Below are 72,089 nucleotides of genomic sequence, written 5' to 3' on the forward strand. Positions count from 1 at the left end.
GTTCAAAACGGACCACTCTGACTTTTGACTTTCTCAATACATTACGCATTTAGGTTTTTGCAGTGACATTGTAACTCCACCCTAGCCTCGCGTAGCCAGCCTATATCACTGCATGGATATGAGTCTGGTGCTTCTATGAGGACGTTTTTTTTTCAAGGGGGCGGCATCAAAACAATGGCTCTGACGCAATTGGTTAGACCTACAACCAACTTCCAATTACAGTCTCCCATATTCGAATACTGGGCCCTGATTGGTCACCCCAGACTTCAGGAGCAGGAAACACGCACGCACACGCGCACACACACACACACACACACACACACACACACACACACACACACACACACACACACACACACACAAACCTCTTCTAGACAGCTCACCCCTAGGTGTCACATCGTAAAAAAAGATCTAACCACCACATGAATATTGTGAAATATGCGACTTTGAACGACCGGCGAATTGACTTTTAAGTCTTTTTGGATCAGACCATCAGACCATATCTAATCTAATGATACACTGGTAGGTAGGTACACAAAGACATCCACTTGTGACTTTAGCATAGCTTTATCCCTTAACTTTATCAGTCATAAATGTTCATCAGATTTCCTTGTTATTGCCATATAGAGGTTTGGTCATGCCAGTTTAATAGATAATCCAGTCTGACTGGAACCAAGGGTATGAGATATATTCTCGATCACGTCCATGCAAGTAGTTCCAGTCCAATCCACCAAAACCAGCCCAAAACCTATACTGTATTGCCATAAAAGTGAATAAGCATGACTTTTGGAACTTGCGAACGCAGGCCACATGACAAGTACTACAATACTACAACAACTGCGATGTGTGTGTGCGTGCATGTGTGCGTACATGCTGAAGTTTTTGGGAGGACTGTGCTACCAGGCTTTCTATCAGAGGGTCCTTTCTGCTGCATCACCTGCTCAGGCTCAGATCACCTGCTTTGCTGCAGCTGTCCCCGCTGTCATCATGGGAATTCCCTCAGTCATCATAGGAGCAGTGGCTTCTACTGCAGGTACGTTATAAACAACACACACATTGCACACACTGTTAAAGAATGAGTGTATTTTCCTAATTGTTGTCAACATGATGATCAATGATTATACATTAATTTTGTCAGTGGACTGCTCTCTGCTGATCCACAGAGTATAAGACACAAACATGTTGAAGTTCATCTTCGCAGACTGGAACCAGACAAAAACTTTACCGTCAGACTGTACGGTCTTCCACCTCCGTTTGAGCGCGGGGAGGCAGGGAATGTGCTGCCACTGGTTCTGCAAAACTTCACCCCATCCTAGCTGTCAGTGTTGGGTATTGGAGCCTGCCATGTCTTCCATGGACTCGGTCCTGCTTTCTTCTGCATCTCTGTTCACTCAAAATATCTACAAGAAACAGGAAACAGGTTGGTGTGATGCATGCATGTTTCTTTTCTTTTCTTTTTTTTATTACAGAAAAGGGTTGGGATACAGCATCAAAATAGAAAGACAAACTGAAATACATATATTTTTTCCGTAACCCCCCTTTTCTCTTTTATTTTTTCTCCCCATAAACCCCCAACCCAGAGGACTATGTCCATACTGTCAATCAGACAAACATTGAATTATGACAAGGACTAAGTAAAGGAAAAACAAGTAGAAAATAAATACATACAAATAAAAATAAAATAACCAAGAAAGAAAAAAACAACAACTAATAACTAGGTAAATGCATACAGTTGTAACATATACCCTTGTGGGGGATACGTGTGGTGTACAGATGTACACCATATTTTATGGCCAGTTTACCATATACAAACATACATGTAGCCAAAATAACAGCATACTAGTCAAACCAATCAGTCAGGGTTCACGGACCATGAAATAACAGCCTTCTAGTCAGTCGGCCAGGGGTAGCCCAGACCATGAAAGGGAAGATGATTAGATAAATAAACTAGAAAAAGTGCTCCTCGGAGCACAGGTCTCCGCCAGGTCAGGTAGGCTATTGTGGCTTCCTGGTGGCGCTATAATAGGCCAACGTGAAAAGGGTGCCATTTCTTCTTAAGCCTCGCACGACAATCGGACACTGACTGCATTCATGATTTGAGGCATTTTGTTAAAAACATGTTTCGCTAAATTAGACCTGTTGGTGGCGCTATAACAGGCCAATGTTAAAAGGGTGGCATTTGTTCCTCAACATAGTGTGAATGTGCGTGCAAAGTTTGAGCGCAATTGGACGCTGCGTTCATGATTTGCGGAATGTTGTTCAAAACAAGCCAATAATGCAAACTTTAGATGTCAATCTTAGCCAATCAGTATGGAATATGAAAAATCAAACACATCCGTCGTGATCACATGACTATAGAGATCATGTGTACCGATTTGCGTGAAATTTGGATAAAATTGGAAGGAGTAGTATAAAATAATGTGTTTTACATAAGTCGGCCTCCTGGTGGCGCTATAAAAGGCAGATGTGAAAAATGCAGGGCAAAGGTTTTTCCTTGACCTCTAGGGAGTGTGCATACAAAGTTTTACACGGATCGGTGCAGTTATAGGTAAAAACACGAATCGGCCGATTATAGCGCCACCATGAGGCTGATTTGACAAAATTCAAATGGTAGTTCTTCCTCGGCCTAATGGGACTGTGCGTGCAAAATTTCACGGAAATTGCATGCTGTGTTCATTATTTGAGGCATTTTGTTCAAAACGGAGCACTCCTGCAAACTTTGGAAGACATTTTTAGCCAATCAGGATGGAATATGAGAAATCTGAAAGACCAGTTTCGTTTAATGACTATAGAGATACTGTGTACCGATTTGCGTGACTTTTGGACAAAATCTGTAGGAGTACTGTCAAAAAATGTGTTTTGCACAAATCGGCCTCCTGGTGGCGCTATAAAAGGCCCATGAGAAGAATTTGGGGCAAAGGTTCTGAATTGGCATCCAGGGAATGTGTGTGCACAGTTTCGCTGCGATCAAGACAACGGTGCCAGAGATTAGCTGGTCACAGACGGACGGACACACGGACACACGGACACAAGGACGGACGGACGGACGGACGGGGTGTAAAACATACTCTCTCGCCATGCCTTTCGGCCTGGCGGAGACAATAAAGATTAAGATTGTACCCTTAGAGTCCCCCCCCCCCAACCCCCCAAACGAGTTAATCTGGAGGGAGCGCATTTTGGTTTTAGAAATATAAGAGGAAGGGTCCCCAGATGGAGTAAAACATTTGAGCTGAACCTCTGATAGAGTACTTTTTCTAATAAAAAAAAAAAACATGAGGTCCTGTAACCAGAGTGATATTCTAGGTGGGGTGGCTGATTTCCATTTTAGTAAAATTCTCCTACGGGCTAACAAGGACGCAAAGGCAATAGCGTTCTTTAATTTTTTCCAAGGTGGAGGGTGGTCACCGGATACGCCAAAAATAGCGACTTCAAAGCTAGGTTGAATATTCACCTCAAAGGCATCTGAGAGAGTTTAAATACAGCTGTCCAAAAGACAATTAAACTGCAGGGGCAGGACCACAACATGTGAGTCACGTTGGCTGAGTCTTGTTGACATCTCTCACAGCTCCCATCCAAGTCAGGAAAGATTCTGCTTAATCTAGCCTTGCTAAAATGGGCACGGTGAAGAACTTTACTTTACTGTATTTAACTGTATCAGATTGAGACGGGCACAGGAACGTGAAAGTGTCTGATTTGAAAGTACCGGAATAGATGTGAACGGGGAGGTTGAATTTGAGTGAAAGGTCATTGAAAGTGGCGAAAATCTATGTAAAGGTCAGTGAATTTGTACAGGCCTGAGCTCTGCCAGTGCAAAAAGCTGGCATCCAGTTTAGCAGGGAGAAAGAATTAGTTGTTGCATATGGGGCATGCATGTTTCGTCATCACCAGGGTGACATCTTATTTAATGAGTCTTTTCCACTCTCTCTTAAAGACGGGGTGCCGTGATTTTCAGTGATTCCCCCCCAGGCGCGTATCGTCATTGGGGCCAACGAGGCCATGGCCCGGTCTGTAAACCCAGCTTGTCCCTGCGTAGGGGCAAGATACAGGGGGAAAAAAATCAACATTAGCAGGCCCTCACCCTATTCTGTTGTAGCCGACCACAGAAAGTTGCCTTTGTTTTCAAGTGGGGCTCATTTGCATTCGGCCGAATTGTTAATGAGTGGCCATTAAAAACCAGTTTAGCCGTCAAACTGGTTCTGGCCCGGTCAACGTTAGACTCCACCAAACGCCACTGTTCCCCCCCCCCTAAAACATAATCATCAGGTATTATGGTTATACTAAGAGGAAGATTTTTTTCAAAAAAGTGTACAGAAAGTTTATGTTTTTATGTGGACACGCCTCCAGTTCATTAAGTATACCTGGTTCTCACCTTAGCACCTCCTCCACCACCTTAGCACCACCCACCTGTCCTAGTCCCTCCTCCTCCTCATGCCCACACCTGTTGTGTTATGATAATGAGGGGGAGGGTATAATTTTACTGTGTCATTAAAGTGCTGTTTTTCTATTGGCACGTTTGACCCCCAAGGTTTCAGCCTCCAGGAAGATACTCAAAATAGTCAGAGAAGACATAAAACACCATAAAAACACCACCAGGGGGCTTAATGAAGTTCTATCAACCTCATAGACACATGAAAATTAGAAAAAGTGCAAAACCATGGCACCACCTCTTTAAGGCATCAGACAGAGTGTGCATGGGTGATCTGGCCTTCTCTGGGGAAAGTGTCTTGGCCCTCTGGCTGATGAGTTCAGACCTCATGTCCTGCATGATATGCACCCAGATCGTCTGTGTCCTGCATTGTACCTGCACTAAGGGTTACGGTGCAGCTGCTGGCTTCGTCCTGGGGAAATGTCTTAGACATTTTGAGTGGGGAGATGACACTTCCCATCGCCACTGTCCTGATGTTCCCTGGTTGGAGGGAGGAGGAGTTAACAGGGGAGATCCTTCAGTATTTTCCCTTCAGGACGCTGATAATGTTGCTAACCTTGCCCATCATTGTCTCATCCTCTTTGCTGGTACGTCTGGTCTTCACCCGCCATATGCTGCCTCGTTCCTGGGACCTCCTTGGCGTCTTGAGGGAGGATGGGGTGGCTACAGTGTAAGGATAAATGTAAAGCTAAAGGTACATGTAAAAGCAGAAGTAAACTTACCTGCTACTACTGAGAATGTGCTGACTACCTCCCTCACTAGCTGCTAAGAGGATGGTCTTGATGACCCTGACTAGTTCATATTTATTTGAACCAGAGTTTCAGGTTTTTGATAAGCCCATAGAAACTACCTTGAAATGGAAATTAATTGCTGTTAAAGTCAGCTTGCGTCCCATAGTTCTGTCTCATCATTGTCCATGTGAATTCTTGCAGTGAAATTACTACGTTCTTATTTGCAACATCTTGAGTGATGCATACATAGTTGGTAAACTACTTGCAACTCCTCGCCTACCAGTGAGGAGCCCCACCGGGAGGACTTAGAGCCTTCGTCCCTACTCCTCCCGCCCAACACTCCCCGCTGACATCCCAACCGGTAGGATTTACATGCAGAGACAATTGTCACCCTCTCCGCCCGGCTTCCCTCCCCCGAACACCAATTGTGTTCTTGTAGACGATCGACAAAGACGGATGCACCACGGTGGATTTGAACCCACAACTTCTGCGGTGGTGGGCAGGCACTTTAGCAACCCGAGCACTGACATTTAATGATATTAATAAACTTTATTTGTTTGATGTTTTTCCTTGGCTCCTTACTTCACTACATCTGACACTGTTCTCACCCTGACTGTCTCATATCACAATATTGATATATTATCGATACATTGTACAGCCCTACTTCACAGAGACGAGAACAAATTTACTGTCATCTTTTGAGAGAGAGAGAGAGAGAGAGAGAGAGAGAGAGAGAGAGAGAGAGAGAGAGAGAGAGAGAGAGAGAGAGAGAGAGAGAGAATGTTCAACTTCATTCCTAACATAGATCCATTCCTTCCTCTGCTGCAGAGTAGATAAGTAATGGATCTATTATCCAATACCAATAGCTAGGGGACTACTCCCATCTAGTGGACAAACAGTGCAACTGTAGAACTATAGTTATAATGCAAACCACACTATGAGGGATGTACATTAATTTGAGAAAAGTGTGCCTTGTTAATTTGAGGAGCACTGTGGGATTTGTTTTGGAACCAGTCTTGCAGTGAGCTGTTCAGTCGTGCACAGTGTGCCATGTTCAGGGAACTGAAATGACATAATTTGAGTACACTGCTCTGTATCGTATGTACATGGATGGCATCTGTTCCAGTGCACTGAACATTGCACAGTATGAATGACCGCACAGGCTCTAGGTGGGGGGAGTGGGGTCTTGCACAAGGTTGAAGCCCCTGGGCAGATGGAGGTATTGCCACCACGCTTTTCAAAGCTGAAGTCAGTTTCTTGTTGAGGTCCCATGCTGACCTCCTCTGTTGATTAAATCCATGATAGCAACCACATACAGTGAGGAATGTTGTGCCTATAGGCAGGATTTGTACTTGAGCCACCACCCCATAGCCTATTATGTAATAATAAATACCATAAGGCTATTTTTCACAAACACAAATAACTAGGACATCAATTCAATTAAATTCAAACTTTATTCCAGACACTCAGGGGGTCCATATTACATACAGATAAGAAGACATACAAATATAAACATCGTGTAAAATAGCCTACAAAAGCCAAATTACAATTGAATCCAGAGGGATTTACAGTAAGCAACATAAACACACGGTAATACTGTACATCAAATGCATGATAGTGTAGTGCCTCGTAACCTATATAGGGTAAACCAATAACCTATAGTCTAAACATTATATATATATATATATATATATATATATATATATATATATATATATATATAAAGAGAGAGAGAGAGAGAGAGAGAGAGAGAGAGAGAGAGAGAGAGACAGACAGACAGACAGACAGACAGACAGACAGACAGATAGATATGTACATTGAAACTATACACACTATTAGGATGCCAAGTCAACAAATGAACCTGGCATCTGTCTAAATAACATGCTATCTAATTTTTATTTTAATGTTTGCATAACACTGCATGGTCATTGATAGCTTTATTTTTCCTAGTAAATAGCAGTCCATATCTATCGGTCAGATAAGAATTAATTACATCAATAAACAGAGGAAGGAAACGTGTTAATAATAGTATTTGGGTTTATTCCAGAGAAGAGATGGCAAGACAATTGAAAACAAAACTGTAATCCTGAAGGTTACTTGCTAAACTATTATATATTATCATGAATTAATTTGCTTTGGGTTATCTAGCCATGTGTTTTATAAGCTCCTGTCTTGCACGCATGCAGAGAGAGAGAGAGAGAGAGAGAGAGAGAGAGAGAGAGAGAGAGAGCGAGAGAGAGAGAGAGAGAGAGAGAGAGAGAGAGAGAGAGAGAATGAAAATGGGAGGCAACAAACTGGAGTTATAAGACCTCTGAAAATCTTATGTCAATTAAATGAAACTCGTTGCCATTCACATAGCACGTGGCTGTTGCATGTGCATGCATGTTCGTGTACCGTAAGTATACTGTGCTGTACCATTGCCATTAATAAACAGGTTTCTGCACATCTAAGGATGAATGCAGCACTGTTTATGACCATATCTGGAATGCATCCTTCTAACAATACAGGTCCCGTCTTACCATATCTTATGTAGTTAAGTTTGCAGAGGTGGAGACTTGGACTCTAGTCATGGATTTTGATGACTTTAGACTTGGTTGATCAAATCAAAAATAAACTTGGACTTGACTTGGACTTGAATGCCAAAGACTTGTGACTTGACTTGAACTCCAACAACTTGTGACTTGACTTGACTTGAGCCCTCTTGAATTCAAGTCTTTCCAAGTCACTTAATACTTTACAGCAAGCCCAAATATTAAAATGTTTCAAAAAGTGTCCCATCAACAATTAATGTTATTGGTCAAAAATCCCAGACAGCGCCTGTGCAGCAGCCTCACGTGTACGTTACCAAACAGACAACAGACACGTGACTTCACTCCTGCCTGCGGTGCGGCTGCTGGAAGCCAGGTGGAAGAAAATGACATCATCAACTTGCGAAGGGCTTTAATTGTCCCATTGTTGTAAAAGATTAACTATTTCTAAAATAAAGAAAATATTTAAGGTGTTTTTAACGTGTAGGCATAATTTTAGTTATAGAGAGCAATTATAATAATGTATAAAGGCATATAAGGCTTATTAGCCAGGGATCCTTTTAAGTAAAAGTATCAATACTGCAGTGTAGAAATACTCTGTTAGAAGTAAAAGTCCAGAATAAAAAATCGACTTGAGTAAAAGTGCTAAAGTATTGGTATAACATTTTACTTAAAGTACCAAAAGTAGAAAGTAGGCCTACTCATTGTGCAGAATTCACAAGTTCAAAATGTATACAAATCTTTTTTCTTATGGGCTGAAGTGGTTAATGACAGATGTATATGTTTTGTGATAATAATCTAAATCTGCAAAGTAGTAACCAAAGCTGTCAAATAATTGTAGTGGAGTAAAAGGTACAAAATTGCCTCTGAGATGTAGTGAAGTAGAAGTAAAAGTACTGAAAACTGAAAATACTCCAGTAAAGTAAAAACACCTAAACATTTTACTTGATGTACAACGCTGGCAACACGTCGTACGACGAAGTTTAAATCAGGCTTTACTTGAGAGGTGTGTTTGTTGGACGAAGCAACGCACAGCGCTTAAATAGTTGATGAGGGGCTCATATAGGCTAAGGCTCATTAAAGTATCCCATGCCTACACAACTACATGGATATTTATTTGGAGGGATGTATAACGCTTGCAAGATAATACTCCACAGTTCACACCAAGGTAGATCATCAAACTGTAACTACTTGTCTACTTACTTACTATACTTGCTGCTGGACAATGCAACTTATTGGCTTTATTGTTTACGGCATGCATATGCCTAGCCCAATTACGAACCTCTCACTCCGCTATACAGCTCCGAGATAAGGTTCCACTGCGAGCTTTACCGGAATCGGTGGAACGGCCGCAAAGGGTCCGTGGATTACCCTTTTCGCCACATCGTATCCAAAAACTAATGGTAGTTTCCAAACTGTCCAGATGTTTGAGGTATGGTCCGGCACCCTAACTTTTTGGTCCGCTCACGAAACACCCGTTTAAATTGCTTATTTAGTCAGCTTGAGTCCATGTCTCCCAATCAACCCCGAAACCCCCCTACGTCCGGTGCCAGTACTGCCCCCGGTACGGCTACAATGGAAAACATGGACACAAGCTGACTAAATAAGCGATTTAAATGGTTGTTTCGCGAGCGGACCAAAAAGTTATGGTGCCGGACCAGACGTCAAACATCTGTACAGTTTGGAAACTACCATTAGTTTTTGGATACGATGTGGCGAAAGGGTAATCCACGGACCCTTTGAGGCCGTTCCACCGATTCCGGTAAAGCTCGCAGTGGAACCTCATCTCGGAGCTGTATAGCGGAGTGAGAGGTTCGTAATGGGGCTTGTATAATATGCATTCTCCTTATAATTGTTGCCAACAACTTGGTATTTTGTATTTACTATTATTTGCTGCTGGAGAAAGTAACATTCTCTGCTACACCATGCTATGATGGTGCTTAGGCTATGTCTCTGTAGGCTATGGTAGCCTTGGTCTTGGATCAAGACTATCATAGAATTTAATCGATTTTGACGTTTGAATATGATCGTCTTGGGCTGCACCCCCAATTGTCACTGGACATCCGCCCGTAAAGTCTGTATTTCTCCGAACATGTACACATACAAAATATAAGGTGCTTACCCGGTAGCCCCGGATGTTAACTCGGCATTCGGAGTCTTTGTGCAACGTGTTAGTCCACATTTTTCAATAAATATGTGTTTAATCCCGTCTGTGCCTGAACGCCGTCTCCCTCCCCCTCGTTTACTTCTTCTTTACATTGAGTGTAATACCGGCTTTCACCGGATGGGCCCATTGAGGAATACAGGGAACGTCCGACAGAATCAGACACAGACGGGATTAAAACACAACATGTCTATTGAAAGATACGGACTAATACATTGAACAATTGTTCCTAATGTCGAGTTAACATCGGGGGCTACAGGGTCAGCACTTTATATGTCTTGTTTTGTTTTGTACATGTAGTAGGCTACGGAGAAGTAGGCTACAGGCTTTCCGCGCGGATGTCCAGTGAGAATTGGGGGGTGAAGCCCAAGACTATCATAGATACGCAAGTAAAACAAAAGTAAGACTCGATCAAATACATTTATGATAGTCTTGATCCATGGCTATGGAAAGGGACAGTAGGACAGGGGCGCCGGGCACGCACGGCATCAATAGGCTGTGTTTTTGGCGGCAGTGGCAGGTTATGTTTAATCAAACTACACTTTCACCTAACGCAGTTGTTCTCAACCTTTTCAGGCGGTGACCCCCCAAAATAATCATATTTGAACAGGGGACCCCCAGCCCCCACCCTGACAAACACTCCCCCCCGCTTGGGGTGTGTGGTCAGTGCATGCAATCATACAGAGATATATAAAGATGGGTCTTACATTTGCTCAAATGTAAGAAATCAAATTTCTGTAGGCCTACTTTTAGCGTTGCAATGGATGAAATTGTACCCATCATTCCTTGATTCTCACAGTCCACATATAATGTGTGTTTTGTAACTGTTGACAATGCAATGTTATATATTGGTGTGTGGGTTGTGTCGTGTGAGGGTGCTGGGGGTGTGGCTAGTGGCTACGCCCCCCCCCCCCCCATATTTCATAGATAATCTGACAGTCCATTGTTGGCAGCCCTGGTGGTGTGTTCTACCGTGTTACGCTATACGTAGTGTGACCCTTATTTTTTTTTTTTTAACTCTATGAGAATTTTCGGTGCCCAGCGTATACATCCAAAGACCGTCCAAAACAGCGTATCTGATACGCTGATATGCATCTATTACGCAGGAGGAGGGGCTGGGGGCAGCACGAATGTGGATTTCAACTGTCTGTCTGACTGAGGTGAAGGCTTCCATGTGGCTATTGTCTTTCTTGAGGTGATAATTAATGGCTGCTGGCGAAGGAATTCACACATTAACTCAACGACCTACCATTCACTTCATTGAACGCAGGTCACTGAAGTGAGTAGCCTACTTAATTGGTATTCAAATTGCGCGTCATAGAACAGCAAAAAAATCTTGAATCTTCATTCAATACTGTTTGTGTCTTCAATGCCAACTTGCCAAGTTAATACTATTCTGTAATAGATACAGGAATGCTCGCTGTTAACACTGCTATTATATCTGATAAGCCTAATCAGCATGTATTTATAACAATCCTTGCACGCTTCCATGGTAATAATAATCTACTGTTTCTAATTAACATTAGAAGCAGTAGAACATCAGTACAAAGCATATTGTAATTATACTCAGTGTTACTGGGAAACTGGGCCTGAGTGAGCCTGGCCGATGCTGTGCGGGGCACAAACGCGCGCGGAGCGCGTGCAATTTCTTTACATTAATTAATTATATACGTACGCACGCGCGTGCCGTGCGTGTGGGAGAGACTAGAGAGGGAATAGTTATAGTATACCCTCCAAAAAAATCTAGAATACACCACTGCTGATCAGCACACATCATGGAGTGGCGCGCTGCCCGCATCAGAGAAATTGCACGTTAGAGAGAGACAGGCTACATTCATTTGGTGTCTCTGGCTTATTATATTGCAGACCCTTGTCGGGCTTTTGCCGGGCCGGCTGGAATTTTGGGCCCGTATGGCTCTATGAGAGAGATGAGATCCATCCATACCGTAATACCCATAGGCATAGCCTATACCCTATAGTGGTTCTCAACCTGTGGGTCGGGACCCAGGGGGTCCCCACATGATTTTTTTTTTGGGGTCCCCAGATGACAGTGCTTAATTTAAGGACTTTTAAGACCTTTTTAAGCAGAACAAATGAAAGAAACAACTTTATTAAGAGAATAACTATTTAAAGGCAAAAAACTAAGCAAAGGAAAACAAAAATTAAAAGGCAGAAAGATTAAAAGACATTCGTTAGGTGGTTTGAAGACACCACTTTTGGTGTAACACCATACAATGGCTAGTCACAGTTTTTAGAGACGAGTTACATGGTAGAATAAAAAAAAATTGCACATAATGGACAAGCCGTTACTGCACCTACAGCAATGTTGGCAAGTCAGACTAAACAATGTAAAATGGACCCAACCCCTATCTGATAAGTATCACTGGAACAGAAATAATCTCTTTCATGGGTGCCTGATGACCTGATTTTTACTTATTACAACTTATAGTTTTTCACTGCATTCTATTCTATTTCTATTGATGTAATGTTTTTTATATATTCATCGTGCTTCTTTTACTGACGATTTGTATGTATGAATGTATGGCAACTGGAGCTGTTGAACAGAACACATTTCTTTCGGGATTGATAAAGCATCTGTCTGTCTGTCTGTCTGTCTGTCTGTCTGTCTGTCTGTCTGTCTGTCTGTCTGTCTGTCTGTCTGTCTGTCTGTCTGTCTGTCTGTCTGTCTGTCTGTCTGTCTGTCTGTCTGTCTGTCTGTCTGTCTGTCTGTCTGTCTGTCTGTCTGTCTACAGTTTGACAATGGCTCTAGACATAGCTGGGTTGGTAGGACTGTTGGTCTTCTATGCTCTGATCCTGGCAATGGGCATCTGGGCCTCTAAGAAGTCCAGAAAGGAGGAGAAGAAATGTGTGGGCTCCAGGAGTGAAGTCACCATAATAGGGGGACGTAACATGAATATTTGGATTGGAATCTTCACAATGACAGGTGAGTATGTAGTTTGTGTTTGTTTGCCTGTGCACATGGCTTAGAGTCGATCTGAATGAGATTGCAAAGAATACTGAATTAAATACTGAGATGTGATTAACAACAATATAAAATATCATACTATTAGAACCCATGGCAAGGGCCATGGAGTGCCACTCAGCGTTGTGAAGGCTTTGTGCCGGGTCTCACAGCACACCAGTAATCCAACCGGGTCCACACTTGGTACAAATATTGCTCACTCAGTACAGCAGATTAATGGCATATTGGCCTCTGCCACCAGGGGGGGCAAAGGAAATATATGAACATATATTTTTATTTATGCAACATATGTTTCTTGTGACATATTCGGAATTGTCCGCCTGCATATATGTCTCTACATATATGTACATATATATCCATATATGTGGCATATATGTGGACATAATATAAACTATATTTGAGACATAAAAGACAAAAAAAAAAGACTACAAATCGCCTATACACTTTGTGATGCAAGCATGAAATTTGGCTCAAATACTCTCTAAGGGCCACTCTTATGGAAAAGGCGCTGGCCACTCAAAAATCCAAGATGGCGCCCTTTTTTTCAAGATGGCCGACAACTTAGCGGAGCAGATAGTGATATAATCTTTCAGGTTGTGATACAAGGATGAAATTTGGCACAAATACTCTCTAAGGGCCACTCTTATGGGAAAAGGCGCTGGCAACTAAAAAATTCAACACATCATTTACTAATAACTACATGCTAATAAACCATACGTGACAACAAATGCTATGTCCTTTCCATCGCCAACTACCCTACTACATTTACACATTCCACATTCCACATTCTCTACTCACACCATATCCACTACTCAAAAAAACACCTTCATTGCTCACTACATCTAAACAATTACCTTACTTTTGCCCCAATACCACAACACTGCTAACACACAGAAATTGTTCACATGCCCAAAGGGCACTTTTTTCCCCCCAGTATATCTTATTATTATTATGTGTGTGTGTGTGTGTGTGTGTGTGTGTGTGTGTGTGTGTGTGTGTGTGTGTGTGTGTGTGTGTGTGTGTGTGTGTGTGTGTGTGTGTGTGTGTGTGTGCAAACAGCTACCTGGGTTGGAGGAGGCTACATTTTGGGAACTGCTGAGGCTGTCTATACTCCCTCTCGTGGTCTTATCTGGGCCTTACTACCCCTTTCCTTTTTAATCAACTTCCTCATAGGTAAGAAACATGTCTATTCATTCTAAATTCAATGAAAAGCATCCTCACAAAAATGTCACAAATAATTTCAGAAAACATTCGGATTTGATTGCTCAAGCTTCACATGACGGAGAGCTCTGTAACGTAAACGCACGCACGCACGCACGCACGCACGCACACACACACACACACACACACACACACACACACACACACACACACACACACTTCAAACTGGAATTCCAGGCCGCCTAGTGGCCCTAACATATAGTTTACCTAAAGGGGCACCAAGTACTTTGTTTCCATCAAAAATAAAAAGTAGAACATTTTATTACATTACATATTTTGTTATAAGGATGTCACGATACGAATCCACGATTCGATTCGACTTTCAATATTAAGCTGTCATTGACATTTTCAGATTATTTTTTAACTCATTCACTGCCAGATTTATTTCTGTTTTTGCCCACTGCCAGCAATTTTCTTATTTTTTTTAACTTTCAACAAGTCACAAAAAAGTTATATTCATTATGATCGCAAGTCCAATAATTTGTAAACAGAACATTCCGATCGGCTCGGAGTCCTTCTCATGCAGCCCAGCGTAAACACGCCATTTATCGTCAAAATTGGACGGTTCACTTTTTTTCAGCTCGCCACAGAAAATGTACATACCTTATGATCGTGTGTCCAACTGTTCGTAGACACACAGGGTAGGTGTGTGAGTGGCCCAGAGAACATATTTTCAATCCACGACATTCCATTGTCCAGTAGTAGCAGTTTGTAAACGTGCGCGTCTAACGGAGCACGGCGGAGAAAAAAAAAGGCGAGAAAATTGTGCTTCAGAGGGAGAGTTAAACAGGGAGCAGACGGAAACGGAAATCTTGGATTGACGTTATTTTCGTATCCGGGTGTGTTACGATGAAATATATCACTACGAGAGATGAAGAACGTGAGATCTTTTATGAAATCAAATAAAACAATTATTACGTTTTTTACGTCAGTGGCAGTAAACGAGTTAAGAAGATTAGTTAACATTCTTTGAAAAGTTACGATTTTTTCCCATTCCAAGTTACTATGACTGCCTTTCAAAGTTTGCGAGTCGCATGTCACCCTGACTGCACTCAATATTGAGCGCAAATTATGTGGGAATTGTTGGCTGTCATATTTTACCGGACAGGGAAATGGAAGGTAATGACAGACTGGGCTCTACAATGCAACAATCCCAGCTGTTTCTCTCTCTGTCAATTCGGCTGGGACAAAAATTTTCCCCCTCGGAATGCAAAGATAAACAACAGCGCTACGTGGCTTCCCTCGGACGTCCACATGTGCAGGAGTAACATAATGAAATAGCGCTAGAATCGCGATACGGTTTGCAATTTTGATACACTGTATTGAACGTCAAATTCGATTCATTTTCGGTACATATCGAGTATCGTGACAGCCTTAATATGTAATGTCTTACATATGTATACATATGTTTCACGATGTTTTAAATTGGCTGTGCATTTCGTTTAAGACTTTGCTGTGTTCTTCTCCTATGTTAGTCTTTCTCTCTGCCAGCACTCTCATCGCCATGAACATGGATTATCCTCCCATCACTGGCAGTGTTGTCTGGTGTTGGAAACATCTTCTATTGCAGGTGTTTGCTGTGCACACATGTTTCAAATTACTCTATTCTATTCATGCTCTGTCCCAACAGGTGGCTTGTTCTTTGCTAAGCCAATGAGGTCTCAGTGTTTTGTGACAATGATGGATGCTTTTCAGCATCGTTACGGCAACACTATCACCACAATCCTTCTGCTTCCCATTCTGATATGTGACCTGCTTTGGGTGGCCTTCATCCTGGTATGCTTGGGTCAGTGATAATTTGTGTACTCCGACTACCAACCTACAAGTGGTATCTTCCATTAATCATCTTTTGTATTTATCAAGAAACATGGGGCCTATTATGTTAAGTTTGTCAAGTACTAATCTTATTGACAAGACGGATGATCCTAGAAAGTCTGAGGGCCCTATTTTGGCGCACAAGTTAGGCGATGCATTATTTGAGCGCAAACACGAGCTACTGGGTGGTGTTACAGCTCTGAATTAGTCTTGGGTGTGTTTAGGGTGCATCATCAGCACCCCCAAACTGCCCAAAATCTAAGCCCTTTTTTAACCTTGTGTCCCACATTAGAATGAAACACTGTGAGAAAGTTACAATTATATACAATATTTAGCTATGATTTATATTCATACTGGTGTGCTATGTGTGATAGTATAGCTGTGTGTGTGAGTGTGTGTGTGTGTGTGTGTGTGTGTGTGTGTGTGTGTGTGTGTGTGTGTGTAGTAGGCAGACAGGCAACAGGCCTATAGTATTAATTGTTCATAACCTGATTTGGGGGAGTTAGCTTCCTGGGAGTTACTGCTCTTGGTAAATGGAGCTTTTGTATGGTGCTTACATCCAAATCACTTTAAAATGTTACATTCAACCATTCACACACTGATATATTGTGCTTTATTCAGGTGGGACAGTCAGTGTGATGCTTGATCTTCCTTCGTCCTACTCCATCATCCTGTCTGCAGCCGTTGCTGTCACCTACACCCTACTGGGAGGGATTTATTCAGTTGCCTACACTGATGTCATTCAGCTCGTGTTCATCTTCATCAGCATGGTGAATACTGCCTATTGCAAACAGCCTGGTGATTAAACCCTTCCACTTCACGTAGGGGTCTACGTAGGTTGGAGACGCTTATTGTCCTTATCAGCCAGAGCGCGGGAATCTATCCCCATTTCACATTGCGCAAGACTCCTGGGAGACCCCTGGAATGCTGAGATGGAGTGAAACACCTACCATCGGCTCCCAGTACTTACCAATCATACGTTGAGTTGGTAGATCCCGGGATCGAACCCATGACCTTGCAGTCGATAGGCGAGTGCTTTACCAATTGAGCTAAAGCTGGGGAACATTGGATTGCAAGGGGGCGGGCAAACAAGGAGGGAGGAGAAGGGGGAAGAAGAAAAAGAGAAGAAAGAAGGGAAAAGGAGAGAAATGTTGAGAAAAGGGAATTGATGCAATTCTAACTCAGCTTCATGTAAAATCCTGCTGCAAGCGATTATGTATCTGAATATTTTCAAATGGCAATGAAATGTTAAAACTAGCATTTCTAAGAAGGGGAAGTATGGATCCCAATGTCGCCAGTTCGATCCCCGCTTCGACCAAAAGTAACCTGACACTAACAAGTGCACAATGACAAATGTGATGTGAAATGTAAATACTGTAAGTGTAGAGGGCTGTCCCTCCACACCAAGAACGATAACTGTAAATGGTTCTATGGCAAGAGTCTATACCACAACACATTTTTCAGTTTGCAAAAAATTGCTTGACTCCATTATTCTTACAGAGTCAATAGGCTACAGCTGTAGAAATATTGTGCTATTAGGCTCTTATATACTCCCTATCTATCTCTCATGCACACTGCACACATATATGCTGTAAATGTAATAATTACATCAAATTGCATGATAATGAAGCGCCCTTACAGTCCGCCAGGGGCTGGGTAGAGCTACCCGGACAGGTTGGGGGGCAATCACCATGAGGGATTCATTTGTAAAATAATTGGATCTAATAGGACCTGGATGGATGGATAAAGAGGATGGTAACGTCATTTAAGCCTTTACTAAGGTTTTCGTTGGCTGGTGAGGAAGTAGGGAGACATGGGGTCAAAAGTAACCCTTTTTACATTTTCCTTCATATTTCACAGACTACTGGAAATATACTAGTCATATTTTGATATAAGAAACATCTATATGTGCCCTAATTAATACTGCCATTTATATGATTTTACTAATAAGGACAAGACTCAAATATGACTTTTATAATGAAATAAGTCAGAGTGTTACACTTGCCCCTGTGGCGGGGCAATTGTACACTGTAAAAATAAGTAATATGAACCCACTATACCTCAAATAAAAGCACATCTCTAATCACATTACTGCTGTGGTATTTAATGTTACTTGAGTTTTTCTTTTTTCCCCGTATATAATTATAATTATTTTACAAGTCAGGTGTTGTAGATAGCATATTTAAAATTTTCTATGTTTTATTTAAATGTAATTTTACTTTTTTACACCTTTGTGCCTTTCTGTCTTTCTGTCTTTCTTTCTTTCTTTCTTTCTTTCTTTCTTTCTTTCTTTCTTTCTTTCTCCCTCCAGTGGCTCTGTGTTCCCTTCCTGCTTCTCAACCCATCATCATCTAATGTCACTCTTACACCTTCACAATACCAGCCCTGGATAGGTGAGCTGAAGTTGGAGGATGCTGGAAAATGGATAGATGAATTACTCTCATTGGTTAGTTGTTGCATTTTTTTGGTGCTATATATCTACTGTGTTTACATATCCATGTGTGCACTCACTGGTTCAGCTCCTTTGTTTAGACCTGAGGATGATATTACTGCTATCATTTTAAATACTAAGCTTGAGTAAAGAGTACACTTTCTTATCTTAGAAAATAGTTCAACTCTGAAAGGATTTCAAGTCAATTTGGATCACCAATCAGTATGCACCTGGGTAAAACTGAATCCATCCTCTTTGGGTCTAGTACTAACCTTAGCAACGCTGAGAGCTTCACAATCAAAGCGGGTGATGATGTTATCACAAGAAAGGAGGAAATTACCTACCTGGTTTCCATCTTGGAGGCAAACCTCTCGGGTGACAAAATGGCCGAAAAAGTGATCAAAAAGGTCAACCTAAGAACACGCTTTTGTATAGATTTCCCCTCTAGTATTTTTTCCCCTCAGTATGAATATCTTGCTGATTCTTGCAGGGGCCCTCATATAAGGTCATTTCGATTATGCATGCTCCTCATGGTATATACACCACCAAGGCCTTAAAAACAAGGCTTCAAATATCCCAAAACAAACTAGTAAGGCTACTTCTTGGCCTCAAACACCAAACCCATCTAACCCCTGCTCAATTTGCTAGGATTGGATGGCTTAGGGTTGAGGACAGAGCACAGCAACTTACAATGGGTCTGGTCTACAAGATACGCCACAACATTCGAATCCCCCTGTATTTGTCAAAATACTTCCAAAACGTAAATGAAGTCCACGATCATAACACCAGAGGCAGCTCCACGAATCATGTTCAACCCAGATTTGGCTCAACAAAGGGAATGAACTCGTTCTCATGCTATTCAACAAAAATGTGGAATGCCCTACCAAAAGGAGTAAAGGAGTGTAAAACCCTACTCACTTTCAAGACTGCCCTAAAGAAACACCTTCAGGAGGCTGCAATTCGAAAATGTCCCCTGTCAAAGTCTTAACCTACCTTTGAAAAAATTCTAATTAAAAAGGTAGTTGTTTTTTTACTTTTTAAAAAAGTGTTTATTGTTTTGAAGCATTAATCATATTATATTCATTGATATTTTCTGAATATGACATTATTGTTCATCACCTCAATAAAAAAGACTGAGTTTGATTGTTGGAAGCACTCAGGCCTGCATAAAAAAGGTTGTGTACCCATTTACAAATTTGTAGTAGCAGAGACGTTTTACATTTGGTTTATTACAAATGGTATATTGGGGCTCCTTAAGCAAAAATAGCATGTTTTTTTCACCTCTAATACCACATTTCTTGAAGCCTATAACTGTAATACCAATAATTAAAGTCAATAATTTAAGTAGCTATTCTTTGTAAAGTGATTACTGTTACTGTAGTTAATTCATTAACTGTCAGAATAAAACATTGTCTGTAGCCGACCTTGCCAGCGTTTCTGAGCATTTTGACTAACTTTCAAAAAAAAGAAATTGTTACTTTTACTTTCAAGAGCCACAGAATATTTTGCGATCATCAGATTTTCATGTTATTGCCATAGACTAGAGGTTTAGTCATGCCAGTTAAAGTCATTATCCAGTCTGACTGGAACCAAGGGTCAGAGATATGTACAAGTAGTTCCAGACCAATTCACCACAACCAGTCCAAAACCTATATTGCCATGAAAGTGATTAAGCATAATATGACTTTTGTAATGTGTGAATTCACGCCACAAGTAAAGTACTACATCTTAGAACCCATAGAAACAATTGGAATATGTAATGTTTCAAAAAGGCTAACATGAATAAACAAACACACATGCAAACAAATAGACTGTAAAGTGCCCGCTTTCTGTATCTGTCATTTCAAATTAAAAGGCTCATCGAACCAAATAGGTTCTAAAGTAGTACTAGAAGTTCTCACCTAGAGTTCCGATGTGACAGATATGGAGATCTAAATGGTAAACGGTGCATTTATATAGCACTTTTATCCAAAGCGCTTTACATAGATTGTGCATTACATTCACCCATACATTCATACACCGATGGCGGAGGAAACCATTTAAGGCACCAACCTGCTCATCGGGAGCAATTAGGGGTTCAGCGTCTTGCTCAAGGACACTTCGACACTAACTCTTCTGGGGGAACCCAGGATCGAACTGGAAACCTCACGGCTTCCATCCGGCCGCTCTACAGGCCACTCTACCCCTGAGCCACTGCCACCCCAGAGATCTCTGTATTTGTCGGTCCTTGTCCCTTTTATTCCCATGTATGGAGATACCTGATGTCATGAGTATATGTCAAATTGCCCAAATTTATGGGCATACTGATATAACTATTCATCGGGGTGGGCAATATGGACGTTTGGAAATACAGCACTGAGCGCACTGGCCAATACAAACTAATAGGTGAGTGCGCTCCGGTTCGCAATTTCCGAACGCACCTAATGAAGTATATAATGATGCACTATATGTATGAGTATAAACCAAGATGGGTTTTGATCTTAATTGTCAGCCTTTGATGAGGGTTGTGTGGATGATTTAAAATGATTCATTTTTTTTGCAATGATGATTCTAAAGCATGTCACGTGTGTGTGTGTGTGTGTGTGTGTGTGTGTGTGTGTGTGTGTGTGTGTGTGCGTGTGCGTGCTTTAGTCTCTGGGAGGACTGTGCTACCAGGCTTTCTATCAGAGGGTCCTTTCTGCTGCATCACCTGCTCAGGCTCAGATCACCTGCTTTGCTGCAGCTGTCCCCGCTGTCATCATGGGAATTCCCTCAGTCATCATAGGAGCAGTGGCTTCTACCGCAGGTACGTTATAAACACACACATTGCACACACTGTTAATTTCCTTATTGTTGTCATCATGATGATCAATGATAAAACATACATTTTGTCAGTGGACTGCCCTCTGCTGATCCACAGAGTATAAGACACAAACATGTTGAAGTTCATCTTCTCAGACTGGAACCAGACACTGTACGGTCTTCCACCTCCGTTTGAGCGCGGGGAGGCAGGGAATGTGCTGCCACTGGCCCTGCAAAACTTCACCCCACACTGGGTGTCAGTGTTGGGTATTGGAGCCATAAGTGCAGCTGTCATGTCTTCCATGGACTCGGTCCTGCTTTCTTTTGCATCCATGTTCACTCATAATATCTACAAGAACCTTCTCCGGAAACAGGTTTGAAACTGTGTACAATATATTGTATGTGCTTTTGTGTCTCTGTGAAAGTGCGTGTGTGCATGTTTGTGTTTGTGTCTTTTTGAAGGTACATAACCATTTACTGTGTCTCTATGCATGTGTCTGTGAGCACTTGAGTTTACGTGTCTTCATGTACTAGGTGTATGCGAGTAAGAGACGGAGAAAAAAAAAGGAAAACAACGTTTCTCACTTAGAGTTCTTCTCAGTGACCATGGAGTATAAACACTTATTTTTTCTCTCTTAAATTTGTATCCCACGATTTTGTAACCCCTATTTTTTCACCCTAGTGCCAATGCCTAAGCGTGTAATCCTGGGCACTACCTTCCCTCTGCCAACCTAGGGAGGCCAGGGCCGAGCTCATGCCTCCTTCAATGCATGAGAGCCGTCTGACCTTCTTATCACCTGACAGGGGAGAGTTTCCCTGGTTGGACGTAGCGCGTGGAAGGAACACGTTATTCCAACCAGTTCCCTTCCCCTCCATCAGGCGCCCCGGCTGGCCAGGGGGAGGCAGTATAGTGACCAGGATTACTGCATGTTTTTTGTGAGGGTACCTACCCTAGGAGACACGGGGAGAACATGCAAACTACACACAGAAAGGCACTTTCGCCAACCCCTAGTATAAACACTTCTAAGAGCAAACAAAGATGGTTTTAGGCACTAGAAGAAGCTCAGACAGCCAACAGGCAAGACTGTTGTCCAGTCGGAAATAAGACACAGTCAGACAGCAAATACTTAGATCTTATGATGCATGCATGTTTCATCATCACTGGGGTTACATCTTATTTAATATCAAGTCTTTTCTCACTCTCTTTCAAGGCATCAGACAAGGAGTGTGCATGGGTGATCCGCATAAGCGTTCTGCTGGCAGGCTTGGCTGGCACAGGTCTGGCCTTCTCTGGGGAAGGTGTCATGGCTCTCTGGCTGATGAGTGCCGACCTGCAATACTGCATGATATTCCCCCAGATCGTCTGTGTCCTGCATTGTATCGGCGCCAATGGATATGGTGCAGCTGCCGGCTTCATCCTGGGGACTTTGCTTAGACTTTTGAGTGGGGAGCCAATGCTCCACCTCCCCCCTGTCCTGGTATTCCCAGGTTGGAGGGAGGACGAGTTAACAGGGGAGATCCTCCAGTATTTTCCCTTCAGGACGTTGATAATGTTGCTAACCTTGCTCATCATTGTCTCATCCTCTTTGCTGGCACATCTGGTCTTCAGCCGCCATCTGCTGCCTCGTTCCTGGGACCTCCTTGGTGTCATGAGGGAGGATGGGGATGCTATAGGTTTAAGGCGTGTAAATGAAGTGAAGACAGAGGATGTACACTTGCCTGCTACTACTGACAATTTGCTGGCTGCCTCCACCACCAGCTTGGAGGACTAGCTTTTTTGTAAATTGCTTTTGCTTCAACTGGTAACCCTACTATCAAATCACATTATTTGTGTAAGCTTTAAGGGTGTGCCGATATATATATATCGTCCTGCGATAAATCACAATATTAAAACGTGACAATACGTATCGTCGTGATGTCATGACTATTGTATCGCGATATTGTTTTTAAATTATTTTTATTTTAAAAAATTTGGGGGGCTAGTAAATGTTAGAGTTCTTAATGTATGTTATATTAAATGTGTTATAGGAAATGTGAGCTTACCATAATCACAGTAACCCTTAATCCTATTCCATCATATTCAAGGGCTTTTGAAGAGAAATGAGACAAACTCCAGTCACTTTCAGTTTAGAGCCCTGTAGAGGGGAGGTGTGTGTGTCTGTGTCCAGCTGACGCTTGTTGACGCTCGTTAATGTTATATGCATCAAGGCAATTCTGCTTGCACTGTCAAATAGACCTACATCTAATCTATCGCATCAAAGCCATCGATTTTTTACAAGCGACCTTCTCTGGCTTATAGATATTTTGTTCAAGCTGTTGTTAATAACTAGGCTACTAGGTTTTTAGGTTGGTAAAGTCCAGATGACAAGAATATGACTATGATTTTAGTGGAATTTATATTCATGTAGTATTTATATTACATTTGTTATTAGTGTCCATATGTACTCTGAAACAAAGGGGTGTATAGTGAGAACTTACTTCACTGGTTCCTTAAAGGGATATTTCACTTAAAAAAAAACTTTTGGTCATTTTATCGTCTATTCAGGCTTTTGTGAGCCCCCCAGACAGTTTATAAGTTGCTTGATTTAGTATTTAGATATTTGATTATAATTTTATCAGACACGCCCCCTTCCTATACAAACCCATTATAACTTCAAACTCAATTTTTAACATGTTAGATTAATTAAAAACACCCGTCCTTGGTTCTGGGGACTCACCCTGCCCTCCTAATACGTGAGGGGGCCGTGTTTTTTCGATTACTTTTTTCATTTATTTTAAAAATACAATAAAAAAATGAAATAAAATAAATGAAAAAAGTAATCGAAGAAACACGGCCCCCTCACGTATTAGGAGGGCAGGGTGAGTCAGCAAAACCAAGGACAGGTATTTTTGATGAATCTAAAAATGGAGTTTGAAGTTATAATGGGTTTGTATAGGAAGGGGGCGTGTCTGATAAAATGATTATCAAATATCTAAATACTAAATCAAGCAACTTAAAAACGGTCTGGGGGGCTCACAAAAGCCTGAGTAGACGATAAAATGACCAAAAGTTTTTTTGAAAGTGAAATATCCCTTTAAGCTATTTATTTTTGTGTGTAAAAGACTTTTTTATGTGTTTTATAAACAAAGCACTTTTAAACTGAGATGATGGCCAATGTTGATAATAATTGAAAAAATAAATAATTAATAATAATAATGTGTCGTATCGATATCGTGAGCCCAATAATAGTATGTATGAAATTAGTGTCGGCACACCCCTATAAGCTTTGTTTGGAGTTGAAGACGATTTTGAGGCTTTTGATAAGCCCATACAACCTACCTTGTTAGAAATGGAAATTAAATGCAATTAAAGTGTTTAACACAGCACCAAAGTCAGCTTGTGTCCTGTGGTTCAGTCTATTATCGTCATTGTACTTCATAATGTGAATGTCCTGAAGTCAAATGATTACATTCTTACCTGCAACATCTAAGAGTGATGAATAGATTGGTAAACTACTTGTCAATAAACAAGGGAATCATGATGTACCTGACATTTAATGGTATTTAAACAGCTGATGTTAACTGAATAATAGCTCCATGTATCTTAGATAAGACTCCCAGTCGCATCTACAGTAGGGCAAAATGTTGGGGCCTGATCAGGCCTCTGTTTTGCCGTGTGCCCCTCGAAAGCTTAGATGCCCCACGGCCACAGTACGTAGCCTTGATGCCCCGCCTGCACTGCCCCAGCTGATTTCACCGTTTTCTCCACAGCGCTATCTTCTGTCTGTACATATCTTCTGTCTTCTGTTCTGGTTTTTGTTTTAGGCACCACCAGTTGTCTGTGGTTGAGATTACAAATTCTTGGACAATATCAAGTGAAACATCGCTGCGCTTACAACCACCGCGGAAGCCAAGGGATGCTTTTGACAGAGAGAGAGAGAGATGCTGTTTGTTTAACGTCCATGAGAGTAATTTTATGTCCGAGGGGGAGCGAGCTACGTAGCTCTGCTTTGCCAAAATAGTCTGTCTAACATGCTGAGAAAAAGGTGCAGCAAGGGTCAAACACGTCCTATTGACTTCCAAGGTCTTTGCGGTAATCATGGAGCTTTACACAAGTAAAGGACAAGGTCATGGTGGGGTGGGGGTGTTTGGGTGTGTGTGTGCACGTGCGTGTGTGCGTTGTAGAGAGAAGAGAGAGAGAGATAGATTATGAAAAATGAATACAAATTTGTTGGATGACAGTTGATGATAACATTAATGTGTATTAGGTTATACTAAATTAATGATAAATAAAGTTAATCTTATATTTCTATTAATTAAGAAATTGCCATTGCTGCTCCCAGTTCTTGGTGCACTATAGCAAACAAAATGATCAATGATGTCACTCTCACACTCCCACTCATGTTAAACTTTGTTGAATATTGATCAGATTGGGACTAGTCATTCCTGTTAATAATTTAATGTTGGGCATTTTCTATATAAAGACTAAGAAGGTCTCAAGATTACACTGATTCTAGTGATCTGTCCAACCTGGGTTTATCACTGATCAAAGCAGTCAGAACAAATATGTAAATCACCCCACTGCCTGGTGTGGATGCTAACAGATATTGTACATTTAGAGCTATTGTACAGCTGGTGTGCATGGGGCGAACAAGTTTACGATAGAGATATGGAACCTGATCTCTGTGAGCATTCAGAGTGAGGGGGGTTACGGTGAGGGTGGGTGGCAGAATGTGTTTTCCTAAAATCGGCCTGCTGGTGGTGCTATAATAGGCCAATGTGAAAAGGATGTGGGAATATGAGCGTAAAGTTTCACGGCAATCGAGCTGCATTCATGATTTGGGGCATTCTGTTCAAAACGACAAGACAGATCTGTCTTGATCACATGACTATAGAGATAATCTGTACCGATTTGCGTGATGTTTGGACAAAATCTGTAGGAGTAATACAAAACAAATGTTTTGCAAAAATCGGGCCTACTGGTGGCGCTATAACAGGCCAATGTTTCACGGCAATCGAACAATGCATACATGTTTGAGGCATTTTGTTCAAAACTGACCACTCCTGCAAACTTTATGTGCCAATCTTGAATATGAAAATTCTGACTTTTGACTTTCTCAATACATTACGCATTTTGGTTTTTGCAGTGACATTGTAACTCCACCCACCCAAAGTTGTATCTTTTTTACTCAAAATGACATACATTCTTACATAGGGCTAAGAGTAAGACATCAGCTGATTCCACTGCAACATTGAAATTCTTATGGTTCTCAACAAATAACACAACCGGCCAAAGAATGCAAATATTCATCATACTTACTGAAATATGATATAGCCCTGAATGTAATTTATAGGACTTATAACAAAAGCTGAAAATCAACATAAAATTCTCCCTAAAGATACCAAACAGAACAGCACCAGTCCAGAGCCATGCTTAATGGCTCTGGACTGGACTGGTGCTGTGTTCAGCCTACTGGCAGCATGCACAATATTTGGCACTGATCGGCCCAGTGGTTTGTGAGATTAGCTCAAGGCAGGTAGACACGCACGCACGCACGCACGCACGCACGCACGCACACACACACACACACACACACACACACACACACACACACACACACACACACACACACACACACACACACACACACACACACACACACACACACACACACACACACAAACCCTCTTCTAGACAGCTAAAAAAAAAGGTCTAACCACCACATTCACTATGTGTCACATGTGATATTGACAGTGGAATAATGTGAAATATGTGGCTTTGAACAAATGCAAAACACCTGATGAACCTGGCTTCTAATTCACTCTTGGTTGCCTATGAAGTACTTATTGTCTCCGCCAGGCCGAAAGGCAGAGTATGTTTTACCCCCTGTCCGTCCGTCCGTGTGTCATTCTGTCATTTTGTGGACAGCTAATCTCTGGCACCGTTGGCTTGATCGCAGTGAAACTGTGCACACACACTCCCTGGATGCCAGAGCAGAACCTCTGCTCCAAATCTTTCACATGGGCCTTTTATAGCGCCACCAAGAGGCCGATTTGTGCAAAACACATTTTTGAACAGTACTCCTACAGATTTTGGCCAAAAATCCCCCAAATCGGTACACAGTATCTCTATAGTCATTAAAAGAAACGGCTCATTTCAGATTTTTCATATTCCATCCTGATTGGCAAAAATTGTCTTTAAAAGTTTGCAAGAGTACTCCGTTTCGAACAAAATGCATCAAATCATGAACACAGCATGCAATTTCCGTGACATTTTGCACACACATTCCCATTAGGCAGAGGAAGAAATGCCATTTGAAAATGTTCAAATCAGCCTCATGGTGGCGCTGTAACAGGCGATTCATGTTTTTACCTATAACTGCACCGATCAGTGTAAAACTTTGTATGCACACTCTCTAGAGGCCAAGTTAAAACATTTGCCCTGCATTTTTCACATTTGCCTTTTATAGCGCCACCAGGAGGCAGACTTATGTAAAACACATTTTTTTATATTAAGCCTTCAGATTTGATCCAAATTTCACGCAAATCGGAACACATGATCTTTATAGTCATGTGATCAAGACGGATCTGTTTGATTTTTCATATTCCACCCTGATTGGCTAACATTGACATGTAATGTTTGCAGGAGTGGCCCGTTTTGAACAAAATGCCGCAAATCATGAACGCAGTGTCCGATTGCGGTGAAACTTTGAATGCACATTTGCACTACGTTGAGGAACAAATGCCACCCTTTTAACATTGGCCTGTTATAGCGCCACCAGCAGGTCAAATTTAGCAAAACACTTTTTTAGAACAAAATTTCTCAAATCATGCATGCAGTGTACGATTGCTGTGCACGGCCTAGGAATAAATGGCACCCTTTTCACATCCTATTATAGCGCCACCAGGAGGCCATAATAACCTACCTGACCTGGCGGAGACTTGTGCTCCGAGGAGCACTTTTTCTAGTTTTGATATGAGTCTTAAAGAAGAAAATGTTTTTCTCAGGACCCTGGAATGTTGCTAATGTTTCAACCTTGAGTTGACCTTGAAGTGAGTGCCAGTGTTCCTGTCAGATCAAATCACATACAAATGTTTTTGCATTGTCTATGTACAGCACAATTTGTGCTGTAGGCCTATAGATCATATACTGTTTGTGCTGCTGAAACAGGATAGGATAAGAATGTTTCTTTATGACCAATAAACAAACTGTCAGTGTTCTTTCAGCTATTCATTGCAAATTGAACACTAAACTCACCTATGCCTGAAGCTATAGTTCTCTCAAGTTCTCAGTATTCAACTACAAGTTATCTAAGGACTACTCTGCCTGGAGACTCTAAGTGAGACTCTTCTTTGTTTCCTCTCTCCTAGCCTTGTTTCCTCTATGCATCCTCATCGGGGCACGGATCAAGGTCTCTCAGGGCCGTGGGAATACACCAAATCAAAGGGCCCCCTCAACATTAATCACACAACATGGGTTGCGTTTGTGCACCCAGCGAATTGACTTTAAGTCATTCTGGATCAGACCATCAGACCATATCTAATCTAATGATACACTGGTAGGTAGGTACACAAAGAAATATATTCAGTGGATGAAGTCTGATCCAGGGGTGCTATATATTGATAAATATATTTTTTACATCCACTTGTCTTGTTCAGTGAAACAACAGATACAGGACGTGGGGACACTCGCGACTTTAGCATAGCTTAATCCCTTAACTTTATCAGTCATAAGTGTTCATCAGATTTCCTTGTTATTGCCATATGGTTTGGTCATGCCAGTTTAATAGATAATCCAGTCTGACTGGAACCAAGGGTACGAGATATATTCTCTGCCATGTCCATGCAAGTAGTTCCAGCCCAATCCACCAAAACTATTCCAAAACCTATACTGTATTGCCATAAAAGTGAATAAGCATGACTTTTAGAACCGGCGAACGTAGGACACATGAAAAGTACTACAACTTAGAGCCCATAGAAACAATTGCAATGTGTGTGTGCGTTTATGTGTGCGTGCATGCTGAAGTCTTTGGGAGGACTGTGCTACCAGGCTTTCTATCAGAGGGTCCTTTCTGCTGCATCACCTGCTCAGGCTCAGATCACCTGCTTTGCTGCAGCTGTCCCCGCTGTCATCATGGGAATTCCCTCAGTCATCATAGGAGCAGTGGCTTCTACTGCAGGTATGTTATAAACACACACATTGCACACACTGTTAAAGTGTTGTTGTCATCATGATGATCAATGATGAAACATTAATTTTGTCAGTGGACTGCCCTCTGCTGGTCCACTGAGTATAAGACACAAACATGTTGAAGTTCATCTTCGCAGACTTGAACCAGACAAAAACTTTACTAGCAGGCGTGTGAACCTTTTTCATGACCTTACAGCACTTTATGTACGGTATGCCTCATTTACTGTCATCTTTTTAGTATCATTACCGAAAGAGGGAAAGAGGGAGAGCCTCCGAGAGGGATGGAATGAGAGAGAGGGGGGTGAGAGTGAGAGGAATAGGGAGGTAGAAAGAGAGTGGAGAGAGAGAGAGAGAGAGAGAGAGAGAGAGAGAGACTATACCCAGACAATGCTATGCTCGGTACTGAAAACAGAATATCATATTGTCCAGCTTCATATTTGATAGGTATATTTTGTCGACAATATTGATATATATGCCATTGTATCCTATTTTAGTGTGCCATCTCTGCATAACTCAAGTTTGCCTACCAATCCTATGATTGTATTAAGTTCAAGGTGGTCTGGAACTATTCCTAGTATTAGTTCTCTCCTTTCCTCTAGAGACTGCATGTGTTTTGAGTTGCACAGCGCACAGGCCCAGCCGAGGTCACTGATAATCTCTGGAGGAATACAATAACAGCTCATTGCAGTTAACTTGACCATCTATGACAAAGCCACAACACCTCCAGCGACGCCAGTCAGAGCCAAGGTCTCGCCAAAGTCTCAACCTACAAGCAAGGCTCCTCATGGCCAGATGTCATCGTCAGAGCTGATAACAACTTCCTTTGTGTATAACTGTTGTGATCATTGACTGTTTAGGCAGAGATATTTTTGCTGTAGCCTACGGTGCCTCGTGGATTGATTCTTTCTCTTAATACAATGTCAACCTTTTAATTTGAGAACCGGCCTGTGTCTGTCTTTGATTTCGTCTCATCCTTTTTACACTGGGTTTTCAGCTGTTTAACTACAAATAGTTTAAATTAACATAGAGCAGGATTTACGACCCTTATCAGCTCTTTTATCTACTTTATCAATATTGTTCAACTTCATTCCTAATATAGATCCGTTCCTTCCTCTGCTGCAGAGAAGATGATAAGTAAGGGATCTATTATCCAATACCAATAGCTTATTTTTCATTATGTTGTAGTTTGTATAAATAGCTATCATCCTACTGTTTGTCCACTAGGCTAGGGGACTACTCCCATCTAGTGGACAAACAGTGCAACTGTAGAACTATAGTTAGAACGCAAACCACAACACACTATGAGTGATGCACAAAATGTTTTATAGAATTAATAAATTAATTTTAGAAAAGTGTGCCTTGTTAATTTGAGGAGCACTGTGGGATTTGTTTTGGAGCCAGTCATGCAGTGACTTTAGAGAGCTGTTCAGTCGTGCACTGTTCAGGGAACTGAAATGACATCATTTGAGTACACTGCTCTGTATCATATGCACATGGATGGCATCTGTTCCAGTGCACTGAACATTGCACAGTATGAATGACCGCACAGGCTCTAGGTGGGGGGAGTAGGGTCTTGCAGAATGTTGAAGCCCCTGGGCAGATGGAAGCATTGCCACCATGCTTTTCAAAGCTGAAGTCAGTTTCTTGTTGAGGTCCCATGCTGACCTCCTCTGTTAATTATCCATGATAGCAACCACAGAGAGTGGAAATAAAATAAAAACACTTGTTTGTTTGCTTTGAGATTTTCTTCTGTCACAATATATGTTTTTCCGCAGTAAAGTCAAATGTAAAGAATAGTTAAGTCAAAGAAGAATACAATTAATTTATTGTAAGTTACAAGGCTTATTTACAGACATAAAGCATACCAACAAGAAATATATTTACAATCAAACACAACCAGCTACAGTGTAAAGTGTACAAATATACAAAGAAAGAAAGTGAATCAACACTTTAGGAGGTTCTACATTAAACTGTAGTACAAAAGGCCAGTCAATATTCAAAATGAATTAAAACAAAATATGTATATTCAAAAAGTGACAAATAATTTGTATGGTGTATCCTTATACCAAGATAATGTGAAGGGTGTAAAACAGGTTCATCACAGATGAACTGTGTTTGTAATCCTGGGGTTTTGCATGTACAGTATTGTGCATTTTACATATCTCGGCCAATGCCAATTACAATTGGAATGCAAAATGGGCATCTGATTGCACCGGATCTATGGCCCATGAAAAGTTACTGTATGTCCAGAGCTATGATGTATTTTAATAAAACACAGTATCTATATTCTACTTAATTCAAAACATCTGCACATCATGTAAAATACCACTTAAAGTGCTTAAATAAATAAATCACAGCTCCTGCTCTGAAAAAAGAAATATAAACATTCAAGATTACATAATCCAAATCAAAGCACCATGAACGCTATAGCTCTCTGGACTTGTCCGACAGTCCTTAATGGCATTAATGTAGCACAGCAAGACCTAATCTTTCACCTTGTCAGACTCTGCCAAGGGGGCACATTTTAGCCTTTCATATTCACAATAGGAATGCTGTCATGATACAAATCTGATTTAGTCTGCAATCTGTGCCAGATTGATAAATCATTCTGAAACGTCAATGTTATATGGCTCAGGGTTTCTTAGCCTTTTGTGTAGCTGTCTGAAACTATCTGACTATATAAACTGACAAGTGTGATTGTGGGTACTGGTCACCACTGTTTAATTAAGCTGCTATCCTTTTAAATATACTGTAGGTTATGATGGCCATAAATCCAATCTGTGTTCAACGGTATGTGATCATGGCCACTTTTTACAAAGAAAACATGATAATTGGGTTCTCAGTGCATAATACAATAAATTATGGCATTAGATCACAGACAGAAATAACCAGCACAGTTCTACAGCTCTGAAGAGAGCTCATAAGCATTGTGTCTTGTAGAGCTTAGTCTGTCAACCCAGTGACAGTTATTTCAATATTTCCCCTGAGATAAGCTCAAGTAACTGAAATGGCACAAGCCTCACCTGAAACACATTGGAATAAAAATTTGGTGCGGTATTACAATATGCATTTTTATGTTGATAAATGCATGTCTGCACCTGTTCTGTCGTGCATACCCTATATGTGCGCACTGTAAGTTTACAGTAAGAGAGTTTGTGTGCATTGATGTTGATATAATATAAGCAACTTCAATTTTAGTTGGAAGTTCCTCTTCTGTTCTTCTGAAAGCCCTCATGGTCAAAATGTCCTTCCAGATCCACATGCTGTACTGTCGCTTCAATTAGTGAAAGCCATCAGGAATATTTCTGTAGGGTTGAAATTGACATGGTCAAGTCCAGGTTAAAGCCACATATTTACATAACCTCTCTCTCACACACACACACACACACACACACACACACACACACACACACACACACACACACACACACACACACACACACACACACACACACACACACACACACACACACACACACACACACACACACACACACACACACACACACACACACACACACACACACACACACACACACATTTCACTTACCCCAATAACTGTATGTATCCAGTTCAGCAGCTCGTCAATGTTGGCATAGACCCCTGGTCTTCCCTCCCTGGCACAGCCGACCCCCCAGCTCACAACGCCCACTAAGTTCCAACGAAAGGAGGTGAAGTACACCAAAGGACCCCCACTGTCTCCCTGGGATACATAAGAGTACAAGAGAGTTCTGTTATTCATATGTAAATACTGAATAGTCTCTACAGTGTTTCCTAAACATAGGGTCGCAAGTAAATATCCAGTTTCTTAACATTTCCTACAGAAAATAATATTGAATTAAAATAGTGTTAATGAATATAAAATGAGCATTACATTTATTTTGGTTTGTTAATAATCTGAGGGAGCACACTACATCTCCCCTACCAATAGGGGCCTTCTGAAACCCCCATTGTACATAAAAGCAGATCCAACAACAGGTGGAAGCTGGGGTGGTGGAGAGTGAGCAGCTATATTGAAAGCATCAGCGACAGCAGGAAGGGTAGCAAGCTGCTGCTTACCCTCAGCAAGCGGCAGCAGCACAGAGCAGTAAACAGCAGCAAACATGAATGAGCAATTTTAATGGCCGGGATTCGTACCCAGGTCTCCCGTGTGGAAAGCTAACATCTTATTTACAAGGCTAAAGGAGAATTCTTCCTTTGGCTGAGGGAGATCGATATCAGCCTTTTGGTCAGTGATGGATTGGCCATCGGGCGATAGAATTCTGTTTTTTCTTATTTTTTGCTTTTGTCCTTGCTGACCGGCCCACAATGGTTTGTTTCTTATACTCACCATTAGATTACTTAGTAAAACAACGATATACATCTTTTACTTATTGTTGCTTTAGAAAATTGTAAACTGTTTGATAATGAAAACCCCCTTTCAAAATGTGCACCGCTGGAGGCGGTCACAGAATCGGATGGGTTACCAAATACAGTGTAACACCAGACCAGCCACATGACCTCAGAAGATTACTGATCTAAACTACTAGCTAATGTTGGACTGAATTTCCAGTACCATGCCATTAGTCCAGTGGACTAATGGGCCGGGCCCATAGCAGGACCTGCACATAAATTGACATGCCAGAAAAGCAAGGAGAGGAAGAAGGGGGAGCTGGTAAGAAATGTAATGACCAACTTTTTTCAGTCAGCTCAGAAAGCTGCTCCCCCAGCTAATGTTACTAGCCAAGAGGTAGCTATGGCTAACTGGTGTTCATTTCCATTTCACTGAAGATATTTAGACTTTATATATTTACACCAGTAGCTGGAGAGATCCTTATTATCCTAAACTGAAAATAAAAAAACTGCTTGCACTTCATGAGGAGTCTATGTGGGTCCGGTCAAGGCATTAAAGGCCTGGGCTGAATTTTTTTTTTTTGTCATAGTGACATGAGCGTGACAACGTGGTCCCCCGGCCAGCGTCCTTGCGGCGTGTCATTGTCTCCGCCAGGCCGAAAGGCATGGCGAGAGAGTATGTTTTGCACCCTGTCCGTCCGTCCGTCCGTGTGTCCGTCCGTGTGTCCTGTCCGTCCGTTAGCAGCTAATCTCCGGTACCGTTGGCCCGGTCGCTGTGATGCCAATTCAGAACCTCTGCCTCAAATTTTTCACATGGGCCTGTTATAGCGCCACCAGGAGGCCGATTTGTGCAAAACCCATTTTTTTACATTACTCCTACAGATTTTATCCAAACGTCATACAAATCGGTACACAGTATCTCTATAGTCATGTGATCAACACGGATCTGTACGATTTCCAATATTCCATCCTCATTGGCTAAGGTTGGCTTCCAAAGTTTGCAGGATTGGTCCGTTTTGAACAAAATGCCTCAAATCATGAACGCAGTGTAAGATTTCCGTGACATTTCACACACACATTCCCACTAGGGCAAGGAAGAAATGCCACCCTTTTCACATTGGCCTGCTATAGCGCCACCAGCAGGTCTAATTTAGCAAAACTCATTTTTGGAAGAAAATGCCTCAAATCATGAATGCAATGTCCGATTGCCGTGAATGACCTAAGAATAAATGGCACCCTTTTCACATTGGCCTATTATTATAGCGCCACCAGGAGGCCACAATAACGTGCCTGACCTGGCGGAGACCTTTGCTCCGAGGAGCACTTTTTCTAGTTCTAATATAAGATCATTCTGAATAACTCCGGGTTAAGTGGATCAAAATGGACTCTTACCTGACATGCATCTACTTTTCCATCCAGGAAGCCAGCACAAATCATCCTTTGGGTTATGGCAGGACCATAGACTGTGGGCTTTGAACACTTCTCTCTGCCAATCAGATCGATTGCAGCCTTCTGAAGTGATGGAGATACCTTCCCTGTAGGGATAGAGGTGCATGCTTGTCAAGCCTGAGTGACAGAGAGTCTTGAAGACATTTTACTCTGATGCGAATAAAAAGTTCACAAATCCATATGTGTGGCATTGCTGCAACTCTGTCTGTCTGTCTGTCTGTCTGTCTGTCTGTCTGTCTGTCTGTCTGTCTGTCTGTCTGTCTGTCTGTCTGTCTGTCTGTCTCACATTGTCAGTTTTTATTTCAAGTTTGTACTTTTAAGTTATAATGTCTACTGAATTGATTTTGCACATTTGGAAGCTGTCCTGAGCTGCATCTGAACACCTCGTGTCATTCTGGATGTATTGTAATGTTCATCATTTCTGTGAGGATCTCTCCCTCCTTTCGGCTGGTTTGATTTTTGTGTTGTTCAGTACATCCACTTTACGTGCCATCAGGCTAGATTGTGAACCACGGGGTGGCTGTGTGTCTGTGGGCCCACTGAGGTTCTCTGCGTGGTCAGTGTGCTTTTGTTTTTATTTGTCCTGACCCCTGACATGACATTACTGCATGTCAATGTTTGGGCTTTATTCACCTGAATGTGTGTATTAGATTTTAACAAAACATTCTGTGAGATCCCATTGGTTCACCGATCTGTCCGTCAGCCCCCGCCCCATACCCCTCCTCCTCCCCCAATGTGCAGCATTGAGAGCCCTGACGTCACAATTTTTTTTTTTAAAGAGACAATTTTAGCAAAAGGTAAATAAATAAATACAAACACCATACACACCTTTCTCGTTTAGATATCCCCAGCCAGTCACCCTCAAGGAGGCTCCAGTAGGAAGCCCTAAAGCTTTGGGGGGCAGGCACACTGGCCTACGGCTGTCTGGAGTAAGGAGACAGAGCCGTTAACCCTTTGCAATATTAATCATCATCATCATTGTCTTACATTTCATTGGATCTTTGGAAAGCAGCATGAGAAAAAATAACAAATTGTTACATTTGGTAAAACAGTTTCCTATTCAAGCAATACATTTGATACAATGACCACAAGGGGGCAGCAGAGTACACCAAGTAATATGCCTGCTTGTCTTTTGTGTATCCTCGTGTGTTTAATCATTTCATATCATAGTTAATGAAACCGTGATGCTTCTACTTTTCCTCACCTCCCACTGTGATAGGACTGTAGAGCCTCATCATCGCTATGTCGTAGTCGTTGCGAGCTGCATTATAGTCTCCATGGACTATGATCCTGTCGACATATGAGCCTCCCAGTGTCCCCATATACGTCCTGCCTGACACCACCCTCCAACGGCTCACCTCCTTCTTTGTCCTGTATAGACCAGAGGGAGAGAGAAGATGAGAACACGTCTTTCTGTGTCAGGAAGAAGATGCACTTGTATTTCTAACCACTTACTGTAAGTCCTATTTTATACAGATCGTACAACGTTGTCATGTGAAAATAGTTATTTAAAAGCTCACAATGCACTGCAAGCTTGAGGATCTTCACCTATGATGACATGCACAAAATGTGGACACCAGGTTTAAAGTGGCTAATTGACAAAGGCAGATTCTATGGTTGACATTGTTTTTGTTTTTTACATAATGAAACATAGTTACATAAGAAGACAGATAGGTCTATCCCTAATGCCCCAAGCAACTTATACATAATCAATCATATACACTGTACGTGCACATAGATAGCTCTATATGAAAGAGAAAATATACTTCAATATGCCATTTCCTCAGTTGTTAGTGTAAACCCCCTCCCCCCAAATAAGGGAATAGGAAAAGAAAAACAGGATCTTAGAAGTGAGAAGTAAGTTCCTAATCAAAGTTGTCTCTCACAGACATGTCCCTTGTTTTGGCAAAATATTTCATTCTCCCAATAGGCATACAATACATACAGTAAATCTGTAGTCTTTCTACTCCCAGCTTATGCTTACTGTAGCTGTATACAGAAAGCTAAACTTACTGAAGAGAGTACACGGGTAAAATAAAAAGTACACTAAGTGTTCATGTCTAATTCTAAAAATCTGAAGGTTTCATTTAAAAATGATAAGTGAAACTCTTGAGTCATATTAGGAACAGCCAGAGTTTCAATGGGTTTCAGGCACCCATGACCAACAATGCAGACTATCCCCTATATGGTTTGTAAATGGACCCCAAAAGGTTGCACTTTTACACTTTGAAGAGTTAAATGAACACTCTGGATTTGATCTTGTAGAATACTGACCCAGCGAAGCAGTGGGCAGCTGTGACCACCCAACGCGATGACACTAGGGACCCTCCGCATGTGTGCTGTCCGTTCTGTTGAAGGCTGACCTGCCACGGCCAGTCCTCTATGACAGCGTCCGTACCGCCCACGATGCGGTCCTGAGTCCCCCGGCCCTCGCCCCTGTCTCCACATTCTGTCAAATTGGGTCACAAAGTCAATCTGTCATTATTTAGCCCATTTCATTATTCCATTCGCTTAATCTTCTCTCATATAGCTACAGCAGTCTTGGACAAGACTGACAGAGATTTTCCTTTTATCGATTCTGACATTTACAATCGATAAATATCTCTCAGTCTTGTCCAGAGGCCAGTCAGATTGGCATTAGATCAACTCTGTTTACCCATACGGTCTTTCCATATTTGGAAAGCGCTTTTCTACAAAAGACGGTGAAGTGAATGTGCCATTCAGAGACTTGGTATGTACAGTAGACCTTCAGTGTAGTGGTTTTGTTCATAAAGGAAGTTTTCTTTAGCCACTTAAGCCCTATTTTATGCTTTGTCGTATTTCACACTGTGAAAATAGCAGAGCTTTGCTTTTTTTATTGTATTTTTATATTAGATTTTCTTTGCCAACACCAGGTTGAAAGTGTTTAGGGAAAGGCCTCACCTGAGCAGGTCAAGGAAATGACGCTCTGTGACTGGCACACTTTGCTGTTGGGAGACACAGGGATACACAGATTACACACAGAAAGGTTACAACAATGAGTCAATAAGTACAGCAATAAAACATACAACAATAAATGCAGCATACGCAATAACAATAGATGCAGTTACGCACACAAATAGGCCTACTCGCAAACACACACATACTGTACGCACGCACAGACACACACACACACACACACACACACACACACACACACACACACACACACACACACACACACACACACACACACACACACACACACACACACACACACACACACACACACACACACACACACACACACACACACACACACACACACACACTAACAATACAACAAAACAACAAAGTAGTCAACACTTTTTACTGCTAGCCTATATGGGCTACTGTATAACTATGCTTATCATGGTTACTGATTTCACTAGTTTGCACCCATATACTGGAAAAGTAAGATCCGGCCTTGGGAACAGTATTCAGCTTCCTGTATCTGTTTTCCCGAAATACATACATTGTAAATTCCGAGGGCTGTAATGGGTGGCACGCAAACCAGAGGATGTGTCTCTTACCGGTCAATGGTAGTCAGATGTATGGGGATAAGCCCTGGCGCTGACCGCGTGGCTGTGAAGGGCCCCGCCCTCAGAGAGGATGTCAGCTCGTCCACTCGGACGGCGTTGCTGCGAGGTTTACTACGAGACAAAGGAGGAGAACCCGTTGATACCTGATTTCAGAGTAATTGTATCATTATTATATGTATAATTTGGATTTATCTCAGCAGCAGTACCATGACATGGTACGGGTACAGATGTAACCTCACATGCTTAGTCCATTCATATGTTTTAGTTATTTTAAAAGGTATAAACTCACTTTGTGTATCCCAGTTCCTTGCATGCGGCCTGCGTGTGCACTTCGGTCCAGCCCTCACTGCACACACTCCTCCATCCTAGGCCTGTGCTGTACACCTGCACAATACTCTTAGCTGACACTAGACGCACTGGAAAGAAGAATAAAGCCTAATTTATAATCCATCGCACAGCGGTTTTGGTTGCCGAAAAGAACTGACCTACTAGCTAACAACACGTCGCCACGCAGCGTGAAGATCAGTTCTTTCCAGCAACCGACACATCGTACGATGGAGTATAAATGTGGCTTATGAGGGAGAGGGGACAGGACAGAAAAGTTTGTTATTGATATTCTGAAAGTGAGTGGAGGTAGATCGAGACAAAAAGAGTGACATTTTGTCTGTGTGCCTGTCCTACCTGGGAAGGTGGTGTTGACTTTGAAGCTGGACACACAGGTGACCTCGTCCTCCCCGGCTGCGCAGTCCTCTTTCCCATCACAGGCTTTGTTTATTGAGATGAACTTCATGGACCGCGAGCAGAAGAAGTACTTGGTTTCGATCAACCTTTTGGCTGTGAGATTGAAGTGAAAGGCACAGCGGGAGGGAAGATCAAAAACAGAAAATTGCCGTTATATTATATATATATATTATAAAAAAATGTTGTGTGTGTATTTTCAAATCAGGGGCAGGCACACAAATACATATCATTTTGGGGGTCCTGATACAGCAACACTGATATAGCAACATACGTTTTTCTTCATGCGATACCAAGCATATCTCTGAGGAAGCTACATTTATAATCTAGCACTATATTTAGAGTAGTGACTCACTGAAGAACACTGCAGTGGATAGTATGCCTAGCACCACTATAACTGTAAGGCCGGTGAGCACCACTCGCTTCCACTTAGATGCCGAGGCCTTCTGAGGTTCCTGAGCCGTCATCGACCTTCGGTGACGGCCAGGCCGTGGTACCACTGGAATGAAAGTAAAAGTAGAGTAGAATGATGGGTTGGACAGAAGACAGAGATCAGAAAGACATTAAAAGGGTCAAAGGACAAGGGAGATGATGACAGGAACATAATACGACAAAAATACCTTTTCAGGGCAACTTAACTGGAATGCATTCATTACTGACATGTTAGGCACTAAACATATGTTATCCTTGCATCACCAACATTGATTAATCTTAGTCTTACCTTGATGCGTAGGATTCAGCGGTATTGTACTATCCTCAGCCTGCTGGGTGTCTGTCTGATGGGGAAATGGGAAATATGCATAAGACAACATATCATGCCATACATACAGTAAGGGGTCACATAGCATGTGGTTTGACAGAAAAAACTAAAGCCCTCTGCCTGTAATGTACACACACATGACTTAGTGAGACTGTAGTATAATGTTTTTGTCAGAAGAGGCGTGGGGGGATATAGGAGACAAAAAAACATGCTGTACTGCAGCCACTGACAGTTATCCTGTGGCTGCAGGCATGTTCCCATCAAATCTATTAACGCGGTGGTCTTTACTGCTTGCCACGGTACAGATAGACTCAGCCTGGACAATAGGGTATTGTGTCAACAACTACTGGGAACAATTGAAGCAGCTATAATCAGGGAAGATAACCTTACAGTCGGATGCAACCTACTGAATATGAATACGAGAGGAGGGACAGGTGCAATACTATTATAGGTCATCAGTAGCCCGACAATTGGTCAGTTATTACAGGGGTTTTCCAAACTTTTCCATGCCAAGGACCCCTAAAATGTGGGGGTCCAATTAATAGCCATAACCTCTGCCCCCTCCACCATGGAAACTTTTGCTGTTCTATTCACAGGCCGTAGCAGTAACATGTAGGCTATACACTGTTAATTCATAGTGTGCCAGTTTTGTCATTTCCCAACATTTAAAAGGGGTGGAAAAGCAACAATAACAAAGAAACTAAATAAAAATAAATCTGTTTACAACTAAATCAGTTTAAAAAACTGACTGTTCAACCTGAAACCGTTATAAAAAAGGGAGTTTCCAGTGAGCGAGTCAAATACGCTTTGTTCACACTGTGGTACTTTCACTTTGGTGGCAATGTCAAAACAATTCCCTTTCTTGTCTCACTATGTAGAACCGACGCTCAGTGACATTAAGTGTAAGATGAGTTTTTAAACTGACAGCTGGTCTGCTGCCATTTTGTTAGCAGTGAATATGACTCATCATTTCAGTGTTGTTGGTGTCTGTCACAACAACCTGTCTATGCACAAGTGTTAAGCAGGTGGTAAGCAGTAACTCAGACAGTGTTGGGAGCATGTTTCCGGCTACCTGCTGTTTATCCCTTTTGTTCCGCTCATTATTCAGGTTTGGGTAAGTTCCCTCTTTTGCATTGAGTCTTGGCCACTGGCCAGTTTGGTGTGGCTTATCAATGTAAAAAAAAAAAAAAAGGAAGTAGGCTACAAATAATCTGCTCTAGGCGCTAGATATATTTTTCGTTTGTTTTTTATGGGCCTTGGATTGTAGTTGTCACTGAAATACACACACACACACACACACACACACACACACACACACACACACACACACACACACACACACACACACACACACACACACACACACACACACACACACACACACACACACACACACACACACACACACACACACACACACACACACACACACACTCCAAACTCTGCGGTAGAATGAGGACTGAGTTCTAGGAACAAGTGGAACATGAACCTATCCTGGAGTAGACCTACATTGGACAAAGAATGTGGTGGGACTGGTTCACTTGCCTGGGCAGTTGTTTAGGTGTGGGAGGTGGGGGTAGGGCGGTGGTCACTCTATACTCTTAAGTATCTGCTCTGCCAGCAGACTGCTTTACTGACACACTCTTACATAACTTAGAGATGGATCCACAATGTGTTTAAACTGGTCCAAGCTTTATGAAACACAAAGGCTGTTGTGGGAGGTCTACTTCACTTGTCTGCATTACACCTCATTATGCCTTTTTATATAACACCAGTATTATATTCTAACACCTATAGTGTTTCAATATATCATTATATTGATATGGATATCATTTGGTCAGACAGACATCCTTTTCTTTTATGTAAAATGGTGTCAGAGAGAGAGTGGGTTACCTCTAAAGAGAAGCAACGTACTCCTTTCTTGATATTATATTCATTGTACTTATGAAACATATTGTAAATTGTAAACCAATGTCTACTAAGCCTGCTGTACATGCTGTGTATTAAGTGCAAAACATGAGAGTTTGCGCGGTGCTAACCAATCTAGTGTGTAATGGACTTGTGAAATCAAGCACAAACTTTTAACAGGGTTGATGTAATTGCCTGTGTTCTGGTGAATTTTGGGAGTTTGACTTATATCGTGCTTTACTAGCATTGGATAATGATGGGTACATTTGTAATTTCATCCATTAAAAAGCTAAAAGTAGGCCTACATAAATTGATTTAATGACTAAAGCAATTAAAGAGCCATCTCTAATAATAACCATTCATTATTTAAAACTAAAAGTGAATATATGTGTATGATTGCATGCAATTACAATGTATAACTTAGATGAGTGTATGTGTACACTGTATGTGGGAATGGAGTTTTTATTCAGTGGTTAGATCCCATTGTAAACCACCATGAGGAGGAACTAGGTCATCAGATAATGGATTATTACTTAAATAGGAGCAATAACGAAGGGTGTTGAATAAAGGAAGGATGGATGACTTAGTAGGTATAGAAAAGTGGGAGGTATATTCCCAGTCATGGAAAATGGGAAAGATGGCTAGTTAACTCATTCAGTGCCATGCTTATTTATGGCAGTTTGGTTCTGAGTGCCACAGCCAAAATTCATTGTAAAAAAAAAGTGCTTAGGAGCCGAGATACAGCCTTTTCCAGTAAGAAGTTAAACAAAGAGTGAATAGAGCAGAATATTTTCAAATCATGATATCTTGCGTTCTGAACATTTCTTTCAAAAAAAAAAGAAGATTTTTTAAAATTATTATTATGATTTTGTATGACGTCTTAGACGTCACGTGGCACTAAGGGCGCTCAGGCCATGACGTCTTAGACGTCATGTGGCACTGTTTAAAATAACACTTGAGGAGTTGACTGTGTAAGGTGTGGTAAAACTAAGCGAAACTGCCAATCATGTGACATAAAGTCTGACTCAGGCTCATTGGTCCCGTTTGGCCAGTTGCTATCATAGTCACAGCTCTGTAGCACACAGCCTCTGATGAGAAAGCATAACTGGGTCAACATTTAACGTAAGAGCCTTGGTAGAACGTTTGTTTTGCTGAAGCGCACCTCTTCTCTACATCTCAGCTCGGCTGGACTGTGTTGAACTGCACAGAGGGAAGTCATAAAAGGCCTTTTGTGTAGGTAACGAGATGTGCTATAATCAAAGTAGAGATCTAGACTAGCGTGCACGGATGTTACAAAGATACAATCACATGCAAGCGGTATGTGTGTCACTGTGCATGTGTACACAACTTAGTTGTGTGCATGTGCATACAACATACAGTTGTGTACACTACTGCTAAGTTAGGTATCGTTGTATGACTATTAAGGGAGTAGCCTTGTTAGTGCTGCTGTAGGCTGAACAGCCTCAACCAGTTATCACATCCGCCTGTTGACTGTAAACAAATTTTAAACAAATCCACAGAATATCAGACCAGGTCGTATCATGATCAACAGCAATAGTATGAACATACTATTGTAGATGAACTGCTATTAGCCACAGTCATTAGAGATACAAATACAGTATGCTACACACATCTGCATCATCACACAATTACTGTACATTATGCACACACAACTCACAAGCAGAACCCAAATGTTCAATATCTGTAATAGGAAATAGCGATATCTACTAGTAGAGCAAAGTACAAAGGGCGATGAGACAGAACCATATCTGTGTCACCATGAAATGTAATATACTGTAGTGTCATCCAAGAATATAGTGTCATGTAGCAGCAGCATAATAAGAAACTGCTTGTAAACCAGAACCACTAGATTTTAAATACAGTAGTAAAAAAAAACAATGCTTTCCATAAACTGAATGCATGACGACCACGTTCAGCTGCATAGTTACCTGGCCACAAAAAAAAAAAGACCTACTGTACAAATGTTTCTCGTTTCAGCTCCACTCACCCACATGATGCAGTTGTCGCTCTTTTCAGGGCCAGATTCACCTCGCCAGACACGGGGGAACAGAGGGAACACTGTCCTACCTCACTGGAGGTGGGGTTCCTCTCAAAACCTGTCCCCGATCACTTTTCCTTTCCCTGCAAACTTCCTCTGCTCCTGTGCTGCTATGACTTCTCAAACCTCTCTCTCTCTCTCTCTCTCTGTCTCTCTCTGTCTGCCTCCTTCTCTGTCTCTCTCCCACTCTATCTGTCTGTATCTCCCTTCTTCTTTGTACAGTAGTGTAACTGTATCCACTCTGCGTGGTGCCTGAGCTGACTTCCGATGAAATCCCGAGGCTGTAGTAAGGGTTACCGCGCTGCTGCTTTTGTTGTGTTGACACTCTGCCTCCCAGAACTGTTTTTTGATGACCCAACCCCTGCTGACAACACAAACACACAACTATTCCAGGTAACCTGACACTTTGAGCCCTCCTCAGTCCTCACTCTACCTGTGTACCTCCCTTCTTTCTCTCTCTCCTCCCATCCTTCCCGCTCCAAACATTTTCCATTTTTCCAGCCAGTGCAGTGCACGTTTGATTACCTCATTAACAAATGACTTGACCTGCCTGGTGAATATTGTTTTTGACCTTTTTTCGCCCTGCGGGGGAACAGCTGTGTTGCCCACATGGAGGAGCGAGGAGGGGGGAGCAGTTAGGGGTTAAAGGACAACTTTGTTTTTTTACAACCAAGGTTTATGTTTTAGCTTGTAATTAAAGTAAATAAAAGATGAGTGTTAAAACATTTTCATATACTGCTTTCTATAGTTTTAGCAAATGTAAATTTTATTTACATTTCTGGAAAAAAAAGAAATTCTATATATAAGTCTATATTTAAATACAGCATGCTTTGATATTAAAAAGAAAATGTACTTTTGAATACTTTCATTCGTAGTTGAGTGATGTTTCACCAGGAGTATCTATACTTTGACTCAAGTACTGGGGTTGAGTACTTTGGTCCACCACTGCTGCCAGTAGAGCCTCATTTTGAAGCATATAGTGATGTCCAATTGTCCAGGACCCGTCACTGACCTGCTAGAACGATCTATTGGTCATTCCTCGTACCAGGTTGGGCGGCCATAGTTGAATGGTTAGACAGCCAGCCTAGGAAACCTAAGTGTCCCTGAGCAAGACACTTAACCCCTAACTGCTCCCCCCTGCGCGGGATGAAGAAAGGTCAAAAACAAAAAAGGTATGGAATGCACAGGTCTTGAGAGCTGGGAGGCCAGACGCCAGGTTCCTAGTGTTGCCATGTCCGCTTATTTACCGCAAGTTCTGGACAAGATTTGGCTTGTTTTTCCTTATTTCTCTCACGAGACTTGGCAACACTGCTGACAGGCTGAGACACACTCACACATTGGACAGCACATACATGCGTGAAGTGTCCTCTTTTTTGGAATTCAGAATATGTTCACCCTAGCTATACAAGTAAACACACGCGCACACACACACACACACACACACACACACACACACACACACACACACACACACACACACACACACACACAGTTGCTGTTTTATGACACACTGATCAGAAGTCAGTTGGCTATCCACCAGGAACACGTTTTTGAACCATGACTCATAATGTACTATGAGGACCTTATCTGATCACATTATTAATAAGGGTGTGGGCAGTGTGCACATGTGCTTGCGTTGATGTAGTAATCTTCATTATATTGTCCATAACCTCAATTGAGAGGTAGTGTTCACTGTGTGGTCTTTTGAGGAAAAGTGTTGACTACCCTGCTTATTTCCAATAGATAGATAAGGCCCCTTCATTCATTACTATGTCACTAGGTCAATGCTTCTCAGTGCTCAAGGACAATATGGGACCGGTTATGGGAGAGTAAGCAAAAGAAAGGAGACCGCTTGGGAGTGCGAGACACAGACTGCTATCTTTGTCCTACAAAGTGAATAAGCTATTGTTTTAAACTGCACCTGATTGTACTGCATGACCTGGGCTGCTGAAAGCTGCCTGGCTGCACATTGCCTCAACCGTACTGCAGATCAGAGACAATGGACTCATTGGTTATCCCAGAATCTTAGTGCTTCTCTGGGATCACTTGTGTCTTGTAAAACATTATGAACACAGTGGTCAAATGAACCATGGGATTGCAGATTGTATGACCTAGGATTCAAGAGTTATAGGCCAAAACATGAAGCGGCCTGTTATAGCACCACCATGAGGCCTACTTTACTTAGTCCTCTTGCACTTCTTATAGATGAGGCAGCGGGGCTGTCATCTAAGGCGCGTAGAGCCAATCGTAGCAACCAGGTTTCTCCATCTGGGTCTGTCGTGGGCAAGGTGTTGAGCTTGTGCCAGAGTCACATCACAAGCCTTTAGGTCCTGGGCTATTACATCCAGCCAGCGGGTGCGGGGGGCGCCTCTGGGACGTCTCCAACCGGCTTGCTGGGGATTGAAGGACAGGATGGTGCTTGTTGGGTGTTCCACGGTCAGGCGGATGATGTGGCCATACCGGCGCACTCGTCGCATTGCTGCGAGACGGGATGCTGGGAGCTGTTGGGTATTCTCTCTTAAGGCCCGGTTTGTGACATGCTGGCTCCACGTGATGCCTTCGATCCTCCTGAGGGCTCTGGAGTCGAAGCCATCGAGCCTGGCAGCCAGAGTGTTATTCAGCGGCCATGTTTCCGAGCCGTACAGGAGGACAGAAATGACAGAGGCATTGTAGACTCTGAGCTTTGTCTCCCTGGATATGTGCCGGTGTCGCCACAGCCGTCTCCATAGGGACTGCATGACGGAGGCTGCTAGGGCACGGTGTCTGTCGACATCTATTTTGAGGTCGCCGATGTTGGACACTGTCGAGCCCAGAAACTTGAATGTTGGGACAAAGTGGACAGGGGTGCCGTCAAACAGAAGGGGTGGTGGGTCAGGTCCATCGCCTACGTGCATAAATTCGGTATTGGGCCAGCTTATCTTCAGGCCGAGCTTTTTGGTCTCCTCGTCAAACACGCTGAGGGCTTCAGAGAGCTGATCGGCAGTCTCACTGAACAGAGTGGTGTCATCAGCGTATTCGAGGTCCTTCAGAGTGTAGCTTCCGAGTGACACCCCGGGGACCCGCTCAGAGACTCTTGACATCAGGTGGTCAATGACGCAGTGAAAGAGTTTTGGGGCAGCGACGCAGCCCTGCCTTTGTGGGTGAAGTGGTCCTTAAATTCAATTCAAACTTTATTCCAGACACACAGGGGGTCCATAGAGTACATACAAATATCACACAACAAATAAATAACAAGACATTAAAAAAGACATAAAATCATACATAGAGGCTGACTCTCCAGTGTTTACGCAGCCTGGACGAGTACCGGAGACAGCTCTTCCCAGGATTGATTATATCCTCAATAATACTGTTACGGGACTCATCCAGGCGAGACATGAATCCATACATAAGAGAGCCTCATAAGTGTGGATTCCACATGTTACAAACAAGTGACTGGCACTATGCCATCTAGGGACCTTAATTATTATCCTCAGGGCATCATTGTAGGCCACTTGCAGTGCAGAATGCTTTAAAAAGTGCACACTTGGCCTGGGCCGTAGCGTGACGGTCCAGGCACCCTAGGCTGCAATGCCAGCCTGACAGCGTGTCGCGGGTTCGACTCCCGATCCCGACGACCTGCCATCACAGGTTATTTCTATTGCTATGGCCCAATCAACATTTAATCTGACCAGTTTCACATTTGTGTCATATTTAGAGTTACACAATATTGCCACACCACCAGGTAATCTACCCCGAGTTATTTTTGAGCTGAGGTCAGTGGTGGACTCCCCAGCACCATGAAAATGTACATGTATTAAGTTCAGTTTATGTAGGTCTTGCTTAGAGAGCGAGGTCTCCTGTAACCATGAAAATGTACATGTATTAAGTTCAGTTTATCTAGGTCTTGCTTAGAGAGCGATGTCTCCTGTAATACGACACTGGTGGTAGATCGTCCACGTAGTGGGAAACAAATCGGGGGATATCCTCCCCACATTCATTCAACACCTTAAGACAGAGTTTTATATTATTGGCATCTTTGTTTTGCCCTTTGTGCGCAATGCAGAGTTGCGTAGTAGCAGAGCAGACTTCAAACAAAACTTTCTTAGATGATTCTATCTCAACAGAGTCAAATGTGTTTGCAGCCAGCAACACAATATCATCCTGGCTTAGGGTCTTGATTTTTATAGCCAATAAGTTGAGCAACTCATCTTCCACTATAATTTGACCAACAGTTGTCTTGTAGATCACTGGTTTTGCAGGTGAATGCACAGGTTTAGCGGCCGATCCACGTCCAGAAGAGTCCATGACCATCACGGTGCCATCCGCCATACCGGGGATAGGATAGTCCCGTAGAGTGTTCAAGGCTCTATCGATCGGAGGATCGGAGAATCAGACAGGATTCTAAAATAAATCCTGAACTTTTAAATCCTGTAAGCATCTTGCATTTATAACGAGTTGATATTAAGCCAGTGACCTGATGTGATGCAGGAGTGTGGACTAGCAAACACCAACTCGGGACTCCTGAATCGCTGCCATCCACACCCTCCTGTCTAGCATCAGGGTCTTGAGCTCCGCTGTGTTCATAGCTCCGCTGTCGCGTTAAAGTGTATCTATGTACTGTAGGTGGTGCGCCTCTTGCCTTTCCTGGCTGTGCCCTGGGTTCGCTCCCACAGTGTCAGTTTGCTTGCCACCAGTTCCGGGTGCCCGACGCAGTGCCCAACCAGCCTCATCCTACTCTCACTGACCTTGTCTGTGACCTGCTGTAGGTCTCTGTACAGGTCCATGTTTCTGATGTGTGTCCACCCACGTGACACCAAGTGCCACTCGTAGCAGAATTCTTGTGTAGACGCCATCTAGGGCCCTTTCTTGCTGTGCTGTGAGCGTCCATGTCTCGGCCCCCATACAGCAGTACCGACTCCACTGTAGCTGTCTCTTGAGGTCTTCTCCCAGGTCAGATTTCCACACTCTGCTCATCCTATGCAGGGCATTCTGGGCCTGGATCCGCAGAAGCAGTCCAGGCCCCCAGATATTTGTAACTCGATTACCGTCCCGTCAGCAGTGGCATTGGTTTTGTCCTCCATGTTAAATGCCGATACCTTTGTTTTCTTGGCATTGAGGTTGAGGCCGTTTCCTGCACTTAATTTCTACTTCCAGTAGTAGTGATCTCTCTTTCTCTGTATCCAATCAAGCAGGTTCACTAAAGTTTACCAGACAAATTGATAAAGCGGGTTTACTAAAGTTTAGCAGACATGCTGATAAAGCAGATTTACCAAAGTTTAGCACACACATACTGATAAGGCAGGGTTACTCAAGTTTAGCAGGAATCTTAATGAGAGCTAGATCAAAGTTCCTCACAAATGAAACCTGATTTGTGACCAGTGAAAGAAGTACTGAGAAAATCAGTGATAACACAGTGTAAAATATATATTTGTTGTATTCCTGTACTGTAAAAGTATCTTTAATCTTACTTAAATAAAAAGTTCTAACATACTGTATTAGAAGGAAAATATACTTAATGTAGCAAGTAAATGTAGTGGAGTAAAAAGTAACCTACAACCTACCCTCTGATATTCAGTGGAGTAACAGTATGATACAGAATGAAATGGAAATTAAAGTAACTGAACTGTACTTGAGTAAGTGACAAGTGTACTTAGCCCATTTTGGGCGGGAACCCCTATTTGTAACTATACCTTTCAAGACGGGAACCCCTTTTTGGGTTCCTGTTGCTATGTACAGTATATAACATATTTGTTTATTTATATTTTTGTAATTTTTTAATGCGGCCTCAGGTATATATGGGTTAATTACATTCACCCCTCAATACTGAGATGGGATTCTCCTAGATAATCAGATCCTTGTGTCTTCTATGCTGTAACCACATGTCTTAATCTACCATCTTATCACATTGCTGCATGAGCAACAGAAATAAAACCTTGTTAATTGTCATGGTGTGTACTAGTATCATACACAAGAGAGATACATTAATGAAGTAATAACATTAGGTTCAGTGCCACACACTACAACTTACCTACTTGGAGACATTGGCACAGCTGTCTATTTGTGGGACATTGATATGTGCTTTAAGAATGTGTCTTTCTTGTTTGCATTTGACAAGAAATGCTATATTGCATTGTACTTTTATATATATATGTACTTCTATACAAAAGAAGAAAATTCTGGACAATTAAGGTTTGATGTGAAACTAATCTCTATTGGTCATTGTCAATATGGTACTCACGTGAGTGGTGTGTGGCCGTGTCAGTCCTTGTCAGCTGATGGTCTCATTTCTTGCTGTAGAGAATAAATCCTTTACTGGTTTATAGATGAAAATGATCTTACTCCCTGTTAGTCCGGTGTTATGACCACATCTGTAAGCTCTTTAATAATATATTTAAAAAATCCCAAAATGTAAAATGTTCCACTATAGTAAAAACAATCCTTTTCTCATGAACATTGTGCAGCTGCTTATCCACTCCACGCTTGTTCCTCTTCTCTCTCTCACTCTCTGTGTTTGCTTGATCTTTGCTCTCCCCCTTGTTTAAACAGGAAACACCCATAGGACAAATACCATGTCTCTGGCCCCAATTTTCAAATCATCCTCCACCCCTTCTCCAATCTGTACCTGTATACTAAGTTACTTCATCTTGTTACCTCATGATGACCCCATTAACCACAGTTGCACGGAAACGCCCACACATGGCTTCCAAAAAGTGGCGCCTCGCCAAGCTTTTCCCTTTGTCACTTGTATGCTTGTTAAAGGAGAAAGATGTAAAGAGAAGGAAGGAGGACTTAAGTAATAAGCTCAGGGAAATAACCGCATAACTCCAGGGTGTCACATCCCTTTGTGAAACATAATCCTTCTTTATACTGTGTCACTGTGATACCTCGCCACCCACTGAACCCGATTGATGGTATTAAATGTAAGGAAGTAGTATGTACAGTAGGAAGTATAACAACTTATGCAACAAATCTAGGTCAGCAGCAGCATTGTTTTTAAAGAAATACCTTCAGTTACTCTCTGAAGAAACTAATATATACCATCAATGACTCCATGTTTCAGATGATCGGAATTGTCATGACATCATAAATAAGTACACCACACTGATCAATAATGACTCAACATAATCATAACAAGCAAACTGGTCTGACCTCCTTGTGTGATGTAATAACTTGTATACTTAATCTAGGCCAAGCTGACGCGATATTACCAATACATATCATAAAGGAAGCATCCACCCTGTGAACCTATTTAATATCAAAAATACATTTCCATTGTGCACACTTACACTCTGTTTCGAGTAGACTAAAGGTATTATATAACGTTACAGTAGAATATGCAAAATAAGTTCATAATGAATTTAAAACAATCACAGACAGCAAACACTATGAACATACACTAGGTGGAATCTACCACCAATATGTAAATTGTGCATTATATTTTAACATAAAAAGGCACATTTTGCTACAGGATAGTCCATGGCCAGACAATAAGCACCACACACCACACAACGCATCACTTCACGGTGTGTTGTGTGAGCTTGTAGATCGGAATTTTTTGCTACTTTTGGGTGACGAAGTAGGGCATTAATTATATCTATTTAAAAAAAAAAATTGAAATATGGAGATGCCCGACAACAACAATATGTTTTTCCAGGCTGCAGATCAAGGGTGTGATTGTGGACCTCCGGCTTCCATGTAACACGACTGTGGACTGTTACTATATTATATTATACTCCGCAACGCGCACAGTCAGGCACACCTACAGCATGCATTCACTGTTCTCCAGCCATAGTCCATGAGTCAGAGCCCCAAAATTGAGCCATGATTATCAAATGGGTGGGCAAATGCAGGTTTGATTTTTTGACTAGCTGTACATCTCTAGTTTACAGTTTGGCATGATAACCATTGCAGACTAGTAGCTTATGGTAGTCATCATGCGTTGAATGTGTGGACCCCTATATCTTTGCCACTCAATCAGAGAGCACGTCCCTTTTGGAACCCACATTCTTTTATCAACCCCACGGCCACAGGAGTGGGCCAATTCTCTCCCAACTTGCTACAAAAATCACTCATGCAAAAGTATATAATCTCATCTATTTTATTTTCCACCTTCACATGTGTCTCCTTTTCTAATAATCATAAAGTGTTATATATTTCAGCTTGCAATTTACTTCCTGATGGTCCGTTTCAACAGCCAATCATCATCATCTGCAACAAAAAGTGAGCACCCTCTTTGACACGAAAAAGCTGGCAGGCTACGCCAATCATGTGCGAGAGATCTACAAGCTATGGGCCAGACGTGCTATGGGCCATACACCGTATCTTAGCAACAACGAAAGCGCTAACTCTCATTGGTCGTGTCATGCTGAAGGCAGTTTCCAGACGTCAGCATCGAATACTCGCTCCCACAGCTCGCTGCCGTCATAGTTGTGCGAGCTGAGCTGGAGAGCACAATCACCGTCATTTCTCTAATAAATCGCCCTGTCATTCATATTGTCAAGACTTTTAGGTCACTGCAGCCTGCTACTAATGTAATGAATGTTTATGTCCACTACTGTGATAGCGTTCGTTGTATTCGAATGATTAGTGCCCAGGTGTGCTTAACATGAGCCGTTAGCATGCGGCTAACGCTAACGCACTTTTACCGTTACCATGAAGCTAACGCTAACATGGTTGTCGTGGCTGAAGCAGCTGTGAAATCACTTTGTCAACAATGAACGTTAGTGTGGTGAATGTTAATATTGCTGCTCAGTTAGTACATTGTAGATGGTGTATTTTGTGGGCTTGTGTGTCTTGTGGACAACTATGTGTAGCTCCACAGTGAACCGTTAGCATGCGGCTAACGCTAACGCACTTTTACCGTTAGCATGTAGCTAACGCTAACGTGGTTGTCGTGGCTGAAGCAGCTGTGAAATCATAGGGCCCTAGCCTCGATCTCCAGGCTTTTATTTTCCTTTGCGTTTTGCTCAAAAAATAAGAGGCTGGACCAGGCTGTTGACATTCCTGGCATAGGAAGTGGGAGTCAACCTTTCATTTCCCCAACCAACCAGAGTGCAGTGCGCGTCGCTCCAAATGTTGTGACGTCAGGGCTCTCAATACTGCACATTGGGGGAGGAGGGGGGGCGCAGGGCAGGCGCACAGATCGGTGAACCAATGGGAGCCCACGGATGTTTTCTCTGGAGATTTTGAATCCGCCCTTCTGCCACATATCAGACGTGCTAGAGCAGACTTGTCAAACTCATTTTGGGGTCTGGGCCGCATTGGTCCAAAAGTGACTTGAGGTGGGCAGACTGGGCACGCAGACATGGAGACACGCATGCGCGCTCATGCACATTCAGTTACACATCATTGTTTTTCAGTCTGTTGTCTCAGTCACTGCTATAACTACAGTATATCACTTTAAAAGATGTTATTATGAAGATAATATATCATAATTATGAATTAATTAAATGCATGTCCCACTGGAAGGAGACCCTGGGGCAGACCAAGGACCAGATGGGGGAATTACATCTCCACACTGGCCTGGGAACGCCTCGGGATCTGTCGCCCCCGCGACCCGGCTCCGGATAAGCGGTTGAAGATGGATGGATGGATTATAAAAAAATTATAAATATTTTCAGTAAATAGCTACAGTACACAACATAATTTTTTGGAGGCCTACTTTCAGCAATGCAACTCAGTTTTTTTTTTAACAATAACTAAAATTCAGAAAATGTCAATGAATCAAAATAATGAAACTCAATGCTTTTTTTGAGGTTTTAGAATAGAAAACAGTAAAACAGTAAAAGCTCAGGTCAAAACACATCCTTTTGTTTTTTTTTTACAAAAAGACATCTCTTTGCTTTAACTAACCTGTCAACATCAGGGACCAGGTTCTGAGCAGTAGTAACTTTGTCCATGTGTCAACTGTGAGCGCAGTTTGGATTTGTTGATGTTCATTATAGGGATGGAGCTTGTTATTTTTTATTGATAATGAGCACCTTATCGATCCTGATTATTGAGCCGAGCTTTTATCTTTTTTTTATTGGCCAGTTGTGACTGTGTTTGTGGCTGACCACCATCTAAAATTAAATGAAGATGACTAAAGTAAAACATATGTTTGCCTATCATTAAGTATTAGTGATAAGTGTTAAATGGCTTTATATTATGAATAGTATGCCTACTGTAATAATTACTATAAAATCTCCATGTCTCTTCAGCTCTATATAAACAAAAAATGCATATTATTTTTAGCCAAAATATATCACTTGCACTACATTTTACTAGGGTCTTCAAATACAGTACTTTTCTAACTGACAGAAGGCAAGTGACCTTTTTACTTTTGGAAAATAATATTGAAGAAACTGGTTAATGTGTGTACTGTCACTTTAAAAGCACGATTTATACTTCATCGTACAACAGTGTCACGCACCAAACATGGCCGATCTCCAAGCTCACACCGCGTCTGTTCGCACCACGTAGTGAGCTTGTAGATCTGCCATTTTCGGCAACGATAGACTGAGAAGACAGCACACATTGAATATGTCATGCTAGGCGACACTAGTCATTCATTCGCAGGGAGTTTTTAAGAGTTTCCTAAACTGATTATCATTTGGATTATTAAAATTGTCAACGGAGACAGAGGACGAGTGAAACTTTTGAGCGTTTCACTCGTAACGGCCGTTATTCCACCGCACATGTAAACGCAACGACGCAACCACCCGTACAAATGGAACCAAATTGACCCTTACGGTCCCCTTAAAGAAGCGATGTTACGATGTATCCAATAGTGAGCCAATAAAATTCCTCGTCCTTGTTTCCCTGGGCAGGGATCAATACACTTTAAGACTGACATGTTTGTGCCAGCGTGGGTGATTAGATTTATTTCCTGATCTCCTCTTGTCTTGATTGTTTAGACATGACTTGGCCATTGTTCTCACAGAACAAGTTTGGCAACAAGTTTTTTTAAATCACTTCGCGGGCCGCCATGGACCTTTCCGAGGGCCGCCAATTGCCCGCGGGCCGCCCGCCACTTTGACACCCGTGTGCTAGAGGGTCTTTACTGACCGAGCCAAGGCCCCACTGGCCCTCATGACGCTACGCCACTGATATGTGCTGCCAAGTGGGCGCGGGCGCTAGAGGTGAGGCTTTCTGAGTGCACCGGATATAAATTATTTGAAATAGTTGAAAAATAGGCTTAATTTTTGGTCTGTAGAGTCTATGGGCGTAACGTTGTCCATACTTTTTACTGTCTATGCAAGAAACCTGGTCTGGACCCTGACTCCCCCAACAACTACCGGCCCATTTCCAACCTAACCTTTCTGTCAAAAATCCTGGAACGTGTTGTCGCTACTCAAATCACCACTTATCTCGAATCCAATAACCTCTTTGAACAATTCCAATACGGTTTCCGCTCCAAACACAGTACAGAGACTGCCCTCATCAAAGTTACCAATGACCTCCTGCTACCCTGCGACACCGGCTCAATCAACATCCTCATCCTCCTCAACCTCAGGGCTGCATTCGACACCATCAACCACCCCATACTCCTATCACGCCTCAAATCCACCCTCGGAATCACTGGCACTGCCCTCTCCTGGTTCACATCCTACCTTTCCGACAGACATCAAATCTCCATAAACAACTGCAAATCAATCACAACCTCTGTCACCCATGGTGTCCCCCAGGGCTCGGTGCTTGGCCCTCTCCTGTTTATTCTCTACATTCTCCCCCTCGGTCAGATCCTTCACCGCCATGGCCTCCGTTTTCACTGCTATGCCGACGACACACAGCTCTACCTGCCATTACTGCTACCACCCACTCCACCCTCACCACCTGCTTGACTGACATTAAAACCTGGATGCAAAGAAACTTCCTGAAACTCAACTGCAATAAATCCAAAGTCCTCATTATTGGTCCAGAACTTCAGTATATGCAAAACTCTGCTGCCCGCCTCCTCACCAGAACCCAATCCAGAGACCATATCACCCCAGTCCTCTACGACCTTCACCGGCTCCCAGTCAAACACAGAATAGATTTCAAAATACTGATCGCCACCTACAAGGCCCTCAACAATCAAGCTCCACGCTACCTGTCTGACCTCCGCCAATGCCACGCCCCTTCCCGCTCCCTCAGGTCCGTGATGCCAACCTCTTGGACATCCCCAAAACAAAAAAACACCTGGGGTGACAGGGATTTCTCAGTTGCAGCCCCCTCCCTTTGGAACTCACTCCCACCTCACATCAAAGCTGCCCCACCCATGCCCTGTTCAAAGCCTCCCTCAAAACCCACCTTTTTAAACTCGCTTTCCCTGCTTAATTCAAATCTCCCTTTCTGCCTTTCAGTCTTAGCTTAATGTTTTTTTTTCCTTTCTCAAATGTTTGCCTTTTAACTAATCTCTCCTTATAAAGTTGTTTATTTTGTTTTGTTTTGTTGTAAAGCGACTTTGTTTGGTACTAAGAAAAGCACTATATCAATTTGATGTATTATTATTATTATTATTACAGAACATTATTATGAATCAGTCAATGGCTTTTGCTAAAGTTTACCCAAAGTGATTTCTGTCAGAGGCCCTCATGTCATTAGTTGCGCCCCCAACCAATCAAATGGACACAATTAGGATGAAGATATCCCCAGGCACATTGTGTCAGTTTAGATGTAATTTGCAAACCAGTTCCAGGATGAATGCCCTTCTCACTCCTATCCAACCATGTAGTTACATGTACAGTATGTACAAGCACTAAAAGATGCGTACCTCTCCACGGTTACCTCTCAATCATGGCGGTGGTGATTTTAATTAATCATTCTGGTCAGATAATAATTGTCAGAATTCTTATCTGATTTGATCACTCATCCATATATTTGTTTGTGGACAGGACTGTTAGAGCATAGCGTTAGTTCTGTCAGTAAATTATAGTATTGATTTCTGTATGTCTCTTATCTGTCTATTATGTGACCTTTTATTTCACAGACAAACTCACACGTTCATTCTATTCCGCTGTGTGTGAGCATTTGGGCTAAGAAGGCATTGCTTGTTCTTTTGTCCCCCCTAACATTGTTGAGGGAGACAGTTGTATAAACATTATTTACATGACCAGCCCAAGCCCTAAGCTTTACTGCCATTTAATGAGAAAGGTGCTTCATGTGTAAAGATTATTATCATGTTAGCTGTGGATTGGGGCCCCAGGATTCTGAAGCTCACAGCTGGAGGCCTGGTTGTCTTTGGGTGTGGTATGACACAGGAATTGATGATGCTGTAACCTGCTTTCTTTTGAAAATAATAAATCTTAACTTATGTAGAGAAAATCATTTTTCTATCACAGTCAAGTGTTACCTCACTAGTCTGCCATTGGCCATTCACGTTATGGAGCACTCTTTATAACTGCTTCATCATGCTGCAGCTCCTCATCTGAATTCACCAATGTTAACTACGATACGATACGATACGATACGATACGATACGATACGATACGATACGATACGATACGATAATACTTTATTGTCAGTTCACACTGAAATTTGTCTTGCGACCCAGCAGCCATGTATGCAACAATAAACAGTACACACATTTGACATGACACAAGAAAACAAAACAAAATACATACATAAAGACATACAAAGACAAGAGCAATGTCCACCTCTCAGCCTACCCCAAGCCTACAACTCCTGATTAAGCCTCAATGTCGTCTGATGGACAAAGGACCTCTTCAGTTTGACCTTATTGTATGTAGGAACACTGTATCTCCTTCCTGAAGGCAGCAACCTATATTCTCCATACAAAGCATGGCTTGTGTTTGAAGTGATATTCCTTGCCAACCTTATCATACTGTCATTATACGTAGATGTATAGAGCCTCTGAAGTGGTTGTCCAACAATCTTTGAACAAATGTTCAGTTGCTGCAGCAGTTGTGACTTTAAGGCTACAGCAATGTAACTGACAGCAATGACTTGAATGTTAAGTCATTGCTGCTGCTGCTCTGTTCTGTAGTAGACTATTGGGGTGGGAATGGCTTTACTCCCTGCCTGCAGTGGCATTCCATGTACATGGATATATCGGAACAGAGCCATGTGACCAAACATAATATTTTCACAAAAGTGGTACTGACATAAATGTTGACATAGCATGGTTATAGCATAACCAACACAGAGAGAGAGAGAACTTTGTGTGATTGGTACAGTCAAACACTTTGTCTAAAAGGATAACATATATTTATCATTATTATTATTATTATTATTATTACATTTATTATTATTATTATTATTATTACACTTATTATTATTACCCTTATTATTATTACCATTATTATTATTATTATATATAATATAATTATTATATTATAATTTCAAGTGTAACTGTTTTGTCAGATTTGAATTGAGCAACTTAGTAGGGTCATCTGTGGCACTTCCGTGACCGTGGAGAGCAAAGGTCCGTTTCTCAATGGATTTGTCATCTAGGAGGGTTATTAAACAAATTTAGCCGGGGTGTATTTTTAAAAGGGGCGGGGAAAATTTGTGAGAGACTAAAATCAAAAATGGCTGCCGTGAAAATGAACTTTTTAATGGTTTGACCTACAATGATGCACAATACATGGTTTCAGAGCTTATTTTGGTCAAGTAATACATATTTTGTGTTTATATAATGATTTGACCTATTGTTGACCTTCAAATGCAAGATGGCTGCCAATTATGAGCTCCAAAAGTTTTTTTTTTCAAAATCGTCACAGCCTTCTTATTAGGCTCCAATGAAAGCTCTGCTCATGATGAGTTGAATAATATGCAGTATAAGTACACAATATAAATGCAGTGTAAGTACACACTTTTGGCCTCAGCCAAAAGTACACATGATCACATGGCCTCAACCATGTGATCATGTGTATCAGTTCACATCAGTGAACTGATACACATGAGCGCAAGGTGCAAGGTGCAAGGTACAGCGCAAGGTGTACTTTTGGCCTCAGCCAAAAGTACACCTTACGTATATCACTGATCACATGACCTCAATCAATTATCCAGTTCTAGGCAACATATTAAGATATTCTTGATTGAGGTCATGTGATCAGTGACATATGCAAGGTGTACTTTTGGCTGAGGCCAAAACTACACCTTGCATATGACACTGATCACATGGCTGAGGCCATGTGATCATGTGTACTTTTGGCCTCAGCCAAAAGTAAACCTTGCGTATATCACTGATCACATGACTTCAATCAATTATCCAGTTCTAGGCAACATATTGAGATATTCTTGATTGAGGTCATGTGATCAGTGACATATGCAAGGTGTACTTTTGGCTGAGGCCAAAAGTACACCTTGCGTATGACACTGATCACATGGCTGAGGCCATGTGATCATGTGTACTTTTGGCTGAGGCCAAAAGTACACCTTGCGTATGTCACTGATCACATGACCTCAATCAATTATCCAGTTCTAGGCAACATAGAAGGGGGCGGGGGGACTTTTTTCTTATTTCCACATATTTCAACGTTGAAAATTTGTGGTATTAACAGGACACAGGTGAACTCAACAGACAATAAACACAGGATAGGCTGGGGGACTAAGAGGACACAGGTGGAAACACTGACACAATCACAAGACTTGTAGACAAGGCAGGTAAAAGTAAGTAGGCAGACAGGAAACACTGGGAGCAATACTACAAAATAAGGGTGACAAATGAGTTGACCTTTAAATTCACCTCAAGCAACTAACCTTTCTAGCTTTGCATACAGAATACTATGTTATGTTAGGCTATAGTGCTTCATTTTTGGTTCATTATGAAAATGTGATGGGATGAACTGGACACCATATTTTCAGTAGCCTACACTATTTAATGGGAAACCGCACGTCAGTAACTGTTGTTTACACACAAACATTGACTTTATTGACCTCAGAGATTACTTCTGTATTCAACTCATCATGAGCAGAGCCTAATAAGAAGGCTGTGACGATTTTGAAAAAAAAAACTTTTGGAGTTCATAATTGGCAGCCATCTTGCATTTGAAGGTCAACAATAGGTCAAATCATTATATAAACACCAAATATGTATTCCTTGACCAAAATAAGCTCTGAAACCATGTATTGTGCATCATTGTAGGTCAAACCATTAAAAAGTTCATTTTCACGGCAGCCGTCTTAGATATTGGTCTCTCACAAATTTTCCCCGCCCCTTTTAAATTTAAAATTTGTTTAATAACCCTCCTAGATGACAAATCCATTGAGAAACAGACCTTTGCTCTCCACGGTCACGGAAGTGCCACAGATGACCCTACTAACTAGTCACCCAACACACAAGAGACTGGTACAAAATACAGGGCGAAGATGGTTGGTTGTATTACAGACATGCTCAATCCATGGAGAACGGCAATCAAATATACACATTCTGGATGCTAAACCCCCGTAGATATAATGCATTGGCTAATGCTTGTTCATCAGAGTAAGCTGCATGAACAGTTATTATTTTTCTGATCAAGGAGTGTAATTAACCATGCATCCACCTGAGGTCGCTATAACTGAGTCAGGTGTAGTTACCTCACTGTTTGTGATTTGTAATGAAAAAGAGAAGAGGACATACTGAAGTGCTGCACCCCAAAAGTTATAATACTTTACTGTTCAATGTCAGCATGTTTTATTCAAAAAGCATAGTGCTTCAAGTATTTACAATATTGCATATTCCGTAATGTACAGGAGAAGACAGTCAGGAGGTTTAGTGGGAACCGGAAAGTTCCCAGGCTACTCCTGGCTTCTGAGTCTTTGAGCATGACTCTGAACCATTAACTGCTCTAGGTGAGAATGGTAGGCCTACCTTATTGCTTTTTGATTGAGTGTGTGAAGAATGTAATGAAAATTGACGTTATTTGGATAAAGGTGCTATAGAAATGCAGACCATTTACCACTTATCAATGCTGCCTATAGGGCCTGGTCATCTGAGTCACTTTTTCTACCGGTAAATGTCAGTAGCCCAAAGGGAAGATAGAGCACAGTGGAACATGGGTGGGAGACATAAAGAGGACTGACCTGTTTTAAAGGAATGCTGGGTATGAGGACATGACCTGAGCAGAAAGACATACAGCAGAAAGACGTATGAGGAAGACAGGAGAGCAGTGCATAAATGTGTTGGTGCTACTGTAAATACTACTCTATGTATGTTTTATAAAGACTGCTGTAACAGATTGGCATAAGTGTTTGACCAAGATTGGGAAACTTTACTGCATCTATACAATACCACCAAGAAGACAAGGAGAGGGTTAATTAAAAAGAAAGAAGGTACCTATCTATCATCCCTGGCTACTCAGCAATGGGCAACAATGGTAAGAGTTTGTTACTGACAACTTTGTTTCAGATATGGCATACTAAGACTAGCCTAAAGTAAAAAATTATGATAATAATAATAACTGTTTTCTGAAGTGTGGTAGTAACATTTACCCGTATAAAAATGCTCTTCTGATCTTGATCCTGCACTGAATGTTTAGGAAAGTTCAAAAAAAGAAAACATTGTATTATTCAAAATATACTATTTTTATTTACTGTATATTTATGCTATATAATAATGATAATAATAATAATAATAAACCCTTGTCATTCAGAATGTGTAATTTATCTATTTATTGCTTTACTGAGTTTTATATGAAATAATTCCTTTAGTGCTTTAGTGCTTTGTTCGCTATTACTGTCAAACAGCTGTCTTGGCTGTATGTGTGTATGCAGTTCAATATGTGTTTTAGGCCTGCTGAAGTTGATGGAGAGGGCACTTGGAATGGAGAGTGTTATTTGTAGTCAACAACGCAAAACGCATTACAGTCAGCCATGTTGTAGTGAGTCATAGGTCAATTGTTGTAATCTACCATTACAGTTTAATTTGCGCTTTATAATAGCATAGGCCTATTATATACGCAAGCATTTCACCCACATTTGCTTATTATATTATTTCGGACTGTGGTTCTCAAAGTGGGGTCCGAGAAACCCCAGGGGTCCGTTGAGAGAGTTCCAGGGGGTCCCCAGCTAGATGATTGATAGTTAGGAACCAAATGGACCCTAATGGGTCTGTAACTCCGACAGTATACAAATGTAACCAAATGGACCTGTAAGGGTAAAGAAAAAAAGTATCAACATGGCCTAATGCGTATCAAACTGGCGGTCCTTGAAATGAAAACGTTTTCTTTTTTAACTGATTTAGGATATTTAAGCAATAATATGTGAGAAGGAGCATGTGTGTGCCACCATCTGGTGTACAATAAACCACATAGCAACAGATTACGATTAACAAAGGTTAACACAGGTCATGAAACCGGATAAAACAATCAGTACACAATTAAACACAATTACACATGTCCAATGTCATCATAAACAAACCATATGAATGCAGCCATACTGACTGTCACACTATATTGTTTATAAATGGCCAAAACACAAAAGATGCAGCTGTTCACAAGAGATGGTTACACTTTCACAAAATCATTCAGTCCAATTATCTGATCCAGTTGACGTCAGCTGTCAAAAATGTATGATGCCATCTAATCAGACTAGCTGTAAAGCAAATGGAAACCACATTCCACCAGGTTTGCGGCCTCTAGGCCTAAAATAGCAAAAGGGTGTTTCTCTATGCTGAGTTAGGGCTTTGACCTTTTCATAATTATTATTTCACTTAAGGGACGTGTGAAAGAACAGGTAATCTCTGGTCATTCTCATTAAAATGAACACTCCTGTGCAAGCGTACACTCTCCATCGAACCACAAATAGCTCTCATAACCATATGTTTAGTGTGAGCATTGATTTATTTACAAATCAAACAAGCAATCTGACTCCACTTTGAAGGGTATTTCAAATGTGATGGGATTGCCGACTTTTGCTCCCAAGGCCAGTTTGACAGTTATTAGCTAAGGTAATGAATCCAAGCCAGACATTCCCAGAGATTGATTTTTCAATCCCACCTCACCACACAGTGGATATTGATAAAATATAAGAGATAACAGTTTAAAGAACACTTTAAAGAAACCATTTTGTCCACGCAGCCTGCCAGACTATTATTTCAATGTGCAACCGATGTCTTGCCTGCCAAGGATAACAGTGACTTTGCTGTCATTCAAATTATGTGTGTATTGTAAAACACTGTGAGTCTTAATTCATGTTTAACTATGATTTCTCCTCCTGTCTGCTATGTTTACAGGGAGCCAAGTAAACTCGGTTACGGTTGGAATTGCTGTAGGGTTTAGTATCCTGGGAATCCTCTTCACTATTGCAATCGCACAATTTTGCTGCAAGTACAAATGCACGAGCTTCAAAAAATGCTGCAAAAAGTTCAAGAAAAAGCGTGAGTGGAGTTGTGGGAGCTCTTCATTTAACCACTTCAACCGTGGTGTTTCTATTTTGGGCATGTCATTATGGGGCAGAATTCTTAAACATTTTCACCAGTTTTCACAGTTTTCACACAAACATTTTCAAAACATTTAAAAAAGAGATAAAATAGCAGATTGCAATCTCACAACACTTTCCATTGCAACACATAGTAAGTACAGTATGTAGATCTGCTAGATAAATAGCTTTTTGTGTATCATTTATTTTCCCCCTGACATGGCAGCATTATGCTTAGAATTAAACAAAATAGGGCTTAAATGTAAAACATCAAATTACATGTTGTGTGATTGTGTGTTGAGACTTCATAATAAGTAGAATTTCCTGTATCTCACTCTCTCTTTCATTTCCTCTCCCCAGAGCCGTCACTGAAAGACAAAGTGCTCACGTGAGTCATTCTCTTCATTAAGTCCTGCAAACCTCTGTTCCTCTGCATTTTCTTATACGGTTCTCATGATGTGTTTGACATCTGTATTCACAGCAAAGTGGGCCTGAAGAAAACTCCACCTCCCTTCTCGATCAGCAGCAACGTGAAATAGCTTTTAAGTCACGAAGGAAGTGGACAACAACCACACCAGCACCCGGGTTTCTGACACACTGCATCATAATCAACAGCTATATTCAAATAGCCTAGGTATAAAATAGTGGGTAATGTGTGTATAATTTATATCTGAAAAGTAACTAGTAACTAAAGTTTTCAAATAATTGTAGTGGAGTAAAAGTACAATATTTGCCTCTGAGATGTAGTGGAGTAGAAGTAAAAGTATTGGAAATTGGAAATACTCAAGTAAAGTACAAATACCTCAAAATTGAACTTAAGTACAGTACTTAAGTAGATGTACTTAGTTACTTTCCACCACTGTGCATACATGATCTCACCATGCTTTCACTGTGCATCTTTTTTGATCTCTTATTCACCATGTGAACGTTAAGGAAATACTGGCTAGGGAAACATTAATCCCTTACCACAATCAGCGTGTTTGTTTGTTTTTTACATACTGTAGCTTATTGCGATTGTTTTGATGTCTGAGTAACCTGATCAGCACTTTTGTCCAAAGAGGCATTAATTACTGTATGTCTCACCACATGCACATAAACATGCAACCCAGTTAAAAACGTATTGTACACTTTTATAAATAGTGTTCAGAATAGAGAGAGAGAGAGAGAGAGAGAGAGAGAGAGAGAGAGAGAGAGAGAGAGAGAGAGAGAGAGAGAGAGAGAGAGAGAGAGAGAGAGAGAGAGAGAGAGAGAGAGAGAGAGAGAGAGAGAGAGAGAGAGAGAGAGAGAGAGAGAGATGTTCTGTAAATGCATGCGTGTTATTTATCTTCACAGCTTATCGTGACTGGCTGTAATTTTGATAAACTCATTTGTGTTGCTTAATACCATTCTTGATCAGATCATGCCTAAATACACTGCACAGTCTATTAGGACCAAATTACATCCCCATACTTAAAACAAAACAATTTTCCACTTGTTCGGCAGTTGAACAGAATATGTCACTGTACACCCACATAACTTGGTCGCATCCGTTGAAGACGCTGAAGGCCATACTATTTTAAACTGTTTTTGTCAATGAATGGCATAGAGTGAGACATGACTGAAAACACTCATAACACGATGAGCTCATCGCTTAATTGTAAATACTGTGTTTAATCTATAGAAGTAGATTGAAGTAATTTGAGTGTATTGTGGTATGGTCTGATCGAGACTGTAATTATGGAATACATATATGTGGAATAAATATACACTATTACCTGTGGCATGCTGCCTGAGGTTCGTTAGTGGAGATCGTCCGTCCAGTTAATGACATAATGGTAGTCCCGCTGGGATTTCATAACACTATGGGGAGGGAGTTGCCTGAAAACAATGCCAGCCTCATCATTTTGTGAAACTTTGAAGGTAATTTCACAGGTTTTGTGAAATGACAGTGTCTCCTCAGTGAATTTGACCAAATCATTTGCACCAATCGTGTTTAGTAGCAGAATTTCATCCATAACTGACATGGTGAGTTAGTTCAGCAGCAAGGTCACTCATGGTGATAGCTCGGTGGGCTGTATCACTTTACACTTGTGCGTATTTGTCAGCTCACCTGCACTATATGACCAATGGTGAGTGGACACCCTTTCTAATTAGTGGCCGGTGTTCCAGTGAATGGAGATCTTAATGCGACAGTTACAATTACATTCTGGAGGATTGTGTGCTTCTTATTTTGTAGCACTATTTGCAAAAGAACGTTTCCTGTTTCAAAATGACAGTCGCCCCTGTGTCCCCCACGCTTCCCCATAAAGAAATGCTATTTTAACATGAGTGAGGATGGACTTGACTGGCCTGCACAGAGCCCTGACCAAACCCGATCAAACACCTTTGGAATGAATTGGAACACAAGGTTAAGTTCAATAGCACCAAAAATAAGTAATTTCTTATCTAACACCGCCCCACACTACCACCACTAACAGAGTCCTCCCACCACCCACACTTGTTTCACTTCCGACAGCTTTTGCTTTTCATCTGTCATAAACACCCCCCAAAGAAACTGGTTCTGGTTACAATTACTAGCAGACCATCTTATCCAGAGCGACTTACAAAGTACAAGGTCAGAGTAAATGGCATGAACCCTTGTCAACAAATGGCAGGGTAAATGGCCAAGTAAGTAGAGTGCAAAGATTCTTTATTTTTTAAGTGATACAAAGTAACTAGGATACAAACATCAAAACTAGCATTTGTCTATACAACATGGTAACTAAATAACATTCTTAGCATTTGTGGTCAAGTAAAAGAAAATTGAAATAGCATAACATGTGTGAACAAATATCAAAATATAGATATAGATATAGATATATATAGATATAGCCTAGTAAATAATCTATCAAAAAAGGTGATATGAATGGATACAAGGAAAGAGAAGTGCTAGGGGGTGATGTTGGTAGTGGTAGACTTTGAATTTATTTCTAGCCCTTAAGAAATGACAGCCAGCAGCAGTTTATCCTCTGCCCTTCCTGTCATTAAGACCATATCAAGTAAAAACACTAACCATGGCTGCACAGTGGCACATGATGTTTTGGTTTAACGGTTTGCAAAAGGTCATTTCCTGTTTCAGAATGACAGTCCCCGCATGGGGACTGTCATTCATTATAATGCCTATATAATAACAGGCCGAAATAGGGACAAATAGATTGAAAGTGCTTAAGTCCTGCAAACTTTGTTTCTCAGAATTTTCTTATAGTCATTGTGATGTGTTGGACATCAGAACGCTTGCATCCTAATCTACAGCAGTTATTTGTTCCTATTTCTCACAGTTTACATGATCTCACCAAGCTTTCACTGAGGATCTATTTAACACGTATTTACCATGTGAATCTAAAGGAAGTACTGAAGGAGGAAACTGAATTCACCAATCGGCATTATGATATCTTCTTCTTGCTATTGAGCTTATTGCGGTTGTCATAATGTCTGAGTACTGGATCAAGAGTATTGGCTCATGCGACAATATTCACATCTACCCACATGCACATAAACATGCAAACCAGTAGAAATAATAATAATAACAATAATATAAAAAGACCAGAAATTGTTCAATTAAACATCTTTAGAATGAATTGGAACACAAGGTTAAGTTCAATATAAGAGTATTTTCTTATCTATTAACACCTCCCACTCAACCACCACTAACCAAGACCTCCCACCCCCACTTGTTTCACTTCCGTCACGACATCTGTTGCTCTTTGTCTGTCATAAACACCCCCAAAGAAACAGTCCTTACAATCCAATTTCTATTAAGGCAGTCAGACACTCTTATCCAGAGCGACACACAGCACACACACACACACACACGCACACGCACACGCACACGCACACGCACACGCACACGCACACACACACACACACACACACACACACACACACACACACACACACACACACACACACACACCGTTTCTTTCTACACTCAGTTCTTCAGCTTGACTAGTTTTAGTTTAGTTTTTCAGGTAATTATAAGGAAAGCCTTGATTTATAAGCTGAAAAGGTAGGATGAATCAGATATGAGGGTGAAATATATATATTTTTTTACAATTGCAATACAATTCTATTTATTTTTTGTAATTCTTTTGATAATTTTGCATTGTTCATTTTAATATTCAGTTTTTTTTGGTTCAGTTTCAGTTAAATACATGTTTTCCCTCTTTTAGTTTCAATTTTAGTCTTAGTTCTTGTTAACTATAATAACCCTGCCATGGCCCCTATGCTTCCCCATACAGAAATGGTTTGTTCGGATGAAATAGAACACCAACATTTCTTATCTATTAATCCCCCCCTCCTCCCCCCTTTCCTGCCGACCCATGATGTGACTCGGATAATGTGCTCTTTCTTCAGATGTCTCACAAACTTGTTTGAGTTCATTTAGAATAATACACTACAGTTTTAGTTAATTGTAAGAACAATATTTTTGGGCAGGATCTCCTCATTGGTCAGTAGGAATGCACTGAGGACACTTGGAGCACTCATCCAATGTAATTTTGACTACGCATGACATGCACTCATCTAGCACCTCAAAGGCATTAAAAGCAAAACTTCAGACCTCTCAAAAGAAACTGATCAGGTTACTACTAAACCTCACACCTAGGACTCACAAAACCCCTGCTCATTATGCTAGGGTGGGATGGCTCAGGGTAGAATACAGAGTACAGCGAATTGCAATGGGCCTGGTCTTCAAGATACTCAAGGAATCAGTGCCCACGTACCTGTCAAACTACTACTACAATAACCTGAGAGACACAGACAGGCACAACACAAGAGGGAGCTCCACAGATCTCGTTCCCAGATTCGGCACAAACATGGGGTTAAATTCCTTCTACTGTTATGCCACCAGAATGTGGAATGCCCTACCAACAGCCATCAAAAAGTGGGACTCCTTGACCTCCTTCAAAATCGCCATAAAATGGCTGTCTGCAATTTGCAACTGGTCAATGGTCATAGACAAGTCTTCTAAGCTGTGAAGATCAGAAATGACCCCAATGTTTTCTGTACATGTACTTTTATTGCTCCTAGTGTTGATGATTTCATGTATGTTATTGTATGTCTTTAAATGTCTTGATGAATTGAATACATATATGACCACAATGGAAACAAGCTCTCAGGGATTTTTGTGTTATCCTTTTAGCATCATTGTATAATCGTAGCACTGTACTTTTGGCAAACTGTTAATAAAGTATTCAATCAAAAAGGGTGAATTACTATAAGAGGTATGTTGCAGCACACTATGGAAGGCTAGGTAAAATTTAGCCGCACCAAAAATAGGTCATTTATTTCTTAAGAAAACGAATGTGCCATGAAGGGACATCCAGTGACAATCGCCAAGGGCGTGGCTATTGACAAAGTAATTGGAAATACCACCCTCCCTATCTCCAGCCCCACAACCACCAACAACCAAAATCTCCCCACTTGTTTCACTTCTGTCACAACATCTTTAGATTTTTGATTGTCATAAATGTCCCCAGTGCTAAGAGGGGAGTTTTAGTCTGAAGACTTTGTCACCGCTGGTTAGGGATAGACTTTTTTTTTTTCTTACCCCAACCCTGAAGCAACAACAGCCAGCAGCACTTTGCTGTTTTGCAGTTTGCAGCAGTTTATCTTCTGGTCTTTAACAACATATGAAAAACACTAACCCCGGCTGCACGGTTGTGCACAGTTGGTAGAAGGCCATTCCCTGTTTCAGAATGACACACAACGTGTCGTGGTGCAATGCGTTGTGAGCTTGTAGATTGGCTCTTCTCAAGTAGTTGATGTATTTAGGGTTAAAGTGGTCAAACTGACCTTGATACAAATATTGCTGGGGACCCCCTGGAACCCCCTCAATGACCCATGGGGGTCCCCGGACCCCACTTTGAGAACCACTGGCTTAAAGGATCTAACTGGAAGTACAGGAAGTACGCGTAGCGGGCCAAACTTCTAGTATGAATACAATCCTGCAGTGTGTGATGTGCCATTATTTAAAAATCTTATAGCTCGTGCATTTTAAGATTACTAGATGAGTGGGCACCGGCCTACTCAGAAACGACGCAAGTCGGGAATGATGCAAGTTGGGAATGCATGTCTTTCTGGTTTACATTACCCATTTAGAATACCCATTATACTGTACCTGCCTGTCTGTTTACCCTTTATGCCCATACTGTACATGGAGATCTCTGTATCTGTCTGTCTGCCTGCCCATGCCTGTCTGCCTGTGTCCCTTTTATGCCCATACTTTACATGGAGATCTCTGTGTCTGTCTGTCTGTCTGTGTCCCTTTTATGCTCATACAGTATGTGGAAATCTCTGTATCTGTCTGTCCCTGTCCTTTTTATGCCCAGATATGGATGGGCATATCAGTCGGATCGGTGACGACAACTGCCTATTTGAACCAACTTGACGCCGGGCACAGCACTCTGTACGCTCCTCTGCGATGCGAAGGCCGAGATTGAAGGCCGTCGGTCGGTCGGTTCTCGAGCAAAGGGCAGTTTCACTAAAATAAACATTCATAGATACAGTGCGTAGATAGAGCAGAGAATCTTATAAGCTTTTTTATTTGACTGTTATTTTATACAGGCCTGCACAGAGTATCTCAATGTATCCCATTGAGATACAAGATCTATTTTTACGAGGGAGCCCTGTTTAAATACTCGTTGTACCCGTTTATCCTTTAGATTACATAAGATTATCCTTATTTGTGTGATGCAACTGGATTTGAATACTCCTGTTGTGTGAGCCCAACTTAAGAAACTTTGGACAGTAGATTAGTGCTCTCCATATGACCAACTGTAGGAGTTAGCAATGTCTAGGGAATAGAATACAATTGGCATAACGACTAGATTAGGAATTCAAAAGGAAAATCCCCCAGACACCCAAGATAAATTATACCAAGTTTATCATGAGATTAACTGTGGACGTGAATGTGGATAGCAAACTTCTGCCCTATTTCTTCTCATCCTGAGAGAACTAGAGACACAGAGTATTGCATCACCTGAATTTAATACATCACAGTTCTGTCAAACTGACATTATTTTCAGTATTTTCACTATGTTTCATAAACTCTCACACTTTTCATCTTTGAACACACTATGCAACCACACACACATGGTAGTCAAACATGCACATACAGTAGGTAACAAATGAAAACGTATTGCTGTTCATGAAAGCAACCATCGCGTGCAATAAGGCATAATGTCAAAGCTTCAACCACAGCCTCAGTCTAGGTAGATCTCTTTTCTTGTAAGCAAAATGTGAATTCCCTCCAAAGACATACTTCTACTGACACTTTCAGTGGTTAACTAAGTTTAGTTTTGGTATCACATGAAATTACCACTTCTCTGACTCAGTGTTTACCTATTATGAGGGCTGCTCAGAAGTTCATGGTTTATTTTCTTTCAAAGAATACATACATAAACACTGTAAACATAGTATATGGTGTTGCGATCATATCATAGGAACTTCATGCTCTTTAAGTGAAACCTTCCAATAGTTCTCATTGAATAACATCTGGGGTACGAAGCCAGGAGCCGTGATGTTAGGCCTACTATGCAATCAAAATAGCTTATGTTATTGGCAGATCATGAGCAATGATCTGCCCAGATATGTGTGTGGGTCATCTCTATGTGGAAATATGCAAAGGAGACACTACTTATGATGGTGATGTTAACTTTCTAGCAATCTATCTTACGCTTTCCATGAATCGTGCTCAAGATTTATCACTGAAGTGCGTTTAATCACTGTGGAAATTGAGAAGAAAACTGTATTTCCTTGTCTTTTAGATAACAGTCACTTTTTACCGTCAAAAACCATGACACATACACAACTGTACTAAACTCATCTCCACACCCACAGATGCACCTCAAACCTCCTCCTCATCCCGATGGAAATATTTTTATTTTTACTTTATTGTGTTATATACCGGTAGCCTAGATGGATGATGTGTAAACATGTTTAATCTAGTCAATCATCTGCTTGAATTGCTCTGTACCAAAATGCAACATGAACAGGAAGTATTTTCATCGTTCCACAGATGCACGTGTACGATACTGTACATACACATCCTTTCACCAGTGCACGTGCATGCACACACGTACATGGTAAATGGCACATTTATATAGCGCTTTTATCCAAAGCACTTTACATAGATTGTGCATTACATTCACCCATTCACACATACACCGATGGCGGAGGAAACCATGCAAGGCACCAACCTGCTCATTGGGAGCAATTAGGGGTTCAGCGTCTTGCTCAAGCTCAAGGACACTTCGACACTAAATCTGGGGGAGCCCGGGATCGAACCGTAGAGGCCGCTCTACCGGCCACTCTACCTCTGAGCCACTGCCGCCCCTGCACACAATGTGAGTTGTGTGGTTCATATACAGTATGGTATTGCTATATAGTTAAATTATCATTGTCGCATAATGATTTGTTGACATTTCTTCCTCCCCTTATTTGACTCTTTGTATTGTCTCCACTCTCTGCCAGGCTGGACGGCTGAAGGCCGTAGACTATAGTTTTCGCTCCTTTCCGTCTGTGTGTCCGTCTGTCCATGTGGCTGGGAACAGCTAATCCCCCCCCCCCACACACACACACACACACACACACACACACACACATTTTTGCCACTACTCCTACAAATTATCTCTGGAGTCATGTGATCATGTGTCAGTAAAATGTTTCATATTCCATTCCATGGCTATGGTATGTCTGACTTCCAAAATGTGCCGTTTTGCAGTTTGCAAAAGTT

General features: G+C 41.6%; 2 protein-coding genes across 3 annotated transcripts; one reads left to right on the forward strand and one right to left on the reverse strand.

Moving 5' to 3' along the window:
• Positions 1-12,609: 12,609 nt before the first annotated feature.
• Positions 12,610-22,852, forward strand: LOC308085887 (high-affinity choline transporter 1-like; the record flags this gene model as incomplete). The annotated part of the gene is made up of 9 exons (XM_080429202.1): positions 12,610-12,793; positions 13,892-14,005; positions 15,529-15,600; positions 15,684-15,839; positions 16,490-16,638; positions 18,180-18,314; positions 20,931-21,084; positions 21,237-21,454; positions 22,292-22,852. 9 exons carry the CDS (start codon positions 12,610-12,612, stop codon positions 22,850-22,852), a joined length of 1,743 nt encoding a protein of 580 aa, XP_080285328.1.
• An 8,206-nt stretch (positions 22,853-31,058) lies between these two features.
• Positions 31,059-44,365, reverse strand: tmprss4a (transmembrane serine protease 4a). 2 transcript variants are annotated; one of them, XR_013933184.1, is made up of 14 exons: positions 43,985-44,365; positions 40,030-40,084; positions 39,664-39,807; positions 39,252-39,404; positions 38,860-38,986; positions 38,562-38,681; positions 37,954-37,997; positions 37,306-37,480; positions 36,236-36,402; positions 35,860-35,955; positions 34,975-35,117; positions 32,801-32,953; positions 31,746-32,555; positions 31,059-31,613 (listed from the first exon to the last, which is right to left on the reverse strand). XR_013933184.1 is itself a non-coding variant. In XM_080428704.1 (13 exons), the coding sequence occupies exons 1-13, from the start codon at positions 43,988-43,990 to the stop codon at positions 32,544-32,546; spliced, it is 1,395 nt and encodes a 464-aa protein (XP_080284830.1). In that variant the 5' UTR covers positions 43,991-44,365; the 3' UTR covers positions 31,059-32,543. The 2 variants fall into 2 exon arrangements, 1 of the variants encoding a protein (XP_080284830.1); XM_080428704.1 differs by having other exon boundaries at positions 31,059-32,555.
• Between the last annotated feature and the right edge of the window lie 27,724 nt (positions 44,366-72,089).

The sequence above is a fragment of the Gymnoscopelus braueri genome (genome assembly GCF_963280865.1).
Source record: "Gymnoscopelus braueri genome assembly, chromosome: 5".
NCBI lineage: Eukaryota > Metazoa > Chordata > Actinopteri > Myctophiformes > Myctophidae > Gymnoscopelus > Gymnoscopelus braueri.

Coding starts and splice junctions, on each gene's coding strand:
- tmprss4a (XM_080428704.1), bottom strand. Junction 39,405..39,663: donor ATCCACTGCAGTGTTCTTCA/GTGAGTCACTAC, acceptor TCAATCTCACAG/CCAAAAGGTTGATCGAAACC. Junction 38,987..39,251: donor AGTCAACACCACCTTCCCAG/GTAGGACAGGCA, acceptor TCTTCTTTCCAG/TGCGTCTAGTGTCAGCTAAG.